Genomic DNA, 72,089 nt, shown 5'->3' with positions numbered 1-72,089 from the left:
GATTAGTAATATATGGTGCCAAGAAGGGTTATAGGAAGATTGGTATTCCATGAAAAAGGAGGAGGATCCCTCCTCAAGTTCAATATCATCCTATACCATATATGTAAGCATGTGGTTAGTATTGTCATAAGCCTATTGTAAAACACCTCCCCACCCTAGCCATGGTGGAAGATGTTCACTTGCTAATCCAATCTCCCTAGTAAGAGTTAAAGAGATGGGATGTTTTTTTTTTTTGGTCCTTAGAATTATAAGTATGCATCATTGTTGCATTTGTCTCTTCAAGATGAATCTGGTGATATAAAACTTTATCCCAATCTGACCTCTAGATTAGAAGTTATGGTCCTTTGACTTTATGACAATTAGAGGGTGCCACATCACTAGCCTTGCCACGTGGACACATGTGGCCATGCCATGTAGCCAACCTCCCAAAGCCACATTGAATTTTGTTAATGGATATTGACTTCTTCATTATACGCGGAATACCAGCTCCTTACCCCAGTTAGAACCTTCGGGAGTTACTCAACTATATCTTCTGGGCATTATTCATTGGTTTCTTCTGGGGTCAAAACCTCTTCTATTACCTCCACTACTCAAACTCCATTTCGCCAGTGATTGCTCCCTAGGCTACACCAACTATTTATTCTAGGAAACCTCTGCTATAACCTCCACTACTCCCGACTCCATTTCCTCGGTGATTATTCCTGAGCTCCCCCAACTATTTCTTCTGCTATAAATCTCGTAATTTCCTCTGGGTTGGACCTTTCGGGGTCAAACTTCCATGACACTTCCCTATACCAATTTAATTGGAAAATACTACTTGGCATACCTCAATTTTTTCTTCCAATGCACCACTACGGTTTTCTCTGGGTTGAGTTATACATCTATACCTTTGGGTCTGTCATCCTTCCACCCTTCCCTTTTACGATAAGGCACCATATGAACTTTCAACCTGCTACCTCCATGATAAGGCTTTTTTTCAAGTCGTGCAGATAAGGTTAAGAGGCAATACTATAAAGATAAGTCTAACCCTGAGGTTGCAACCATTCTTTTTACAACAAAATTTTTTCATGGCTCGAACTAAGAAGGCTTTTTCCAGATCTTGAGCAACATGCTTGATCTTTAATCCAATGGTTTTCCATAAGGGTTTCCTCCCTTTTAGCACTATGCACCATTCACCATGGAGAAGGGAAACTTTTGGGGGCTAATATTCAAAAGTGGGCTAATTTTCGATGCTCTTTCCAAAAAAAGATTTATTAGTTTCCATTTTTGCTAAAAATGTTTCGTCCAAATTTTATAGTATAAAATTATTTAACCTTAAAAATCACTAAAATTTTATATAAAGACTATATAAAATTATCATAAATTTGAATATTTTTATAGAAATACCACTAAATATTTTTATAGATGGCATATCATAGACTATTGAGATTCACCAAGGTTTCTAATCTTAAGATAAATTTCCATCCTTAATATTTTCCCTGCTAAGGAGTCCCATCTTGGGCTAGCAGTAATGGTTCTACCAACGTCTAGACTTTCACCAACATTCTTCCATGGCCATTAGAGCTTGCTAAGGCACCCACCAGTGCTAGCCTTCTCAAGCTTACCACACATTTCTTCTTTCAAGATACATAGTTTTCATTAGGTAGTAACAAGGCTACTAGGAGATTAGTTCTCCTCAAAGATACACACACTAAGGTGCACCCTAGGGCTTGCAGCAACCTGACCAACAATGCTACAGCGCTTGTCAAGAATCTACATGACATTTGGTTATTAATAGTGACCATCGACTTATTCCTCCACGTGAAGTAACATTCCCTAAAACACCATGGTTATGACAAACCACTCAAGAAAGAAGTTGTTACATTATCACATCATCAATATATGACACAAATTATGGTGTCCAACATGAGGAGATTCAACATTAAAGCTAATAGAATGAGGATTCATTATGTTGAGAATGCAAGGCTGGAAAAATCAAGTCAACATAGAGCCTTTAAACCATGTGTTGGTTCTGATGAATGTGTATACATATCACCAAGGCACACATTACAACAGGCTATAGATTCTCATCATGTAAACCACAGGTTAATATGAGTAATGGAGGTGGAAATCCTCAACATTATCACTTTGTAACATTAACCATGCCATTACATACTAGCATCAAGGTAACATCATATTGTAACAAGAAGTCCACTTATAAATATTTCTATAATCAAATCAAGCCTCTTATGGTTCATTCCAGTGACTTTGGATTTTCATTTTCCATTAGTTATTTTCTAACAACAACATTACAGTCATGTATTTTCCTTGTGCATAGAAATACCATTTCAATTAGAAATGAAATATACAATCATGTATTTTCCTTGTGCTTATCAACACCATTTCAAGCATAAATGAAACATACAATCATGTATTTTCCTTGTGCATAACAACACCATTTGAATCAGATATGTAACATATAACCATTATCATGTAAATGTAGAAAATCTTGTAGATTCACAAGCTAATGCAATTTTCTAAAGCAAGAGACAAGAATCTAGTTCTACTCTTTACAACAGAAGCCCATAAACATCGAGCAAACAATATTCAGTAGAGAAAAAGAATCAAAGGCACATAACACAATAAATATCTGGGGAAAGCCACAGCTCAAAACCCCACTATCTGTTTTGTATTAATCCGGAAAATAAAGATGAAATTACACTGCTTGTTCTCACTAGAACAATCCCATCACTCAGCAAATTCACTCTCCAACTCATAAGCAAGCTCAAGGCCAACGATTAGCCTCTTCACAAGCTCTCCAACTCTTTATTAGAATGTTTAATTACTATGAAGGATAGCTTGTATTTAAAGGGAAATAAAGCCTCTAAAAACTCTACAATCCCTTAAGGATAAGTTCCTGATTGCATGCACTATAAGTGCAACTGAGAAAAATATAAAACAAATAGTACACTATCCCTGCACTCTAGTCTCAACTGGGTCTTTCTCAGAATTGACATGCATGAGTTTTTGATGGGTAAATATTTAGTTAACTAGAGTAGCACTGGTGGAGTTCATTAGTGTCACCACTGATTGTTAACTCACTATTAGTTCTCTCAATCAGTTTGAGAACTAATTTAACTGAATTGACTCATGAAACTGAGTCTTCTATTTTACAAGTCACAATTAACTCACACTGGACTCCTACAAAGTAGGGAGAACATATGCATGACTTCTAAAAGACTTCCAACTTGAATTTCCTAACTTAAGTAAGTTTAATAAAATTAATTTAACTATTTTAAGTTGTTATGAGAATAGAATTCGAATTTAATTTCTTGTTTCCATTTCTCAACACTCCCTCTCAATAAGAAAGGGATTATCAACTACTTCGATCTTGTCTCTGTGAAACTCGAATTTACATCTTGATAATGCCTTTGTCAAGATTTCAGCATCGTGCTCCTCCATGGGAATGTAATCTAACAACATGATCTGCCTCAATACACAATATCTAAGATTATGATACTGGATATCAATATGATTGGACTGATCATGAAAGACTGGATTTTAGAGAGTTTGATACAACTCTGATTATCACAATAAATCATTGTCGGATCCATCTGCTAACCAAACAAGCCAACCATGATCTTCCTCATCTAGATAGCCTCACATACTGCCTGCCTTGCAGCCATGTACTCTGCCTCTATCGAATTGAGTGCAACCGATCTCTGTTTCCTAACCCAATACTAAAGATCCCTCGTGATGTGCTCTTCCTGTCAAATGGACTACCTACCCAATCTGCATCAGTGAAGCCTTGAAGCTTCACTACCTCTGTCTGTTTGTACCATAACCCAAACTGAGTAGTGCCTTTGTGGTATCTCAATACATGCTTTACCGCCTTCCAATACAACTTGGTAGGCCTAACCATCGCTTGACTAAGCTGGTTAACTAAGTACATGAGTGAACCCACAACTTTCCTGTAAACAATAGCTTCCACTACTTCCCCTGAAGCAACATCCTCCTTCCTTCAGTTACCAGCTAGAGGAGTCTCCATGGGTTTATTGCTCTCCATGCGGAATGTCCTGAGTATCTCATTGGCATACCTGCCCTGAGATACAAACAACTCCCCATCTCCCTCTCATACCTCCATGCCAAGAAAGTAATGCATGAGCCCCATGTCCTTCATCTCATGTGATGATATGCAAATGAATCCAACATATACAGAAAGAATCTACCTAATCCATTAAGCAAAATTTTCTATAACATAAATTTTTCTTCTACCATTCCTACACAACACAACATATTGTAACTCGCATGGATATTGAGAAGAAACAAAAGAAGCCAAGATATGCTAAAAAAAATTCATTTTTTGGAACAAGAATGGTGCAGAGTAGAGATTAGAAATGACTCAAGTTAGTAGGTTTCTTATTGGAAGATGAAATGGAAAAAAAAATCCCACCTATTGGCCAAAATAAAAAAAAACCTACAAAATTGTTCTAGGAATTACCCAAAGTATACAATTTAGAACACAAAACAAAATATAAAGAAGAGATGCTACAAATGCCATGAACTTTGATAATTAGTCAAAATACACTAAAATTATGACCATATTAATAAACCAAATAAATGAAAGAACCCTATCCAAGTTACCTATGCATTTAATTGGGTCATCACTTCATAAAGTACATGCATACACTCTTTAGAAAGTACATACCTATTGTTTGTGCCTAGCTCATTGATTCCCACTAGAGTTGAAGCCCTTCCATGGATGATCAACCATTGTAGAAGATGATGCTTCTCCACCTATTCCATAGTTACCTAACAAAGTGTCATGTGTTAGTACAATGAAACATGTTAAAGCATCAAGGTATATGTGCAAACATAATTATATTGAGTGGATGGGAGGGGACAAATACAAGGAAGCCCTAAATGTTGAGTGGATGGTCTTTCCATATTATATTTATCATTTTTGTCATTTGCATTACCACATATCACTTTTTTCTCCTTTATTTAGAATTTAGTTAGATGCATATTCATTCAAATGTACCTGGCATGGCAGGAAAGGTTGGATGCTCTTGCATCTCCCTTTGGTCTTGGTTTATCGCCATAGTTGTGGATTGTTGCATCACTGTAAAAATAAACATATCACATGTTAAATAATGGTGATGACTAAATACACAAATATAAAACCATCACTCTATTCAATACATGAAACAAACCTGGAACCATAGACAATGCATTATTTGATTGAGGACGTCCTCGCTTATTGAGGTATTGAAACTCAAATGGTTCATATTCTGATGGATGGTCATTTAAATCAATTCCCAAACCATTGTTTTTTTTGCTCCCTTGTTTCTTTGTAGGGATATGGAAACTCTTCTTCCTTTTCAAAGATGAATCAAGAGAACCCAACCCAGGTGTGAAGTCAAAATCCATAATGTGCAAAATTTTTGCTTCATCAAAGATTTTTTTAACTAGACTAAGCAATTGGTTTGTCTTTGTCAAAGTAGTAGGAGGGTTATCTAGAATCAAATGTACGTATCTAAGCAACTCCTCTCTTGCCAAATGAAGTGCTCCAACATCTGCATCAACAATATATGTGGCCATAGGAGGGGCATCAACATCTACATCATGGATCTGAGTCTCTATATTGATCTCAAGAGGGTCATTGAATATGTTATCCATTGCATGTTGATGAAGTAATGAATATGAATTATCTAAGTGGAAATACAACCAATTAACCTTTATGGCATGCTTGCAAATGTTTCCATGAGTAGACCATGGACATTCACACGTTATAAAATCCATGCGATACCAGGTGACAAGGTACTTCTTATCTCGATTTGTTTGACTTCTCACCCAGTAAGAATCAATTATTCTCTCATGAGGAGAACAATCACTATCCAAAATTTCTCTTGCTCTTTCCACTGATGATTCAAGTTGTTTCTCTTTCTTGTAGTTGTTTAGAAATCTTTCTTCTTTCAATATTTCCTTGAACTAATAACAAGGTTCAACGGTTGTTAGTAACATATACAACAACCAATCCATCCCACAGGCACATTTTTTTTCTATTAGATAGAAATTTTGTTCTCAAATAACAATGATATGACTCAACAACATTGTTGGTCCCCTGATTTTCATGAGGAAACTCTCGACAACCTTTCACCCACATCACTAAGTGCAAAGAGAATTAAGTTAGTCTAAATAGATCACTCTTATAGGAGACAAACATGGATATAATAAGAAGAGTTTGTTTACTTACGAATATTATTGCCAACAACCCAATTCTTGTGGAAATAGTCTAAGAACTTCTCTTCATTTGAAAATTTGATAAAAAATCGATTGATTGCATCATTTACTTCAATATTAAGAGTGTGTTTCATGATGAAACCTAACTCACTGAACATCTCATTGGCTTTTCTGGAATTATTCCCCAATCGGTGCACATTTTTTAACCGAGCCCTCCGTACATTTCTAACCTATGATCCTCCTACCATTTTTAATGCATTTTAGTGAAGAAAAATTAGAATAAATGAAATTTTAATTATATCATGACAATATTAAAGTAACCTCAAGGCAATGATTTCAGCCAATGCATCATCGACAATGAATGCATTGAATTTCAAATCAGGACAGATTTGGAAACACTTGTGCATGAGCTGCTTCAACCATAGTGCAATATTATCTGATTTGTTTCATGATGCCATGACCCATGGAATTGGTAACCCGCTTTTTTTTCATCAAATGCCAAAATAATATACAACTGATATATTCATATTCAACGTTACATAAAGTCAAATAAAAGTTATTAATCATATTTAATGTCTACAACTTAAATGAGTATATTCAATTAATCATTGCCATCCAACTTACCCCATATTATTTGTATTAAATTTTGAATCCATGGTTATTAAGCTATTGTGTGATAGCTTGACCATTGTCTCCAACATCCACTTTGATTGAATCCCTATTATAAAAGGAACTCCACACTATTGGGCTTTTGGTAAAAGAAAATAACTTCCCGGTACTTTTGATATCAAAGATTTACACTCATTTCATCCTTTTTTTGGAGTTGATAATTTCCCTTCGCCAACTTGCTATATATGCTTACAATATATTTCATGAATAAGAATAAATCCCTATCCCGAGTTGCCGCATCCATGTCAACATGTCTCTTAATGTGTGTTCTATACACCATATCAATGGGTACTCCCAAAAATAAACAACTCTCAACATAAGCAACAACTTCCCTTGAAATCCTTGGCCTATGCAAGGTCCTAGCCTCACCTAAATTGTCATGTCGTCCATGACAAGGCCAACCTTCTCCATCTTCATGTTCATACATATTGAAAGTCAATATTGTTATATCAGGATTTTCATTCATAACCTTCACAATAAAATGACATTGATAACCCCTCTTCTGCACAAATGAGGTCCTTCGTTTAGTTGAAGGCTCTCTTCTTTTTTCCTTTGGGGAAAATGAACAATAATATCTACACCAAAAAATTTGAAATGTTAGTACATACAAAGAATAATAAATGTGGTTTTAAAGGACCTATACAATGCATATTTGAGATACTTACACTTCATATCGTGATGCAACAACAGTTCTTTGTCTTCATTCTCTGTTATGTGTCTGTATGAAATTACATGGAAACCCTTTTTGAAGGGATTAAAGTAACCTGGTCAATATTATTGTTATTTCGATTTACATCAATCCAAACTAAGTCTTTACTAGAAAAGGTTGTCTTGTCTTTGAGGTCTTGCACCTCAAAATCCATGATATGCTCCCATTTTGCTCACTTTCCCATTTTGAATTCTTCTTGTTAGAAAATATGCAAACACATCAGAGAAATAACCTATACAAAAACATGTTAGCAACAAATCTATCCATTCTAGAGAAAACAACAAAATAAAATTGATGAAAGAAAACATGTGAATGGATAATGGCCATACAATAGTTAAAAACCAATCTCTATAGGTCAAGCATCCATGAAAAAAGACACCTCCTACCTTTTCTTGTACTAATTTTTTTTCCGGGGAAAATAGAGTTCGTAATTTTATTCATAAAATGAAGAAAATTACATGTTGTAGATGCTAGTAGCATATGCAAATAAGCCGTCCATGAGGAGGACAGAAACAAAAAAAAGAAAAATATTTTACAAATAGCCGCAATCCTAATCTTTGCGGCCCTTTTTCTTCTCCACTCTACGCCAACCTTGTGTGTCAGGGGAGGAAACAATGAGAGCCCGCGTGGGTTCCAGATTGTTCACTGGAGATTCCTTGTCGGATTCAGAGCCTTCCGAACCATGAGTTCTTTTGATGCCCCCTACATCCAGCTGGGGATTTTGCTGTGGTTGAAATTGGGGCGGTTCCGGATGAGGATTTGGGGAGATATCCTTATGTGTAGCCTGCTGTTCCATATTTGTGTCCAATTCCTCTTGGTTGACTGCCTGATCTGAAGATATGTCCTCTTCTTCCAGCGGTTCTGTGTGTTGCCAACCATTGGGCTTTTTTTTCCCCTTGTTCTTGTTTCCTTTGGGATTCTTTTTAACCAGGGGGCAGTCAAAATGGAGGTGTCCTGTTTGCCTGCAGCTGCGACATCTGAAAGCGGTATTTTCATAGTCAAGGGGCTGAACCCGCTGAGAGTTATTGAAGATCAGTGTGATATGTTCAGGCAGTCCCTGACTCATATCCACTTCAACGCAGATTCTGGCGAAAGAGAAGATACCTCTGCTTAATCTGTCCTCGTCCATTTTGATGAATTTCCCTAAGGTATTCCCAATGGCTGCTAGAGCTAAGTGATGCCAGAAATGTAGTGGGAGATTATGAAGCCGCACCCAAACCGGCATAGTTGTGATTTTCATAGTGTTTGCATCAAAATCAGCGAACCAAGGGGTAACAAAAAGACCAGCATTACCCCAAAACCAAGGCCCATCAGTAATGATACTATCCCTTTCTTCTTCTGTATGGAATCCAACAATGAAGAAGCCCTTTGAGCATAGATGAATATCGCATTCTGTAGTCCAATTGGAATAAATCCACTAATGTAATGCATCATATTTTGGCCAGAAGCCATTGAATCTACATATTATAGCAGTTTTAGTGAAAGCAGAGTGTAGAGCTGTTACCTCTGGCATTGAAACTTGGAGTCTTGGGGATTCCAGTTTTTGATCTACTATATATGGGCCTGGTAGCTCTGTTAGTGTCTCTGGTTTGTTCTGCATTTTTTCTTTGCCCTTGACTGCATCACGGAATGAAGCTGGCGCCTTTGAACCAGAGCCCTTGCTTCCACCACGCAACCTTAGGTTGAGAAGTATGGTTGTATCTTGACTGATCCCATATTCCTGAATAGTATGCTGGTCCTGTAGACATCGTCCAGCGCAGATCAGGTTCTGTTGATTTAATGGTATTCCAAGCTGTTGTTGTATTTCTTTCTTGAGCTCTTGTATGGTTGTGCCCATACGAAGTCGCATGCATCGATGGCCTTCCACAGTAGATTTTATAAATATTTGAATCCTGTTTTCATCCTGGTAGCATTCAGCCGCCTTGTGGGTGAGCTTCTGAGGGTTATATGTGTTCTGTGTCATTTCCTTCGCTCCCCTGTTTTTATGCATCTCATTTGTATTATTCCCCGTCTCTGCTCCCAACGCAGAAGTAGCCACTGTGGACCGTCCCCTTGCTACTTTGCTGGGATTTCGCTGTCCATATGGGATCTAGGTTGTCGATACAGAGCATAGCTCTAAATCGGTACCATTATCAGCCTGGGCACTGGTGTCTTCCTCACGCTTGTGTCCCCCAGAGCGCGCGACAAAGGAAAGGGCAAGAGCCGCCGAGGGCCGCACTGAACAGTTATTGTCAAACAAGAGATTTTGCAACCAAGCCTCCATTGCCAAGTTCAATGTGCAGGTCTGTTGCTTCATGATAATCCTATAATTAATCTGATTCAAAAAAATACGAAAAATCACCTCCTCTGTATAAGCGAGGTTCTCAGCAACCAACAGGTAGAGAGTATCAATGCCCATGACGGCAAGTGAAACGATTAGAAAGGGAGTCCGTCCAGCGACCACCCCCGGGCTCGAAAAACCTCCGGGAGTTCCCGGCACAACCCCCTGCTGTATACCTTGGGCGAACAAAAGTCCCCACTCAGGCCTTGAATCGCTATTGGGTATATATTCTCCTAGTCCCGATTCCTGTGCATGATTCAAACTATGGCGGGAAACCCACTGTATCCTTTGAGCCCCCAAACCCGTCTGTTTCAACAAGAAACAGGGCGTCCTTATCATTCCAATTTGCCTGTGAGGGCAAAACTCCGAGAGCCCATGTGCTCCAGGTAGATCACGCGTTAACGATGCATTCATGTGGTAAAGAGACCCCCATTGCCGCCAAGATTCATGGCCTCCATGGCAGCCCCACAGGTCGATAGCAGGCAGGGGCAAGGCGGCCGCACCCAGGAAATTGTTCTTGCACAAAGTAAACCCTAGCTCCATCATTTTTTTTGAAAAGTTCACTGTCATAACTTCAGCAAGAAGAGAAAAATCACCTTTTCTTGTACTAATATATATATATATATATATATATATATATATATATATATATATATATATATATATATATATATAATGGAATACAATGTATAACACATGCAATGCAACAATCTCCTTGACAATGCTTGCCTCTGGTGGTTCTATACCTTTTCCTATGTCTCAAGTGGTAGTGTCTCGGGGGTCATTGGTTGTTGCCCAGGATAGTCATGATGTTGACTCAAATGGCCGCACCCATTGGAATTGACTTTGGACACCATGCCCAGTCTAGGTTTCAAGGGCTTCAAAAAGAGGCTCAAAATTGAATTCTAGGCATCCCCATTAACTGAAGAGAAAGGTGGCTTGAGAAATTTGAGTTTCCTATACTTGGATGAAATTCTCAAGGCCACGCCCATGGAGGCTAGTGGCTATTTCCATGTTATGAAGTATTATGTAAACCATGAGATTAAAGGTTCAAATCCCAATTTTTATCATATCTTTGTGAATCTTAAGAATTATTGCAAGATCATATATTGGTGTTATTATGGTTTTGTGAATGATTGTTTTTAATTGTTCTCTATTTTCCACATTCTATATTTTGAATGCATAAGAAGAAAACAATAACTTAGTAAATCAAGAAATCTAAGGAAAAATTAACCCTCGTAGTACAAATTTTGGATTTTCAGTTAATCATATTCATATATGTTGTGATGAATTGTCTAGTGGAATATCAAATTCAATTTACAGATCAACCTTCACCATGGTGTCATGTCTTTTCACGACCACAATTTTAGGTGATGGATCAAATGTGGACAATAGAGCTTCCAAACATATGACTTATGACAAAAATATCTTTAGTAGGTTTCAAGAGTAGGAGAGAGGACAACTTATGGAGTTGGGTGATAATCCCACATATCTTGTGAAGGAATTGAGCTCCATATCTTTCCAAATGCCTACAGTTGATGTTCTTGAGCTAACTTTTGTCTTGTATGTTCCAAAGTTAACAAAGAGTCTTCTTTAAGTTTCTTGCATGACATATTTATAGTGTTTAACTGAGTTTGATGGTCAACAAGTCATCATTAGAGACAACATCCATGGATCTAAGTTTTGGTCAAATGAGCTGGAGAAGATAACTTTCAAAGACTACTCACAACTCCAATTGAGCAAGTATGGAAACAACCCATGATGAAATGTGCCTCTAGCCTGTTGAGAATCGTACTTCACATGGATGCTTTACATATCCCTTTGGAAAGATAGATAGTAGAATGTGAGTAGAAAGCATAATTGATCAAGTAGGAAAAACATAAATATGCATTGCTGAAAATGGTTAAAGGACAAACTCAAGCTACTCAAAACATGGAGCTTGTGGGGGAAATTAATGTAGATACAAGAGCTACAAAATGTTAGTAAGATGATCAAATTGAAGATAATTGAACGAGTAAATCACCTCTTAGACTTGGAAATGGAAAAAGCATGGGAAAGAGCAAAGCTGGACATAATGAAGCTATTAATACCTTGGTGGGCTATCAAAATATGATATACGGTAATTACCAAGAGCTTCTGAAAGAAAAGAAACTCTTCATCGGAGAAACTTCAGAATAAGGATGAGGCAAGTATCATCTAATCATTATTTGAAGCAAAGGAAGGAATATCTCCAATTTTAAGCAGTTTTCAATACCATCGTAGCAAGAAGGTATAAAGTATACTTCCATTGATAATTTTCCTTCACTTTCCTACTAAACATTCTCATGGTGGGAACCTTAAAGCAAGGCAGATGATGGGACCCAAAAAGGTCCATCATTGAATATCATTGCAATGTGGTTTTGCATCTTCATATAGTTTGTGGATCCCATTTTGATACAGAAAGAAGACTATTTCTATTTTGACATGCATTGGTCAACATGTAAATCAGTGAACACGGCTCAAGGATATTTTCATGATTTTGAAGGATGTTTGCCCCTTCACTTTTATGATTGTTAAAGTCGATCCTACTTTCAATTTATGTTTCTCCCCTTTCACCTTTTTCAAAAAGTGACGGTGGAGTGGAATAGTAATTATTATAAACTCGATGATTATATAATAATAGCAATTAAATATGTTAATAAGAGGATATCACAACAAGAGATATTTTGAATCATCAAACCTCAGTAGTAATTATTCTTATAAAAGCCTCTTCCCTTCCAAAGATGGAAAGATTTTGTGCACCTCATATTCTATGTTAATTGTTGTACAGGTGTGAAAATGCATCCGTTGTGATTGACAATTGGAAAGGGCTCTTATTCTGACACTGGACAAGGCACCAACTTTCCCTCATGTTGTTTTGGGTTTGTTTTATTTTTATTTCAACATTTCCTTTCCTTCCGTAGTTGCAACAATGTGAAATTTTGATTTCTTTAATACAACAAACAAATGCTAAATAAAGGGTAAAATGCTAGTTTAATTGCTACAATTTTCACTGTAGTGGATGGACAATTTTCATTTTTAACATACGTACAAGAAAATATAAAAAACATGACATTAACCATTCTTTTATAATGGGCACATTGGAATTGTACATCCTTACATTGGCCAAGTTACTGAAAGTGTTTAAGTATAGTGTTTTCAATCCCTTGGTTTTACCCAACATAAATGATTGGGCATGGAACTATACTTACCAAATTGAATAGTTTTTTTGGACTAAGTCACAAGCTCACTTGATTGAGACCACATTAGGGTTATATTAGTATTATTAACTAGTTCTTTTTTCTCCAGCTAGGTTGAGTCTAAAGTAAGGTCAGTCTCAATATTGGATAAAAGAACAATTTTCCCACTTACAAGATGCTTTCCAAAAACTTTCCAAATTTTTGACCTAGGGAATGGTCATCCTATACGCGACTCATTGTTAAAACAATTGATAAACCAAATGATAAAAACAAGAGAAATGCTTGTAACAGAAACCCTTGTTCTGTTTCAATTTTGGAGCGATAGGATGGAAAATTCTAATTTGAGCTAGGTCGTGCACGACGTAATTCATGAATAACGATTTAATTGTAATTTTTAACTTCTTCATAGAAACAACCTATAGTCTTTACACTAGATATTATCTTCATCATATATAGGTATATGGGTGTAGTATATTTTTTTCTCCTACCTGAAGTTGGTTTTGGAGCAGCTCTTAGACGTACAAAGTCTTGTTTAGAATTTGACCATGCAGTTCTCCAAACCCTACCTAAGCACAGGACTCGGTATAGTATATAGACTACTGAATTGAGAGTGGGTATAGTATATAAACTACTGACTTGAATAAATAAATTGGTGGATTCTTTCAGTTTTAACCCAATCTGCACTCTGTGCGTGTCAACGTTTCTCGTAGTTGAAAATCATTTAACGGGACAGATAGATTTTAGACATACAAGAACATGCTGAAATCTAATTTATATATTTGTTATGGTGGCTATATTTGCAGCAATTCTCTTAGCCAAAACTTGTGGATCCTTCGAATATATTTCTTATGACAGTGATGCAAACACAAGGTAAATATGATTTTTTCATATCCATTATCAAGGTGAATTTGAATCTTGTTTCAAAGATAAGTACAACGAAATCGAGCAAACAGAAAATAAAATGTTTAGAACTAGCATTGCTATACCTTCAAAAAACAGTCTTATCGCACTTGTTTCTCTATCTTTATTCCCTGTTTGCAGTTTTCAGATTCAGAATAAGAATATGATACATAGAACAAGATTATAGGATATAGAGCTGCTCTGCTTTTACTTTTTGCTTCTTGGCAATCTTGGCATAAGAATATCTGTTGTAGAGCTGCTCTGCCTCTACTCTCTGACTTCCTTGCGATTTTCACATTAGAAAAAAAGATGCAAAAAAAAGCAAGATATGTAGAGTTGCACTGTCTCTACTCTCTATTTCTTGACAGTTCTGGCATAACAACAATTGGTGTAGGGAGTAGTATACCGACGCCAAGTTGTTCTATTCTGCGTCAAGTTATATGGCCGCAAAATAGTCCTCTACAATACTCTGTTTTGTTCTGTGTCGAGCTGTGCAATGCCCACGGAATTGTCCTCTATGGTCCTTGTTCTGTTTCATTTTTGGAGCGATAGTCTGGAAAGGATTTGCGCAGGGGCGCGCATGACGTAACTATTTTGGAGTGACGAGGTGGTGAATGGTCATCCACCTACCTAATGCCCGAAGAATTAACTGGTCGCCGCCTTCCAGGTCTAACAACGTGGTCTTTCAAAGACGGGAAACATTGGTTTTATGACCGAGCACAATTTCTTGGCTAAATTCTGGCATCAGTAGACTTTTATTAGTTTAAAATATTATTTTCTTAGTTTTAATTTAATTATCAAAGTTATTAATTAGACCGTAGAGATTTATCTTCTACATAGTATTTTAGAATATCATTAATATTAATACAATCATATTTACAAATGTTGTTGATATATGTGGATAGGCGTATATGAAGCATATATACAACCACATTTTCCAATGTAATTTATGTATGCTATATCAACCACATTAATAACTATTTTGTGTATTTTTTTAAAGACCAACTATTTATGATTATTAATAACTATATAAATAATAAAAACCATATTCTTGTATATATATATATGAATATGATTATCATATTAATATTATATTATATATTAAAATAAGATTAACTTACTCTATAATATTTTATTTAATATAATTTAAATATTTAATAATAATATTAACTCATAATAATATGAGTAATATAATTAACAATAGTAATCTTAATAACAATCATTATTTAATAAAAACAATATTATTTTAGTAAATATGGTTGATATACCCATAAGGTTTCATTTCTATTTATGACACAAACCATTGATAAATATATAATAATAATAATAATAATTTCTACCGAAAAACTTTGCTTAATTCATTATGGATAAGAGAACCGTGAATATAGAAATTTAATATTCATTTTTTATAAAATGTAAATAAATAAATACTTATTTTATTAAAAAATAAATAAAATTTAATATTGTTTTTAGAAAAATATATAATTTATTTTATTTTATTGTATTTTATAAATAATAATAGTTAATTATGGTTAAACAATAATAATACTTTTTTAATTAAATATTATTAAATAATAATAATATGAATATTAATTAATTAAATAAAAATAATAGCAATTAATTCAATTTTACATAATAATAATTAATAATGATAATAATTAATAATATTTTTTTGTCACAATGTGACGTTGGACGACATTTGAGCATGGTTGACCATGGTTGACTATGATTCACTATGTTTGACCGAAAGGAATAACAAACCATTGGGATTAATACTAAAAAGCCAAGATTGACCATGGTTGACCATGTTTGATTCTATAAAACATGGTTGACCATGATCAACCATGGCTACCATGGTTGACCATGGTTGATATTATAAACCCAAGGGATTGATATTATGAACCCAAGGGATTAATACTAAAACTCCATGATTGACTATGATTGATAATGGTTGACCATGATTGATATTTTAAACCTAAGGGAATAATAAACGCAATGGATTTATATTATAAACCCAAGGGATTATGAACCCAAGGGAATAATATTAAACCCAAGGGACTAATATTATAAACCCAAGGTATAAAAGCCTTAAGATAAATATTAAAACTACGAAAATAAACATGGTTGAGCACGGTTGATTTTGGTATTGAGACAATCCTTGTCACAATGCTAGATTAGACCATGGTTGAGCATGGTTGAACATGGTTGATTATGGTTAACCATTTCTCAATAATATTAAACCCTAGGAATATGAACCCTTAGATCAATAAACCCAAGGGATTGATATTATAAACCCAAGGGAATAATAAACCTAAGAGATAACAATTATAAACCCAAGGAATAAAAACCCTAACATCTATATTATAAACCCTAAAATAAACATGGTTAACCATGGTTGATTTCCATATAGAGACAATCCTTGTCATAATGCAACGTTCGACTGACCATGGTTAACCATGGTTGAGCATGATTGATTGTCATATCGAGACAATCTTTGTTAGAACACAACGTTAGACCATGGTTGACCATGGTTGATTTCCATATCCAGCCTCGTTTGACCATGGTTGAACATGGTTGGTTATGATTGACCATGGTTGACAATGATTAATATTATAAACCCAATGGATTGATATTATAAACCTAAGGGAATAATAAACCCAAGGAATTAATACTAAAATCTAAAGGGATTATGAACCCAAGGGAATATGATTAAACCCAAGGGACAAATATTATAAACCCAACATATATAAACCCTACGATAAATATTATAAACACTAAAATAAATATGATTGACCATTCGTGATTTTCATATTGATACAATCCTTATCACAATTCCATGTTGGACCATGGTTGACCAGGGAATAATAAACCCAAGGGATTGATATTATAAACCCAAAGGAACAATAAAACCAAGGGATTAATACTAAAACCTAAAGGGATTATGAACCCAAGGGAATAATATTACATCCAAGGGACAAATATTATAAACCTAAGGTATAAAAATCCTAAGATAAATATTAAAAATACTTAAATAAGCATGGTTGAGCACGGTTGATTTTCATATTGAGACAATCCTTGTCATAATACAACATTGGACCATGGTTGACCATGGTTGAACATGACTGATTATGGTTGACCATTGTTGAATAATATTAAACCCTAGGAATATGAACCCTTACATAAATAAACCCAAGGGATTGATATTATAAACACAAGGGAATAATAAACCTAAGGGATAAAAATTATAAACCCGATGTATATAAACCCTAACAAGAATATTATAAAACCTAAAATAAACATGGTTGACCATGGTTCATTTCCATATAGAGACAATCCTTGTCACAATGAAACATTGGACCATGGTTAACCATGGTTGACCATGATTGATTTTCATATCGAGACAATATTTGTCACAACACAACATTGGACCATGGTTGACCATGGTTGATTTCCATATCCATATGGTTTGACCATGGTTGAACATGGTTGGCTATGATTGACCATGGTTTACCATGATTAATGTTATAAACCCAATGGATTGATATTATAAACCCAAGGGAATAACAAACCTAAGGGATTAATACTAAAACCCCAAGGGATTATGAACCCAAGGGAATAAGATTAAACCCAAGGGACTAATATTATAAACCTAATGTATATAAACCCTAAAATAAATATTATAAACACTAAAATAAACATGATTGACCATGGTTCATTTTCATATTGAGACAATCCTTATCACAATGCCATGTTGGACCATGGTTGACCATAGTTAATTTTCATATCAAGACAATCTTTGTCACAATGCGACATTGGATCATGGTTCATCATTGGGATTAATACTAAAAACCCAAGATTGACCATGGTTAACCATGTTTGATTGTATGGAACATGGCTGACCATGATCAACCATGGCTACCATTGTTGACCATGATTATCCATGATTTTCATATGGAGACAATTTTTGTCACAATGTGACATCCCACCATGGTTAACCATGGTTGACCATGGTTGATATTACAAGCCCAAGTTAATAATAAACCCAAGGGATTAATACTAAAACCCCATGATTGACCATGGTTGATAATGGTTGACCATGATTGATATTATAAACCTAAGGGAATAATAAACCCAAGGGATTTATATTATAAACCCAAAGGAATAATAAACCCAAGGGATTAATACTAAAACCCCAAGGGATTATGAACCCAAGGTAATAATATTAAACCCAAGGGACTAATATTATAAACTCAAGGTATAAAAGCCTTAAGATAAATATCAAAACTATGAAAATAAACATGGTTGAACACGATCGATTTTGGTATTGGGACAATCCTTGTCAAAATGCTAGATTAGACAATGGTTGAGCATGGTTGAACATGGTTGATTATGGTTAACCATTGCTCAATAATATTAAACCCTAGTAATATGAACCCTTAGATCAATAAACTTAAGGGATTGATATTATAAACCCAAGGGAATAATAAACCTAAGAGATAACAACTATAAACCTAAGGAATAAAAACCCTAACATCTATATTATAAACCCTAAAATAAACATGGTTGACCATGGTTGATTTCCATATAGAGACAATCCTTGTCACAATGCAACGTTGGACCATGGTTAACCATGGTTGAGCATGATTGATTGTCATATCAAGACAATCTTTGTCAGAACGCAATGTTAGACCATGGTTGACCATGCTTAATTTCCATACCCAACCTCGTTTGACCATGGTTGAAATGGTTGGTTATGATCGACCATGATTGACAATGATTAATATTATAAACCCAAAGGATTGATATTATAAACCCAAGGAATTAATACTAAAATCCCAAGGGATTATGAACCCAAGGGAATAATATTAAACTAAAGGGACTAATATTATAAACCCAACATATATAAACCCTACAATAAATATTATAAGCACTAAAATAAATATGATTGACCATTGTTGATTTTCATATTAAGACAATCCTTATCACAATTCCATGTTGGACCATGGTTGACCATGGTTGAACGGGGAATAATAAACCCAAGGGATTGATATTATAAACCCAAAGGAATAATAAAACCAAAGGATTAATACTAAAAACCCAGGGATTATGAACCCAAGGGAATAATATTACACCCAAGTGACTAATATTATAAATCCAAGGTATAAAAACCCTAAGATAAATATTAAAAATACTTAAATAAGCATGGCTGAGCACGATTGATTTTCATATTGAGACAATCCATGTCACAATGCGACATTGTACCATGGTTAACCATGGTTGATTATGGTTTACCATTTTTGAATAATATTAAACCCTAGGAATATGAACCCTTACATCAATAAACCCAAGGGATTGATATTATAAACCCAAGGGAATAATAAACGTAAGGGATAAAAATTATAAACCCAAGGTATATAAACCCTAACGTGAATATTATAAATCCTAAAATAAACATGGTTGACCATGGTTGATTTCCATATAGATACAATCCTTGTCACAATGAAACGTTTGACCATGGTTAACCATGGTTGACCATGATTGATTTTCATATCAAGACAATCTTTGTCACAACATAACGTTGGACCATGGTTGATTTCCATATCCATATGGTTTGACCATAGTTGAATATGGTTGGCTATGATTGACCATGGTTTACCATGATTAATGTTATAAACCCAATGGATTGATATTATAAACCCAAGGGAATTAAAAATCGAAGGGATTAATACTAAAACCCCAAGGGATTATGAACCCAAGGGAATAATATTAAACCTAAGGGACTAAAATTATAAACCCAAGGTATAAAAATCTTTAGATAAATATTAAAAATACTAAAATAAATGGCTGACAATGATTAATATTATAAACCCAATAGATTGATAATATAAACCCAAGGGATTAATACTAAAACCCCAAGGGATTATAATATTAAGCATAAGATATATTAATCATTAAAATTATCATTAACTAGCAAAACTCATATTAATTACTTATTAATATTAATTATAAAACCTTTTCATATTAATATTAATTATTAATAAATATTGATATTAATAAATCTAATCATTAATAAACATAATATTTCTTAATTATTAATATAAATAATAAAACTTTTAATCAGTTACGGGTACTAAATTAATAAACAAATTATTAATACAATCTAATACTCATTATTAAATAAATTATAATATCTATTAATATTAATATTAAGTATGGTATTAACAAACTAATTATTAAAAACTATCAAAGCTAATATTAATTAATTATCAATGAATATTAATATTAATAAATTTAATTATCAATAAACATAATATTGATTAATTATTAATATTGATAATAAAATTATTTAATCACTTAACCTTACTTTGCTAATAAACAAATTATTAATACTATCTAAAATTAATTAATTATTGATATGAATTATCACTTCTATGAATATTAATATTAAGCATAAGATCTATTAATCACTAAACTTATTATTAATCATAAAAAATAATATTAATTAATTATTCATATTTTTTTTTCTACATAAGACTATAACTATTATATTAACAGGGTAATGGTAAATTTACATCATGACCGAAGTCAAGAACTCTGCTCCTGTAGGAGGCAGAACTGTCCAAAACAAACATATTTGTAAACTGTCTAATTTTGTGTCCCTCGCAGGGGATCGATCTCTGATACATAAGACAGTGCAAAAACTCAAAAAAACTAAGGAATACCAAAGATCCCAGAACCTAGTCGCCTTACAGTCGTGCCCAGTGGTGAAGGGCATTCTGCCAAAAAAAGAAGCGTGGGTGGACTTGCTATTCATCAAGGGGCTCTTCTATGATGCGACACCAGCCCATGTCTGGTAATTCCTCTGTCTGAGTCGCGTTCTGAGCAACGGGATCCGGATCAACCATCATCACTTCCTGGGCTCTGCCCGCTTGTTCATTTGTTTCCTGCTGAGGGGCATTTTCCGCAGCCAACTGAAATGATGAAGAGGGAGCCGGGATTGCCCTTGAATTCCCTGACTGTATGCTTATATCTTCTGCTTGGCTTTCTTCCTGAAAAACCACTGTAAAGTAGGTAGTGATCCTGGGTCTATTCAGGGCACTGTCAAAGGTAAGGATGGTGGAGCCAGAGGTAGGGATAGGTCCGGGCCGAGAGCTGGTGGTGCAAGATCTGCCTCTTCTGCCCATCCTTGGTCTCAGATGAGGCATCTTGTTATTGACGACGGCCCAGGTCCACGATTGCAGCTCCAGAGTACTAACCAATTGTTGGCAGTAGCTTTGCCTTCTTGTCGAGCCTCCTTTGCTGAGCTTGGACCCTTCCTTCTGGTGTGCCGAATCTGGATCAGAAAAATCCCTGCTTGTATATGAAACCAATGACCAGACAAAGAGATGAGTTACCGAGATATGTAAATGTAAAAACCAGTTTGAAACACCTAAAAGATACCCGGGTAGGAGAAAAACTAGCTTCGCAGGGATGGCCAAGCCCATCAACACCAGAACCCATTTCCCCTCATGCTCCCTGGAATTCGTTGCGAGACCGGAGGTAAGCGGGAAGAGCAACAAAGCCAATGAAGTTTCCGTCTCCCCAGGCCCTCCTTTGGCTTTAACATTCCTTGTCATTTCTCGGGAGGCTCCTCCCATAACTGCTACATTGATGGCTCGTGCTTTCTGCTGCATGCTGGTGCGTGCGAAGCTGATCTCCTTCACTGCAAACCTGGTGTGCAAGCTGAACCGGTTGCCTTGCAATCCCAAATAACCTTTCAACCGCTTATGCCATGCGCCAAATGCCGTAACCTCTTCACGTTCCTTGTACTGGTCAGGCAAGTGGCATTCTGCCTTGCCCAGCCCCTGTCCCGTCATTTTAATTCTCACCGCAGGCACCCGCATCCGGGGAATTAATTATTCATATTAATTAGAAAACCTTTTAATATTAATATTAGTTATTAATAAATATTGATATTAGTAAATCTAATTATTAATAAACATAATATTAATTAATTATTAATATAAATAATATAACTTTTTAATTATCTAATGTACTATATTAATAAACAAATTATAAATAATAATATTAAGCCTAAAATCTATTAATTGTTTAGTGATTAACAAACTAATATTAATTAATTATAAAACCTTTTAATATTAATATTAATTATTAATAAATGTCAGAAAAGCCTAAGATCTAACAATAAATATTGATATTAATAAATCTAACTATTAATAAGCATAATATTCCTCCATTATTAATATAAATAATTAAACTTTTAATCACCTAAGGGTACTATATTAATAAACAAATTATTAATACAATCTAATATTCATCATTCATATAAATTATAATGTTTGCACCCAGTAACCACAACTTCCCAGGAGGTCACCCATCCCAGATCGCCTCTGGCTCAAGCGCGCTTAACTGTGGAGTTTTAGCCCACAATCAAGCCCACTTAGCTTGCTACCCCATTTGCAAAACCTTAGCAAGTATTGTGCCTCATGAACCATTCAGCTAGAGATCCCTTCACTCTTTTTTTGAATTTAAGTATTAGGGGGTTTGCGCAGTGCATTATATTAGATATCATTTTTGGGATTCAACTGCGTTAAGTAAGCCATTCATGTATGACCATTTCCATGAGAGGTAGTCGTAACTAGCAAATTTCTCATGATTTTGAATAGTTCACTTAGCACTCATTGCATCGGGTGATGCTTATAGGGGTGAAGAAGTGGGATTGAAACTAGTGAAATGAATCACATAGAGTCAATCATCACTCCCGAGGTTTGCACCCAGTAACCAAGACTTCCTGGGAGGTCACCCATCCCAGATCGCTTATGGCTCAAGCGCGCTTAACTGTGGAGTTTTTCCCCACAATCAAGCTTACTTAGCTTGCTACCCCATTTGCAAAACCTTAGCAAGTATTGTGCTTCATGAACCATTCAAGTAGAGATCCCTTCACTCTTTTTTTGAATTTAAGTATTAGGGGGTTTGCGCGGTGCATTATATTAGATATCATTTTTGGGATTCAACTACGTTAAGTAAGTCATTCACGTATGACCATTTCCATGAGAGATAGTCATAATTGACTAATTTTTTGTGAATGGTTCATGAGGCACAATACTTGCTAAGGTTTTGCAAATGGGGTAGCAAGCTAAGTGGGCTTGATTGTGGGGAAAAACTCCACAGTTAAGCGTTTTCCCCACAATCAAGCCCACTTGAGCCAGAGGCAATCTGGGATGGGTGACCTCTTGGTAAGTCATGGTTACCGGGTGCAACCCCTGGGAGCGATGATTGATTCTATGTGATTCATTTCACTAGTTTCAACCCCATTTCTTCACCCCTGTAAGCATCACCCGATGCAATGAGTGCTAAGTGAACTATTCAAAATCATGAGAAATTAGTCAGTTACGACTACCTCTCATGGAAATGGTCATACGTGAATGACTTACTTAACGCAGTTGAATGCCAAAAATGATATCTAATATATAATTTATTTTATTTTATTGTATTTTATAAATAATAATAATAATAATTAATAAATAATAGTTAAATAGTTAATTATTGTTAAACAATAATAATATTTTTTAATTAAATATTATTAAATAATAATAATATGAATATTAATTAATTAAATAAAATTAATAATAATTTTTTGTCACAATGTGACGTTGGACCATGGTTGACCGTGGTTGATTTTCATATTGACACAATCTTTGTCACAAAGCGACATTTGAGTATGGTTGACCATGGTTGACTATGATTCACCATGTTTGACTGAAAGGAATAACAAACCATTGGGATTAATACTAAAAAGCTAAGATTGACCATGGCCGACCATGTTTGATTCTATAAAACATGGTTGACCATGATCAACCATGGCTACCATGGTTGACCATGATTGTCCATGATTTTTATATGGAGACAATTTTTGTCACAATGCGACATCCCACCATGGTTAACCATGGTTGACCATAGTTGATATTATAAACCCAAGGGATTGATATTATGAACCTAAGGGATTAATACTAAAACTCCATGATTGACCATGGTTGATAATGGTTGACCATGATTGATATTTTAAACCTAAGGGAATAATAAACCCAATGGATTTATATTATAAACCCAAAGGAATAATAAGCCAAAGGGATTAATACTAAAACCCCAAGGGAATAATATTGAACCCAAGGGACTAATATTATAAACCCAAAGTATAAAAGCCTTAGGATAAATATTAAAACTACGAAAATAAACATGTTTGAGCATGGTTGATTTTTGTATTGAGACAATCCTTGTCACAATGCTAGATTAGACCATGGTTGAGCATGGTTAAACATGTTGATTATGGTTAACCACTTCTCAACAATATTAAACCATAGGAATATAAACCCTTAGATCAATAAACCCAAGGGATTGATATTATAAACCCAAGGGAATAATAAACCTAAGAGATAACAATTATAAACCCAAGGAATAAAAATCCTAACATCTATATTATAAACCCTAAAATAAACATAGTTGACCATGGTTGATTTCCATATAGAGATAATCCTTGTCACAATGCAACGTTCAATTGACCATGGTTAACCATGGTTGAGCATGATTGATTGTCATATTGAGACAATCTTTGTCAGAACACAACATTAGACCATGGTTGACCATGGTTGATTTCCATATCCAGCCTCGTTTGACCATGGTTGAAGATGGTTGGTTATGATTGACAATGGTTGACAATGATTAATATTATAAACCCAATGAATTGATATTATAAACCCAAGGGAATAATAAACCTAAGAAATTAATACTAAAATCCAAAGGGATTATGAACCCAAGGGACTAATATTATAAACCCAACGTATATAAACCCTACAATAAATATTATGAACACTAAAATAAATATGATTGACCATTGTTGATTTTCAGATTGAGACAATCCTTATCACAATTCCATGTTGGACCATGGTTGACCAGGGAATAATAAACCCAAGGGATTGATATTATAAACCCAAAGGAACAATAAAACCAAGGGATTAATACTAAAACCCAAAGGGATTATGAACCCAAGGGAATAATATTACACCCAAGGGACTAATATTATAAACCCAAGGTATAAAAACCCTAAGATAAATATTAAAAATACTTAAATAAGCATGGTTGAGCACGATCGATTTTCATATTGAGACAATCCTTGTCACAATGCGACATTGGACCATGGTTGAACATGGTTGATTATGGTTGACCATTGTTGAATAATATTAAACCCTAGGAATATGAACCCTTACATCATTAAACCGAAGGGATTGATATTATAAACACAAAGGAATAATAAACCTAAGGGTAAAAATTATAAACCCAAGGTATATAAACCCTAACAAGAATATTATAAAACCTATAATAAACATGGTTGACCATGGTTGATTTCCATATAGAGACAATCCTTGTCACAATGAAACATTGGACCATGGTTAACCATGGTTGACCATGATTGATTTTCATATCGAGACATTCTTTGTCACAACACAACATTGGCCCATGGTTGGCTATTACTGACCATGGTTTACCATAATTAATGTTATAAACCGAATGGATTGATATTATAAATCCAAGGGAATAACAAAACTAAGGGATTAATACTTAAACCCCAAGGGAATAAGATTAAACCCAAGGGACTAATATTATAAACCCACGGTATATAAACCCTAAAATAAATATTATAAAAACTAATAACATGATTGACCATGGTTCATTTTCATATTGAGACAATCCTTATCACAATGCCATGTTGGACCATGGTTGACCATGGTTAATTTTCATATCGAGACAATCTTTGTCACAATGCGACATTGGACCATGGTTCATCATTGGGATTAATACTAAAAACCCAAGATTGACCATGGTTAACCATGTTTGATTGTATGAAACATGGTTGATGATGATTGTCCATGATTTTTATATGGAGACAATTTTTTTCACAATGCGACATCCCACCATGGTTAACCATTGTTGACCATGGTTGATATTATAAACCCAAGTTAATATTAAACCCAAGGGATTGATATTATGAACCCAAGGGATTAATACTAAAACCCCATGATTGACCATGGTTGATAATGGTTGACCATGATTGATATTATAAACCCAAGGGATTTATATTATAAACCCAAAGGAATAATAAACTGAACGGATTAATACTAAAACCCCAAGGGATTATGAACCCAAGGTAATAACATTTAACCCAAGGGACTAATATTATAAACCCCAAGGTATAAAAGCCTTAAGATAAATATTAAAACTATGAAAATAAATATGGTTGAGCATGGTTGATTTTGGTATTGGGACAATCCTTGTCAAAATGTTAGATTAGACCATGGTTGAGCATGGTTGAACATGGTTGATTATGGTTAATCATTGCTCAATAATATTAAACCCTAGGAATATGAACCCTTAGATCAATAAAATTAAGGGATTGATATTATACACCCAAGGGAATAATAAACCTAAGAGATAACAATTATAAACCCAAGGAATAAAAACCCTAACATCTATATTATAAACCCTGAAATAAACATGGTTGACCATGGGTGATTTCCATATAGAGACAATCCTTGTCACAATACAAAGTTGGACCATGTTTAACCATGGTTGAGCATGATTGATTGTCATATCGAGACAATCTTTGTCAGAACGCAATGTTAGACCATGGTTGACCATGCTTATTTTCAATACCCAGCTTCGTTTGACCATGGTTGAAAATGGTTGGTTATGATTGACCATGATTGACAATGATTAATATTATAAACCCAAAGAATTGATATTATAAACCCAAGGGAATAATAAACCCAAGGAATTAATACTAAAATCTCAAGGGATTATGAACCCAAGGGAATAGTATTAAACCCAAGGGACTAATATTATAAACCCAACATACATAAACCCTATGATAAATATTATAAACACTAAAATAAATATGATTGACCATTGTTGATTTTTATATTAAGACAATCCTTATCACAATTCCATGTTGGACCATGGTTGACTGGGGAATAATAAACCCAAGGGATTGATATTATAAACCCAAAGGAACAATAAAACCAAGGGATTAATACTAAAACCCAAAGGGATTATGAACCCAAGGGAATAATATTACACCCAAGGGACTAATATTATAAACTCAAGGTATAAAAACCCTAAGATAAATATTAAAAATACTTAAATAAACATGGTTGAGCACGCATGATTTTCATATTGAGACAATCCATGTCACAATGCGACATTGGACCATGGTTGAACATGGTTGATTATGGTTGACCATTTTTGAATAATATTAAATCCTAGGAATATGAACCCTTACATCAATAAACCCAAGGGATTGATATTATAAACCCAAGGGATTAATAAACCTAAGGGATAAAAATTATAAACCCAAAGTATATAAACCCTAACGTGAATACTATAAAACATAAAATAAACATGGTTGACCATGGTTGATTTTTATATAGATACAATCCTTGTCACAATGAAACGTTCGACCATGGTTAACCATGGTTGACCATGATTGATTTTTATATCAAGATAATCTTTGTCACAACACAACGTTGGACCATGGTTGAACATGGTTGGCTATGATTGACCATGGTTTACCATGATTAATGTTATAAACCCAATGGATTTATATTATAAACCCAAGGGAATTAAAAACCGAAGGGATTAATACTAAAACCCCAAGGGAATAATATTAAACCCAAGGAACTAAAATTATAAACCCAAGGTATAAAAATCTTTATATAAATATTAAAAATACTAAAATAAATGGTTGGCAATTATTAATATTATAAACCCAATAGATTGATAATATAAACCCAAGGGAACAATAAACCCAAGGGATTAATACTAAAACCCCAAGCAATTATGAACCCAAGGGAATAATACTAAACCCAAGGGATTAATATTATAAACCCAATGTATATAAACCCTAAGATAAATACTATCAAAACTAAAATAAACATGATTGACCATCATTGATTTTCATATTGAGACAATCCTCATCACAATTCCATGTTTGACAATGGTTGGCCATGGTTGACATCATAATAAACCATGATTAACCGCAGAATAATAAACCCAAGGGATTGATATTATAAACCCAAAGAAATAATAAACCGAAGGGATTAATACTAAAACCACAAGGGATTATAATATTAAGCATAAAATCTATTCATCATTAATTAGCAAAACTAATATTAATTACTTATTAATATTAATTATAAAACCTTTTAATATTAATATTAATTATTAATAAATATAATTATTAATAAACATAATATTTTTTAATTATTAATATAAATAATAAAACTTTTAATTAGCTAAGGGTACTAAATTAATAAACAAATTATTAATACAATCTAATACTCATTATTATATAAATTATAATGTCTATTAATATTAATATTAAGTGTGGTATTAACCAACTAAATATTAAAAACTATCAAAACTAATATTAATTAATTATTAATAATTATTAGTATTAATAAATTTAATTATCAATAAACATAATATTGATTAATTATTAATATTGATAATAAAATTATTTAATTGCTTAACTTTATTTTATTAATACATCCTAAAATTAATTAATTATTGATATGAATTATAACTTCTATTAATATTAATATTAAGTATAAGATGTATTAATCACTAAACTTATTATTAATTATCAAAAGTAATATTAATTAATTATTAATATTAATTAGAAAACCTTTTAATATTAATATTAGTTATTAATAAATATTGATATTGATAAATCTAATTATTAATAAACATAATATTAATTAATTATTAATATAAATAATATAACTTTTTAATCACCTAATGGTACTCTATTAATAAACAAATTATTAATGGTTGTTAATATTGATCCCAAGAAGGAAAAGGAGCTCTGGCGATCACGGCTAGGGTTCGGCTGCGTGCTCAGACGGCACAGACTGCTCGGTGCAGATAACCAACAAGGACCTGACGACCTGAGCAGGCTTTTCAAAACAAAGGAGGAAAAAGGCGCAGGACACATGGGCGACCCCCAGGGGGGGGCTTCTGCAACCTCCCCCAGCGTACATGTAGTACAGCAACACAATGAAAGATCAATCCGATTTGGATCAATCCATGAGAACGTCATCAATCCAGAAATCTTGTGCCAGAATGAACGCAAAGGGAAAAGAGAATCTGAAAGATAAGGTAAATGGAGAGAATGTGAAGCCAACCCCAACAGAGGGTACTCAGAAGGTCTCTTCAACCACATGCAAACCAATAGCCACAGATCGACCCAGAATCGAACTGCCGGGGGAAATAATAGAAGCACGAATCCAATACATGACGGACCATGCACTCATTGGGAAGTTCATAGGGTTTTGGCCGACGGAGAAAGCCCTCTACAGTTGGATTGCAGCGAAGTGGAAACCTAAGGGAGATGTGACTCTGCAGTTAGGCCCAAAAGGATTCTTCACAGCAATCTTTTTCTGCCTAGAAGACAAATACAGAATCCTGGTTGAGGGTCCTTATTTATTCAACTCTGCGGGCCTATACCTGAGGGATTGGGGTCCCAGATTCAACCCAGATCAGGAGGATCTTACATGGGCACCAGTCTGGATAAGACTTTATGGATTACCAGATGAATATTGGGATGAGAACATTCTGAAAAACATAGGAAATGGCTTAGGGGAATATATAAGGACTGCTGAAGAAACGAAACTCCGAAGATTCACATCCTACGCCCGCTTATGCGTCTTCATGCGCCTGGACAAAGCCCTGCCGGAATCGGTAAGTCTCTCTCACCGTGATTATGAGTGGATCCAGCCTTTAGACTATGAACATGTTCCGTTTCGCTGCCGTAAATGCCATGCCATAGGGCATCTATTTAGAGATTGCCCCCTGAATGTTCAAGATAAAGCCCCTTCACCCTCTGATTCGCAGCCCAATGATGGCTTCACCAAAGCCCCAACTCGCAAGAGAGCGCATAAAAAACCACCCACAGGGAAGAAACCCAAATCGAATACCAGCCCTGACCATGCAGTCAGGAACAGCTTTGGTATCCTGGCTAATATCTCGGACGAGCACATTACCTCCCCTCCTCCAAGTTCTGACCACCCCTCTTCCTCTTCACAGCTACCTCCCGAGGCCCACCCATCCAAAACCCATCCCTCTAAAGATCCCCCAACCCTCATTGTGGAGAGCAAAGAGAAGCAACAGGACAAAGATAACGAAATGGAGGTTGACGGATCCTCAAGCCCCGCCCAGGATCCAGGTATTCCCACGGAAGAAGACAATCAGGTGCAACAAATGGAGGAAGAGTCGGAAAGTATAGATCTATATGGTTTAGACATACTTGAACTAGAAGCAGCATGTAAGAGAAAAGCATATGAAAGTGTCCCAGAACTACAGCTGGACAAACTGGAAATGGTCATTTCCAGGGCCTATTATCAAAATCAGCTTGGCATTCAGCCAGGCAGTCACTGGGATCTTAGCCAAACCCCAAAAGATTCCAAAAAAAGGGGAAGAAGAACAGACCTCCAAAGAACAATCGCGCTCGGAAAGATTCTGGTAGACTCCGGTAAGTATGCTAAGCTTACGAAGTACTACAAGCCCTCCCCCAATAGTGAATCATGAAGCTCATTTCATGGAACCTCAGGGGGCTCAACGGCCCAGGAAAACTCAGAATGCTTAAAAATATGATAAAAATGGAAAAGCCACAAATTTGTTTTTTCCAAGAAACAAAATGTAATAGCACAACTTTAGAAAGAATCTTCTCCAAAGCATGGCCAGGATGTCAATCAGTTGCTGTAGATGCATCGGGCGCTTCAGGGGGATTAGCCATTGCATGGAACTCTCAAGCACTCACTCTGTCGGACTTCCATGCTTCACACAATCTCATACAGGCTACCTTCCACATAGTCGGCACAAATATTCATGGGAATCTCTCGAATGTTTACTTCCCTCAGGAAGCAAAGGAAAAGATTGCTCTCCTCCACACCTTAGAAGTCCTCAACGCCAATCGCAGGCACCCTCTGTGGATTGCGGGAGGGGACTATAATATGATCACAAAATTAGAGGAGAAGATTGGTGGCAGAAACAAGCTGGAGCAGGAAAACACCTACTTCAAAAACTTTATTCAGAATGCATCCTTGATAGACTTACAGTTTTGCAATGGTACTTTTACGTGGAGTAATCGCAGAGCAGGCCCTCATCAAATAGCCTCCAAGCTGGATCGCTTTCTCATATCAGATAACTCGATCCACTTAGGGGGGGATTTCTCGGCGGCTATTCTACCTCACTCTGGCTCTGATCACTGGCCGATTGCCCTTCAATGGCAACGTCCAGGCAATAAAACGCGAAGACCCTTCCATTTTGAGGAGTTTTGGTTCACTCATCCCTCTCTCAGAGACTTCGTCAACTCCACATGGACCTCCTTCCGCCCTCTAGATGGCTCCAAAATGTTTCAGTTTCAACAGAAACTCAAACATCTAAAGCTCTGCCTCAAGAGATGGAACCGAGAGACCTTTGGAAACATATTCAAGGAGCAAAATGATCTTCAAAAAGCACTGGAGGAACTGCAAAGAGAAATAAGTACATGCGGGCATACCGAGAGAACCCTCGAACAGGAACAACGCATCCACAATCAGCTAGAAGAAAGAAGAAAGCAGGAGGAGATATACTGGAAACAGAAATCAAGAATCAGATGGCTCAAAGAGGGAGAAAGAAATACAAAATTTTTCCACAGAACAACAGTGCAACGCAGAATGGGCAACAATATCCCTTACATTCAAAAACCAGGAGGAGAAAAGCTGGAGCAACATGAGGAAATCGAGAAGACACTCCTCGAACACTTCAAGCAGGTCCACCAAGAACCTGACATCAACAGACATCCGGCAATTGAAAGAATTACCTGCAATATACCAAAATTAATCACAGAGGAGCATAATGAACTCCTCCTAAGCCCAATTCAAATGCAGGAAGTAGACAATGCAATGACTCAGCTTAAAGATGGAAAAGCTCCCGGCCCAGATGGTTTTACCACTACCTTCTTTCACAGGTTCTGGGACTTGATAAAGCTGGAAGTCTGGGAGGTGGTGGAGGAGTCGAGAGTTGCTCATTGGCTGCTTCCCTCGCTCAACACCACCTTCATTGCCCTGATTCCAAAAGAAGAGGATGCGCTCAAACCAGACAAATTCCGGCCCATAGCACTATGCAATGTTATATACAAGGTCATCTCTAAAGTCATCGCAAACAGGCTAAAGCCCCTCCTGCCAATGCTCATCTCGCCGGAACAATCAGGTTATGTGGAAGGAAGACAGATTTTAGACGGAATCATCCACACACATGAGATTGCACATACTCTCAAGCATTCAAAGCAGGCAGGTATGCTCCTTAAACTGGATCTTTCCAAGGCTTTTGACAAACTTAGTTGGAATTATATTCAGCAAATGTTATCTGCTTTTGGATTCAGCCCCACTTGGGTTCGCTGGGTTATGAGCCTTATCTCCTCTTCTAGCTTCTCCATCCTAGTAAATGGGATCCCCTCTCGCCCTTTCTACCCCTCCCGAGGTATCAGACAAGGTGACCCACTCTCCCCCTTCCTCTTTGTTTTGATGGCTGAGGGACTAGGACGTCACATTAAGAATGCCCTCCACATGCACCAGCTTAAGGGTATCTCCATTCACCACCTGCCAGCTACCTCCCATCAGCAATTTGTTGATGACACGATGCTGTTTGGGTACCCGTCTGTTCAAGAAGCCTCTATTTTCAAAGCAGTGCTCACTGATTTTTCAGAAGCCTCAGGGACCGGTATCAACTGCTCCAAATCGTAGATTTTCTTCTTCAACACTCCCCCAGTAGTCAAGTCGGCCATAGTCCGTATCCTGGGATTCCCCATGGCCACCCTCCCCTCTAAGTATCTTGGAGCTCCCCTCACTACCTCAGCCATCACTCACTCCTCTTGGCGCAATTTAATTGAAAAACTTGAATCTCGGCTCAATCAATGGACTCACAGAACCTTGAACCTTGTCAGCCGGGCGGTTCTTATTAAAGCCATCCTTCAAGCTATGCCGCTGTACCTTTTTTCCATCCTGGCAGCGCCAAAATGGGTCCTAAAAAGACTAAGGAAAATTCAGAGAAATTTCCTTTGGGGGACCAATGCAACCAATCGCAAGTGGGCTCTGGTAAAATGGAGCACAGTTTGCAAGCCAAAGGCAAAAGGAGGAATTGGACTAAGGGATCTGGAGCACAGCAATGCCATCATGGGAGCCAAGATCTGGTGGCAATGGCTCACCAATGCAGGCAAGCCGTGGGTCACTTTATGGACAGCAAAATATGCAAACCAGCGACCCCAGGAAGAGCTTATTAGATTGGAACCCAGTAACAAAGGTTCGTTAATATGGAATGCTGCCAAGGAACATTATAAGATGATCCAGCAGCACAGTTTCTGGGAGGTAAGAAATGGCAATAATGCTAGATTCTGGACGGATGCATGGAATCAAATGCCCACCCTCAGCAATGCTCTGAACCAGCCTCTACATCATATGGAGGAGGAAACACAGCAGGTCAAAATCAGGCACTTTTGGACCCAGGAAGCGGAGAAAGGATTCCGAACCTGGAAACCAGGCAACCAAATCCTCACAAATGATAACCGCCAGACATCCACAGCTTTGGAAACGAAGCTCAGCAAAAGAAAAATCAGATGTGACGAAAGGGAAGATATCCTAAGATGGGGATATCTACCAAAAGGAGCGTTCACCACGTCTGAAGCATATAAAATTATTTGCAATGACTCTGCACCTCAGGACCCGATCTGGAGCCAAATATGGAACTCAGGCTCGTGGCCCAAGATCTGTCATTTTCTCTGGTTGGTAGGGCATCAGAGAATCCTAACTTGGGACAAGCTCCGAAGAAGAAATTTCCACGGACCCTCCATCTGCTTTAACTGCTGTGCCCATGAGGAAACGCTCCAACACTTGTTGGACTCTTGTCCTCTTGCCAACCAACTATGGGAGAAAGCAAGCTTTCGATGCCAAAAGAGATGCAGACTTGAAATTGAAATTACGAATTCCATACGACAGTGGCAAAAGGACCCGTATAAGAGCAACATCCTCAATCATCTTTGGCGATTGATTCCTGGGCTAATCCTATGGAGTATATGGAAGGAGCAAAACAAACGCATTTTCAAAAATCAACGCTCTTCTATGGACACAATCTGGCATATGCTTTGCAAAAATATCCAAGAAACTCTGATGTTAAGACCCTGGAAGAAGGAGGATTGGCCTACTCTAGCCAATGAGAAAGCTATCATGGACAACTAGCAGATCAGATGCACCAACAGCACGCACCAGCAGAACCCCCCTGCAGACAACAAGGACAAACAAGTTGAATGGAAGCCTCCGCCAAAGCACACTTTCAAACTCAACTTTGATGGAGCCTCAAAGGGGAATCCTGGGTTAGCAGGCTTTGGGGGAATAATCAGGAATCATGAAGGGACTCCCATGACACTCTACTATGGAAGCATTGGTTGGGACACTAACAACTCAGCTGAATTGGAAGGGTTATGGCAGGGTCTCCAGCTTGCGGGGGAGCTCAACCTCTATCCTCTGGAGGTTGAAGGATACTCCCAAATCCTCATCAATATGGCAAAAAAAATCCTAAACGGATCACAAGCCAAAAAAGTAGCAACCAGCTGGAGGTTAGAGGCACGTTTGGAGGCAATAGAACAGAAGCTTCACAGCAACAGAGCTATCACCTTTACTCATACAAAGCGGGAGGGCAATAAGATAGCGGACTTCATGGCCAATGTTGGAGTGGGAGGTAATCACTCTTTAATTACAGGACAACTGAATGCTATATTACCGAATGAGGAAGCCCAAGAATGCTCTCGACTGGTCCAAAAGGAGGAAACTCCCCCGGATGCGGGTGTTTAAGGCGATGGGACGGGAGTTGGAGGCTGGCCACATGCCGTCCCTCAGGCATCACGTGGCACTCCATGCGCGCGGACGGATAGATCATACCAGGTTTAAGACGAAGGGACCTGGGACGGCAGCAGTTAATGCCCGGAGAGTGCACTCGATCCAGAGCAACGCTGCAGTAATGGCAGATGGGATCCCGAGCAGGGTAGGTGACGATGAAGAGCATAAATCTGGTCTGGAGCAGGGAATGTGGGTCGTGTTGCATTCGGCTGGCCTCTCTGTCGTCGAAGCGGTCCCTTCTCAGACGGTTGGGTCCATTACGAGGCTGGTTCTGGTAATTGACAGTCTGGTTCACTTGGCAGTTAGCAGGGAGTCTCATCCCACTATGGTGAGACCCAGACAGAGGATGCTGAGCCGTCGAGGTTCTTCAAGAGGAGGGGGTTCGCGCAGACCTGAGAGGGATGATGCGGGGCATTGCTGCCACTGTAATCTGGCAAGCTCCATTGGAGCCATTCCCCTGCACTCAGGCCATCATATGGATGTCGGGGCTTCTAGCTCGGCCACCTTGCCAGCTTTTGGCTCCACCATCTTCAATTTCACCAGCTCTACGGCAAACCCAAGAATCAGTGCGCATGTTTCCATTCTGTTCATTGAGAATCCTCCTGAGGCGGATGACCCCATAGAAGCTCGGGAGCAAGGGATGCAGGACTACCCTGGGGAAGCAGAGCAGGCTCCGACAGCTGAGTTGGAGCAGGAAGAAAAGGGCCGGGCCACCGTCGAGGAAAAATCCAAGCATTCCCAGAATGCTCCAAACGCGGCTATTGGGGAAGCGGAAGCGACCCCTCCTACTGAAGCTGAGCCGGATTACTACGGCTGGTGCCCAATTGTGGAAGAGCAACCGGATGAGCCGAATGAATAATCACGTCGGCGCTCATGCTCCACCAGGTCGCTCCAGGTCCAGTCACCGTTTCCTGGTTTGTTGTCGGTTCAGTCAATGCTTTTTTTTTGGGATGTCAAAGATGTTGAGTTTTTTTTTTTGTGTTAATGATGAGAGCACTTACTGTTTCCCCTGCGCGGGATGACTTGATCAGCTCCTTTTTGTCTTAGGCCCCTGCGAGGGCCACCGTCTTTGGGCAGTCTTGGATTTTCAGTTTACCACCCCTGTGAAGGCTTGCTATGGGGGACTATGTCTTGGTTTCTGTCAGTCTTAGTTTTTGTCTCTGTCTAGTGCCCTTTGAGGGCAAGAGCATACTGGTTTCACCTGTTGTAATTTTGCACTCTGTACATATTTAATAGATTAGCCTTTTTACCGAGAAAAAAAAATAAACAAATTATTAATATTAATATTAAGCATAAAATCTATTAATCGTTTAGTGATTAACAAAATTAATATTAATTAATTATAAGATGTTTTAATATTAATATTAAATATTAATAAATATTAGAAAAGCCTAAGATCTAACAATAAATATTGATATTAATAAATCTAATTATTAATAAGCATAATATTCCTCCATTATTAATATAAATAATTAAACTTTTAATCACCTAAAGGTACTATATTAATAAACAAACTATTAATACAATCTAATATTCATTATTGATATAAATTATAATGTTTATTAATATTAATATTAAGTATAAGATTTATTAATTACTAAATTTATTATTATCAATATTAAGTGTAATAAATAAAATAATTATTAAAATTTAATATCAATTAATTATTAATATGACCTATTAATAGCTTAATAAAAATTATTGGTCGCATTACTAATATTTAATTTGATACCTATTTTCACTCTACACTCAGATCCCTACCTATAATATTTGGTAAATGTTAGGTTGGTAAATGTTGTATCTTTAATATTATTTGTTGTTAACAAGAAGCTCTTGAATGACATGGAAAATGCCTCATTTATGTTGCTTGGTTGGTGATTTACTACAACAAAAACTCAAAAAGATAAGCAAAGCTATATCGGGCCACGTTTTAGAGCTTTCTGTTTTCTAAAGATGAAGTCATTACTTATTCTAGGTGTAAACTTTGTCCTTAACTAATTCATTGAAATACACATTCATCCTATCGAACCACAAGCTTTCGAGGTGTTGAATACAACTTTAACATTAAACTAATAATAATAATTGTGTGCTTTGAATCTTATGCTGGTCACTCTCATTGTTTCTAAAAAATGTTTAGGAGACAGAGGACTTGTTTACATTTGTTTAAAAATGTAAACATGTGAGATCATGCAACTATCCGGAAGCAAGGTAATTTTGAATGATGTCCCTTTATGGTGCATTTCAGGAAGCACTCTAATCCTTGCAATATAGATAAATCCACTCGCCATGAATCCCTTTATCCATTATAAATGTCTGGTATGTTTTCCTATTAACAATGCTAACAAATGCAGTTCATGCTAATATGACCAATGCAAATAAGAAATTGAAGAAAAATTCTTTGAATACAGGAAAATTGATCCTAGTAGTATTCCAAAATCCCCAATCTCCTCAACAAATGCAGTTCATGCTAATATGACCAACGCAGATAAGAAATTGAAGAAAAATGCTTTGAATACAGGGAAAATTGATCCCAACAGTGTTCCAAAATCCCCAATCTCCTCAAGAAGCTCATGTGCAAGAAAAAATAGTGTCCACGACCAGCCACCAAACATATCCTTGAAGTAGGAATGCAATTCCTAGAGCCAATATTCCATCTGTAAAATTATGCACTCCATCTGAAAAGAGATTCAAATAACCAGAGTATATACCATTGTGGAGCATGTAAAAGTTGGTCTGCTTCTCCCTACATACATTGACCCAATTGCCAATTAAATAAATCACACCAAAAAAAATGTAATAGCAATCCATAGAAAAAAACTCAAACTCGTTGCTAAATACCATGCCAGGGATGATAACTACGATTAGAAATTCAATCTAAAAAACCACATCAAATGTTTTTTTTTTTTTTTAATGTCAAAATATGTGGGCAATTTGATAAAAGATTTTTTGCATCTCTGGACAATGGTTAAACAACAAAGAAAATTAATATTAACAAATGTTTCTTTTCTACCACTCCAAAATAAAAGATATTAAAATATTTTTGTCTTGACTAAACCTACAGGTTAAGATACTTTGAACCTGAAAAGCTAATCCACATTTTTTCTATTTTTCTTCTAAATTTTACAAGATTTGAAATAGCTTTTCCAGGTTTGGAATTCAATGCCCGATTGCAACAAATTCCAATAATTTAACATTCCATTTAGTGGTGTTTATACAATTTTCCACTATATAAAACCTTGCATGTCGTTCCCGCTAGACCTCACAACTCTTGGTGGAAACATCCAAGGAACAAGACAGATGCAGGAACACAACTTGAAATTGTCATGCAATATGAGACTTCGCTTGAAACCCTAGGCCATTCTATGTTTTCAATCCACTCCCACATGCTCCAATCCATTTAGCACACATTTCAATTTTTGAATTCAGGGAGTGGATTTAACTTTGAAACCATATATGATTCTTTGTTTTCAATCTATTCCCAGTTGCTCCAGTCCATTTAGCACAGATTTGAATTTTTGAATTGACCGAGTCGATTTGGAGTATTTTGTTGCAAGAGTGTGTTAGTTTGACAACGAATTAGTAACTTTGGGTAAAATGTAACTAGACAGTTTTTACAGTTTTATACCGAAATATTAGTTATGTAATGACGGTCGATGATATAAAACTATCAAATGCCCATGAAATGTAGTGTGCGGAGATTCATTGTTGAATAACAAATTCCAATTCAGTTTCTTGTCTTGGTTATTCTGTTGAGTTTCTTGTTTTTCTTCATTATTTCACTTATTCGTACACAATTTTCCTAATTTCTTGCCCATGCCCATTCATCATCTTTTCTGCAAGCCAAGAGAAGCTAAACACCACCGCAGCTTCTCTATTGTAACTGCCTTTGTGAACATGTTTGCACAATTCTCTCACGTATGGACCTTTTGAAGAGCTACTTTTCCGCCATCGATCACATGTCTCAGAAAATGATACCTTACATCAATGTGCTTGGTTCTGCTGTGATAAGCAGGATTTGTAGCCAAGTGAATAGCGCTTTGACTGTCACAAAGTACATTCACTTTCTCTTGCATCCTTCCAATCTCATCGAGCAAACCCTTTAACCAGATTGCTTCTTTACTGGCATTTGAAGCAGTTATGTATTCAGCTTCGGTAGTGGACAACGCAACTGTTTCTTGAAGCTTTGACATCCAACTAATTGCTCCACCTGCAAGAGTAAAGACATAACCTGTAGTAGATCTTCTTTTGTCCAAATCACCTGCATAGTCAGCATCTACATATCCGCAAACTGATCCTTCACTACCATTAAAGACGATGCAATGGTCACTTGTGCCTTTTAGATATCGAAGCACCCATTTCACTCCTTGCCAATGTTCTTTACCTGGATTTGCCATGAATCTGCTGACAACTCCAACTGCATGTGAAATGTCAGGTCTTGTAGATACCATCGCATACATTAAGTTGCCTACAGCGTTTGCATATGGTACATGAGACATATACTGCTTTTCTTCATCAGCTCTAGGACTCAAAACTGAAGAAAGCTTAAAATGGGAAGCTAAAGGAACATTAACAGGTTTCACATTATTCATAGAGAACTTTTCAAGTACCTTCTCCACATGCTTCTGCTGTGACAACCAAAGCTTACCATTTTTCCTGTCTCTGTGTATCTCCATGCCCAAGATATGTTTTTCTGCTCCAAGATCCTTCATATCGAACGTCCTAGAGAGTTGAGCCTTTAACCTGTTGATCTCTTCCATGCTTTTGCTTGCAATAAGCATATCGTCAACATACAAAGCTAAGATAATGAATATGCCATTGAAACTTTTGAAGTACACACAATGATCGTACTCACTTCTTATAAAGTTCTGGCTCACCATGAAGGAATCAAACTTCTTGTACCATTGTCTGGGAGACTGCCTCAGACCATACAATGATTTCCTGAGCTTGCAAACTAATCTTCTGCTGCGACCTCATACAAAAGCTTCTGGTTGTTCCATATATATCTTTTCGTTCAAATCACCATGTAGAAAAGTTGTTTTAACATCTAACTGTTCTAACTCAAGATTAAGCAACGCAATTAGTGCCAACACAGTACGTATAGAAACAAGTTTTACAACTGGAGAAAAAATCTCATGAAAGTCTATACCTTCAACCTGAGAATACCCTTTTGCTACCAGTCGCACCTTATACCTTTCGATACTTCCATCAACTTTCCTTTTCAGCTTGAAGACCCATTTACATCCAACAACACTTCTCCCTTCAGGAAGCTCTACTAGATCCCAGGTATTGTTCTTGGCTAAGGAGTCCATTTCTTCTTCCATAGCCATTTTCCATTTCTCGCTATCTGTATCATCTACTGCTTCCTGATAACAAGAAGGTTCCCCATCTTCAGTAATCAAAGCAAAAGATGAAGCAGAATCTTCATACCTTTTGGGAGTTTTCCTTTCCCTTGTAGACCTTCTCAGAGCGACTGGTTGCTGAATTGGTTCAGAAACTTGCACTGATTCAGAAGCTTCAACGGCTTCCTTTGTGTCTTCAACACCTTTTTCTCCAGAAGTCTCTCCTTCCTTTTGACTGTCACCGAAAGGTCTAGCCTCCAACTGAACTCGTTGATTCAGCGATACCTGTTCATGTTCAATTCTTTCAACATTTGATTTTAACAGAGAGGATTCATCAAATGTTACATCTCTGCTAATGACTATCTTCCGCAATGTAGGATCCCACAACCTATATCCTTTCACTGCATAGTCATACCCAACAAAGACATAACATTTCGACTTTGGATCTAATTTTGAACGCTGATTTTTCGGAATGAGAGAATAAGCATCACAGCGAAATATCCTCAAATGTGAATAATCACAAGACTGACCTGTCCAAACTTCTTCAGGAATTTTACAATCAATTGCTACTGAAGGTGATCTGTTAACTAAATAACAAGCAGTAGATACTGCTTTTGCCCACAACTCCTTTTGCAAGTTAGCATTGCTGATCATGCTTCTGGCTCTTTCCATAAGAGTCTGATTCATACGCTCAGCAACACCATTTTGCTGAGCAGTATAAACAGTAGTTTTGTGTCTCACAATTCCCTCATCCTTACAGTATTGTTCAAATTCAACAGAAGTGAACTCACCACCATTGTCAGTTCTTAGACATTTAATAGATTTGCCTGTTCTTTTCTCTACCATTACTTTAAATTGTTTAAAGACATTTAATACATCAGCTTTCCTTTTTAGCATATAGACCCAAACTTTACGAGAGTAATCATCAATCAACGTTAAAAAATACAATGCACCTCCATATGACACAACAGGGGAAGGCCCCCACAGATCAGAATGAATGTAGTCTAAAACATCTTTACTATTATGATTTCCAACTTTAAATCTCTGTTTACACTGTTTTCCATACACACAATGTTTACAGAAATCTAAATTCAAGGATTTCAGACCGGGAAGAGATTTACGTTTCATCAGTATATGAAGACCTTTCTCGCTCATATGACCCAAACACTGATGCCACAGACGAGTACCTGCTTCTTCCTTTTCTGACGCAACCGCTGCTTCACTGACCTGAGTACTTCCTTTTAACCTGTAAATATTTCCGACCTTTTCTGCCTTCATAACCACAAGGGCTCCTTTAAAGACTTTCAAGACGCCATCCTGACCTGTAAACTTATAACCATCTGAATCCAACACAAACAAAGAGATTAAATTTTTCTTCAAATCAGGTACATGTCTAACACTAGTTAATGTCTTAACTATGTTATCATACATCTTAATCCTGATATCTCCCATCCCAACAGTCTGACATGACACATTGTTACCCATAAACACAGAACTACCGTTTACATTTTCATATGAGGTAAACCAATTTCTATGTGGGCACATGTGATGCGAAGCACCAGAGTCTAACAGCCAGCTATCAAAACCCTAAGAGACATTACATTCAGGTGAAGTTTCATCTATCATACATAATTCTTCAGCAGATAAAACTTCGTCTATCATACTTGAATCGACCTGATTCGCTTCGTTCTTTGGGTTTTCGGATTCCTTTCGTTTCCAACAGTCCTTCTTCAAGTGTCCAACTTTACCGCAGTTCCAACATTTTGCCTTACACTTCTTTCCCTTCGATTTCGATCTGGAAGACCCCCTTGGTTTTTCTCCTCTTTCCTTTAAGCGTCCTCTAGCGACCATGGCTTCTGATGCAGCTGTTTCAGTGCTGGATTTCCTTCGTACTTCTTCAGACAGGAGAGCTCCCACGACTGATTCAAACTTCAAAGAATCAGCAGAGCTGACGCTGATTGAAGTTACGAAGTGATCCCATGATTTAGGCAGAGAACACAACAAGGTTATGGCTTTATCTTCTTCCTGTATTTTGACTTCCATATCTGTTAATTGACATATTAGTGTATTAAAAACATTCAAATGTTCTGCAACGTTTGAACCTTCTTTCATTCGAAGACTGTATAACTGTCGTTTCAGATAAATTCTGTTGGTTAATGATTTTGTCATATAGAGATTTTCAAGTTTTTCCCACAATCCTGACGCCGTAGTCTCTTCAACAATATTGAAGAGAACTTCATCCGCTAGGCATAACCGGATGGTACTGAGAGCTCGGGCATCCAAGTCCTCCCAGTCTGAAGTAGTCATGGTTGCAGGTTTCTTAGTTGCCCCATCCAATGCCTTGTGCAACCCTTGTTGCACAAGCAGATCCCTAACCTTCAGTTTCCAAAGAGAAAAATTGCTCTTTCCGGTGAATTTCTCCACCTCGAATTTTGCATTCGACATCTTGGCCATTGTCTAAGACTCTCAATCTTCAGTCTAGGGTTTTTTAAAAAAAATTCCAATGCCACCAAAGGAGCCAACAAAGGATTTCCAAGTTTTAACTCTCCCTACTTCAATTCTTTAAAAAATTTGCTGAATATTTTTCAGGGAAAAACCTTTGTTTTTTTTTTCAATTCAAAGAAAACCCTTTTTAAAAAAAAACTTCTTTTCTCCTTTGTTTTTTTTTCAATTCAAAGAAAACCCTTTTAAAAAAAACTTCTTTTCTCCTTTCCTTAAAAAAAAACTGTCTTCTTTTCCTCACTATCTCACATTCACCACTGTATTCAAAAAAAAATTCTGAAACAATTTATTTTTTTTTTAAATACCCGGATCCAGCACGCAGATCCTGTTGGCAGCAACTGGCAGCGAACAGCGACTGCAGACCACCCTTCCTCCACACAGGCGTTCTGGACTTCACGCAGCACGCAGGCAGACACCCTTCCTCCACGCAGGCAGTTTGGCAACGGAGGTAGTTCGACTGTTCACGCAGCACGCAGGCAAACCACCCACGCTCAGGCAGATCCAGCACGCAGATCGATAATACACAGAACAGCGCTTGCCTTTACGCAGAACGTTGGACACCGCAGCTTCTTCACACACGCAGACGAGGTTCCCTCCTCACGTAGGCAGATTCTGGATTTTTCCTGCAATCTTTATGCAAGCCAACCACTCTTCACGCAGGCTGATTGCCTTTTTCTTCAACGCGGGTTCTGGACTCTTCTTCACCCAGGCATGGTCTTCACGCCTTCACGCCCATTCACGCAGACAACATCAAACCGCTCTCACGCAGGCTGATTGCCTTTTCTTCAACGCGGGTTCTGGACTCTTATTCACGCAGGCAGGGTCTTCACGCCTTCACGCCCAATCACTCGGCCCTGTTAGGCTCTGATACCACTTGTTGTACGAATAAGTGAAATAATGAAGAAAAACAAGAAACTCAACAGAATAACCAAGACAAGAAACTGAATAAGAAACTGAATTGGAATTTGTTATTCAACAATGAATCTCCGCACACTACATTTCATGGGCATTTTATATCATCAACCGTCGTTACATAACTAATATTTCGGTATAAAACTATAAAAACTGTCTAGTTACATTTTACCCAAAGTTACTAATTCGTTGTCAAACTAACAGAGTGGAAGATAATGCCAACAGTAACACATTTCATCATTGAAAACCACCATAAGTGCATGGATTCCAAGTGTTTGTCCTTTCGTTATTGAATGAGGCCACTTTTCAAACTGGTTGCGAAATACCATGCCAAGGATGATAACTACGATTAGAAATTCAATCTAAAAAACCACATCAAATGATTTTGTTTATGTCGGAATATGTGGGCAATTTGATAAAATATTTTCTGCATCTCTAGACAAGGTTTAAACAACAAAGAAAATTAATATTAACAAATGTTTCTTTTGCACCACTCCAAAATAAAAGATATTAAAATATTTTTGTCTTGACTAAACCTACAGGTTAAGATACTTTGAACGTGAAAAGCTAATCCACATATTTTTTTTATTTTTCTTCTAAAATTTACAAGATTTGAAATAGCTTTTCCAGGTTTAGAATTCCATGCTCGATTGCAACAAATTCCAATAATTTGACATTCCATTTAGTGGTGTTTATATAATTTTCCTTAAAATATATATATATATATATATAACCACGCATGTCGTTCTCGCTGGACCTCGCAGCTCTTGTTGGAAACCTCCAAGGAACAAGACAGACGCATGAAGGCAGTTCGAAGTTGTCATGCAATATGAGATTTCGCTTGAAACCCTAGGCCATTCTATGTTGTCAATCAACTCCCACAAGCTCCCATCGATTTAGCACACATTTCAATTTTTGAATTCAGGAGTAGATTTAACTTTGAAACCATATATGATTCTCTGTTTTCAATCTATTCCCACCGGCTCTAGTCCATTTAGCACAGATTTGAATTTTTAAATTGAGCGAGTCGATTTGTAGTATTTTGTTTCAAGAGCGGAGGATAATGCCAATAGTAACGCATTTCATCATTGAATACCACAATAAGTGCATGGATTCCAAGTGTTTGTCCTTTCGTTATTGAATAAGGCCACCTTTCAAAAGCCATAGAAAGCGTTATATTGGAAAATTTTACATTATAAACTTCTTACGATAATGCAATGGACATGCGCCTATATTTCATAATTCAATGTGGTTTTTAACAAAGATCTAACAAAGATCGTTTTTAACAAACATGACACATTTCAAAATAAGTTCTGAAGGAATCTAATTTTTATTAATCATTATATGTGGCCAATAATTATATGTGGCCAAAAATTAATTTAAATATGGTTTAAACCGCTGATTTAAATATGCAAGGAAGTTATCAATTTCAATTTCATTCATTGATGGAGTGGCGACAACGAGAATATACTATCATCTTTCAATTTAGACCATCGAATCGAAAAAATTAATTAGGAAAATGATTAAAGTGCCCAATTCCAATAAAAAGCGGAAGTCCATAAACTCCCACAAATAAATCTATACCCTTCGTATGCATGAGCAAGAGTTAATACAAACTCCTCATAGCGAGCTCGCTGCACATGTCTATCTGCATAAATAAAATTATATATAATAAAATAAATATTTTTATATATAATATGAATTAATATTTATTGTCCATTTAATTTATATAAATACATCTATATAATTATTTGAAAAGTCCCCCAAAAAAATAAAAAAATAAATAAATATTACGACCCAGAAGTCACTTGCTCGCGAACACAACGCCCGGTTCCATCAGGAAGTCATTTCTTTCCAGAAACTCTGAAAACATTGTTGGGTTAGAATTGTCCTCTGTCACTCTTCATTCTCGATAAATGCAAACCCTTTTGTACCTGATATGAAGTCCAGTTTACAAATACTTTTAAATTCATGATATGAGGTCGACTTTACAAATGCGTAGATATTTATACAAGGTATTGAGTATTCCACTCATACTATTATTTTATTTTATATCGTATGTACAGTATTCCACTTATATAAACGACGATGAATCACTTGACAAATAAAACTATGCCCTGACCTTTTATGCGCAAGCACATTCTCTGCTGTGTTGAATTTTAATATTTTTTTATGGACTGACTACAAACTTTTGATAAATTTGGAAACAACAAATTTTATGTGATGATGTAATACGTCCTCTTAGTTATGCACATCAGTGGGCAGATTAAAAGCTAAAGCTAAGCGTGCATAAGAGCTGCGGCATCATTTCTCAGATACGCAGCGGCATTGAACTTGATCTCAGTTTCACAGCGATCCTCCTCTCCATGCCCCAGTGCTCGTCCCTCGCTCATATTCCGTACAAACCACACGAATCGATGCCAGTTGTCGCTCTGAAACATTTGCTGGTTCATCCTTAGATAAGTGAAAGCGCACATCTTGGACTTGCTATCATTACTATCACGCGGCTTGAGATTTGAATTGCGCATGATTTGGGCGTATGCACTTCCATCGAACCTCTGCAACGCATTCTCCCCAGCAAGGCCCACACCTGTTTTCCTCGTAGCCTCTGTAACCTGCCTCAGAAGCCCCTCAGGACTGCACCGCGCATGCTGTGGCTGCTCTCCATCTTTCATCTCAAAGCAGGTGAAGTTCAGAACAGTTCGGTGTTTCTTAAACAGACGTGCAATGGGGAGATACCCATCGTTTTCTCTTGTGTTATAGTACCCTGTAGTCAGCTCTGCAGCGTGAGATTTTGAGCCGTAGTGCCAGTGGATCCCTGAAACTTTTCCAGATAATTTGGTACCGCTGCCCCTGAAAACGCCCTTTGCAGCACTCAGAATTCGGTTGCCATGAGCGAGAAGCATCTCCGAATCCCAACTGAGGAAGAATCTGCCATAATCGGTGTCCCATGTTCCTTCTCTCCGAAAGAAGCCAGCGTCTTCCGAAAACTGGTTATAATTCCCTGAATCGCGAGGGCAGTCTCGCCCCCAATCGCCATGCTCAGCGGCCTCTGCACGGGCTCTTAAGGACGCCTTCATGTACTGTGCAAATATTGGATTCCAAATATTTAGGTGGTTACAGGAATTTTAATGCGGTCATACAAAGAAATATATTGGATTCTCGTATTTGTATCACAGATTTGAATTTATCATTGTCAAGCTGATTTACCTTGTCATAGCACTGAAATTCGCCAATCCCAGGGAAGCGCCACGTGCCGTTGCTCTCAGGATACGAGGGATACCTCAGCTCTCCACAAGGCCCCATTCCAACTTGAATTTCCTGCACATTTGTCAAACTCGCATTCTCAGGAAGGAAATAAAACAAAACCTATTCGGATCAACCGCAAACTTGAAATGGAAATTAAATCTACGTTTCAATTAATTGGAGAGAGAATTAGTGTTGAAATCTAATTTCAACGCAGCTGCCAGAAACCGGTCAATAAGCCTCGCCGGAAAGCTCTCGGGTTGATTTCAGGCAGAAGGGATTTTCCGATGATCGAACCCGAGAAATTTTGGAGCCGACACGTGGTTCAGCCCTGACGTAACGCAACATAAGAGTCTCGGGAGTTAATGTTCAGCGCTTGTTGGCCTTCCGATATCATTATCCGCCGTTCGATCTGCTCCACTCCTTTTAGCCGTTGATTGATTAAACCTGCACACGGGCCTGCATCAAATTAAATGTTTTGCGTGGAGTGAAAGATTTATGGTTGACCGCGGTAGATGAATGAGTTAATGATTGGTACAAGTTTTTGGTGGCCCTTTTTAATGTGAATATGGGCACGTTACAATATATGTTTTTTATATAGCATGTAAGTTTCTTTTTATGAATAGGTATGGTGCATTTAAAACATAGGTATGGGCACGTTTTAATAGAAGTCTATGTCTTTTACGGCATGTATTAAAAATACAAAAAAAATCGTATGTAAAATGTTTTTACTGTTGACCTTTTTGTATGGCACACGGGAGGAAAAGAACTTGTGTTCACAGCAGCGTAAAAATATGATGGCGCAGTAAAAAGAAAAACACACAGCAGTGTGTAAAACAGATAAGAACCAGGTGATGTAATTTTTGGAGTAGCGAAAAACCATGTGTGGTTTTGCACAGCAGTGCATAAAGAAAATGGTGATCCTGGAGTAAAGGTAGAAACAGAGCATTGCCTCTGTGTGTTTGAATGTTTGGTTTTTGGTATTTTCCCCATCAAAAATACCCAAAAGTGGTATCAGAGCAGGTTTAGGCTCTTTAAAGAAGTTAAAGAAGTTGAAGGGAGAAGGTTGTTGCTGCAGAAAAACTTCTCAGGCAGACAGAAGACAGTCAACAAAAGATTCAGGTATTCCAAAAAGTTTTTTTTGTGTTGCTGAAGAAGCAGTGATTTGTTTTAAACACACAGTCAAGGATTTAGAGGCATAGATCAGAATACAAGGAATGGCCAGCACAAGCACTGGTATGGGTTTGTTTAACACCCAACTCCCACAGTTTAATGGGAAAAACTATGACTACTGGGCAATAACCATGACAGCCCTGTTTGCCTCTCAAGACTTATGGGAAATAGTTGAGGAAGGTTTTGAAGAACCAGCAGATGAAACTGAGTTCAATGCACTAACTCAGGGAGAGAGAGATCAGCTGAAGAGCAATAGGAAGAAGGATTCGAAAGCCCGTATGTTGTTGTATCTAGCAGTAGACCAGAGTGTGTTTCCAAGGTTAGCAGCAGCTAAGACAGCAAATGAAGCATGGCAAACCCTCAAGACAGCCTATCAAGGCATGGAGAGAGTGAAGACAGCAAAGCTACAATTGCTGAGAAAGGATTTTGAGAACTTGAACATGAAGGAGTCAAATAACATTGACTCATTCTTCACTCATGTGATTGGTGTAATCACACAAATGAGAACTCATGGAGAAACCATTGAAGACAGAAGGATTGTGGAGAAAATATTGAGGGTCTTACCCTCAAAGTTTGATGCAATAGTCACCACCATTGAAGAGACAAAGGATCTCTCAAACTATTCAGTTGATGAGCTACATGCATCACTGATAACACATGAGCAGAGGTTGAGTAGGAATGAAAACTCATCTCTTGAGCAAGCCTTCAAGACCCAGATGTCCTTTGGAAGAGGAAGAGGTCAAGGAAGAGGAAACCGAAGAGGAAGAGGCAGAAGCCAGAACAGAGGTGGAAGAAACAGCCCATCAAATGCACAAGGAAGAGGCAGCAATCCAAATCAGAACCAAGGCCAAGGCAGCAGCCAACAAAGAGAACAGTTTCATGCTCAAGGACAAAGGTATGATAAATCTAATGTTCAATGCTATTATTGCAAAAAGTATGGACATTATGCAAGTGATTGTAGAAAGAAACAAAATGATATGAACAATAGACAAAATGCAAATGTTACAAGAGAAAACAACAGTCAAAATAATGTCCTGTTAGCTTGTAACATGGCTGAAACACATAGTGAGGACATATGGTTTTTAGACTCAGGTTGCAGCAACCATATGACAGGGAATATAGCCCTCTTTTCAGCCTTAAATCAGAATTTGAAATCAGAGGTCACACTAGGAACTGATAGTAAAGTCTCTGTTATGGGAAAAGGGGAGATAAAAATATTTACAAAACAAGGAGAAAGGAAAACCATAGCAGATGTCTACTATGTCCCCGGAATGAGATGTAACCTATTGAGTGTTGGACAGCTTATCCAAAAGGGTTACAATGTTTACTTTGTAAATGATGTGTGCACCATCATGGACATACCACCCAGCAAAAGATGCATTGCTGAAGTGAAGATGACAAGGAACAGGATGTTCCCTCTCCGGATCAGGGCAGACATGAAAAATAAAGGTGAAATTGCAGCAGTCACCCAAGAGGCCTTCCAAAGCGTGCCAAAGGATGAGAACTGGTTATGGCACTTGAGATTCGGGCATCTAAATTTTGGAGGTCTAAACTTATTGAGCAGAAAAGGAATGGTAAAGGGATTACCATTGATAGAGAAACCGGACAGCCTATGTGAAGGCTGCATTTTGGGAAAACAACACAGAGAAAGTTTTCCATCAGGGAAAAGCATAAGGGCAAAGACACCCTTAGAGATTATCCACTCAGATTTGTGTGGACCAATGCAAGCTCCATCATTAGCTGGCAGCCTATATTTCTTGACATTCATTGATGATTTTACAAGAAAGACTTGGATATATTTCCTCAAGAACAAAAGTGAAGTCTTTGAGAAATTCCAAAATTTCAAAGCACTTGTGGAGAACCAAAGCGGGCTGCACATAAAAGTATTGAGAACTGATAGAGGAGGTGAGTATATCTCAAATGAATTCCTAAAGTTTTGTAGAGAAAATGGAATTCATAAACAGTTTACAACTCGGTACACCCCACAGCAAAATGGAGTTGCTGAAAGGAAGAACAGGACCATCATGGATATGGCGAGGAGCATGCTGAAGGCAAAGCATTTGCCAAATGAGTATTGGGCTGAAGCTGTACATTGTGCAGTTTATATATTGAACAGGTGTCCTACAAAAGCAGTCTTGAACAAAGTGCCAGAAGAGGCATGGAGTGGGAGAAAGCAAGGAGTCACCCACATGAGAGTTTTTGGGTGTGTGGCCTATGCACACATACCAGATCAGCTAAGGAGGAAGTTGGACAGCAAAGGGGAGAAATGCATCTTCATTGGATACAGTGAGGAATCCAAAGCCTACAGGTTGTATATCCCATCCACCAAGAAGTTTTTTGTAAGCAGGGATGTTCAATTCATTGAGGAAGAAGCTTGGGATGGAAGCATAGAGAAAATAGTGAATGTCAAGAACTGTTTGTCTCATGATGAAGATGAAGAGGAGGTGGCTGAAATGCATCCCCAAACAGCAGCGCCAACACAAGGACAGCAAGGGACACCATTGAGGATAAATGAGAGTGCTTCTCCAAGCATGCCACAAGGAGGAAATTCAAGTGCATCTTCAAGCACTTGCACACCAAGTGAAAGAGGTAAGAAGTTTAGAAATCTAAGTGACATTTATGATGAAGGAATGAATTCCTTATTTGCCTTGTATTGTCATGTTGATGACCCTATTCATTTCGAGGATGCAATTAAAGATAGGAAATGGATAGAAGCTATGGATGAAGAGATGAATGCCATAGAGAGAAACAAAACATGGGATTTGGTTGATCTACCAAAAGGTAAAGAAGTCATTGGTGTGAAATGGGTCTACAAGACCAAGAGCAATGCTCAAGGAAAGATTGAAAGACATAAAGCAAGGCTGGTTGTCAAAGGCTACAAGCAGCAGTATGGGAGAGATTATGAGGAGACTTTCGCCCCGGTTGCAAGAATGGAAACCGTGAGAGCAGTGCTGTCCATAGCAGCACAAAACAAATGGAAAGTCTACCAAATGGATGTGAAATCAGCATTCCTAAATGGAGTGTTAATGGAAGAGGTCTATGTGGAACAGCCTCTCGGATATGAGAAGAAAGGTGAAGAGCACAAAGTGTGCAAATTGAAGAAAGCTCTTTATAGGCTGAAGCAAGCGCCAAGAGCATGGTACAGCAGGATAGATTCATATCTATTGGATAATGAATTTGACAAATGTGAAGGAGAACCCACAGTCTACATCAAGGAAAAGGATGGTAAGATTTTAATTGTTGTCTTGTATGTTGATGATGTGATTTTCACAGGTAATGATGATCAGCTCATTAAGAATTTTAAATCAGTCATGAAGGATGAATTTGAAATGACTGACATGGGTTTGTTGAGATACTTCTTAGGAATAGAAGTAGATCAAAATGAAAAAGGAATTTTTATATCTCAAGCAAGATATGTAAATCAAGTTTTGGGCAGATTTAACATGCAAGAATGCAAGGCAGCCATCACTCCCACGGTAATGGGATTAAAACTCAGCAGAGAGGACAGCAGCAAGGATTTTGATCCTAGCCTGTACAAAAGCATTGTGGGCAGCCTTATGTATTTAACAGCAACTAGGCCTGATTTAATGTATGCTATTAGTTTAATTTCCAGGTTCATGGAGAGGCCGAAGGAGGCACATTGGCAGGCAGCAAAGAGAATTTTGAGGTATGTGAAAGGCACCAAAATGTTTGGAATCTTATATCATGCCTCAGAACATTCAGATTTGGTTGGATACACTGATAGCGATTGGGCTGGAAGTGTAGATGATCGGAAGAGCACTTCCGGTTATGTATTTCATATGGGTTCAGGAGCCATTTCATGGGCTTCTAAGAAGCAGTCCATTGTAGCATTGTCTACAGCAGAGGCTGAATATGTGGCAGCTACAGCAGCAGCATGTCAACCAGTGTGGATGAGAAGAATGTTGAGAAGCTTAGGCCAAGAGCAGGCAAAAGCGACAGTGATCTTTTGTGACAATAGCTCAGCTATTGCATTGTCAAAGAATTCAGTGTTTCATAAGAGAACGAAACACATTGATACCAGGTTTCACTACATCAGAGAATTGGTGAACAATGGAGAAATTGTCCTAGAACATTGCAGGACTCAAGAACAGGTAGCAGACATCTTGACAAAACCACTGGATCAGAAGAGCTTTGAATTTTTTAGAAAGTGTCTGGGTATGACCGAATGCCCAGCTGTTGAAATTAAAGGGGAGTGTTGAAATCTAATTTCAACGCAGCTGCCAGAAACCGGTCAATAAACCTCGCCGGAAAGCTCTCGGGTTGATTTCAGGCAGAAGGGATTTTCCGATGATCGAACCCGAGAAATTTTGGAGCCGACACGTGGTTCAGCCCTGACGTAACGCAACGTAAGAATCTCGGGAGTTAATGTTCAGCACTTGTTGGCCTTCCGATATCATTATCCGCCGTTCGATCTGCTCCACTCCTTTTAGCCGTTGATTGATTAAACCTGCACACGGGCCTGCATCAAATTAAATGTTTTGCGTGGAGTGAAAGATTTATGGTTGACCGCGGTAGATGAATGAGTTAATGATTGGTACAAGTTTTTGGTGGCCCTTTTTAATGTGAATATGGGCACGTTACAATATATGTTTTTTATATAGCACGTAAGTTTCTTTTTATGAATAGGTATGGTGCATTTAAAACATAGGTATGGGCACGTTTTAATAGAAGTCTATGTCTTTTACGGCATGTATTAAAAATACAAAAAAAATCGTATGTAATATGTTTTTTTACTGTTGACCTTTTTTGTATGGCACACGGGAGGAAAAGAACTTGTGTTCACAGCAGCGTAAAAATATGATGGCGCAGTAAAAAGAAAAACACACAGCAGTGTGTAAAACAGATAAGAACCAGGTGATGTAATTTTTGGAGTAGCGAAAAACCATGTGTGGTTTTGCACAGCAGTGCATAAAGAAAATGGTGATCCTGGAGTAAAGGTAGAAACAGAGCATTGCCTCTGTGTGTTTGAATGTTTGGTTTTTGGTATTTTCCCCATCAAAAATACCCAACAATTAGATGGGCATACCACTATGACTTTTCCGAGCATATCTCTGAACGTATCTCTGAAACTTCTCATATAATCTGCGTATACCTGAATCGGCGTTCTTCCCTTAAGCACACGCAGGGTGTCGCATCCTAATTTGATATACTCTTTGTTTCTCCTTCCAGCCTTATCGGTGTATACCAAATCTGGATTACTCTCTACTTCTTCCAAAGCCCAGCGAGGTAAGGGAATACTACATCCACAATAGAACAAACAATCATTCAATCTCTCATCGCACACCTATATATAGAAACATACTTAATTCACTGTACATTAAGCATGTTAACAAAAGATTAAGATGATATGCTTACTTGCAAGTGTCGCCAACGTTTCCTCCACATTGGTGGAATGACATTACTGCCTGAAGCTTCAACCCATGCTTGCTAACCATTTCAACGAGCTCCTTATATCTGGACCAATTGTAGTTACCAGGGCCATCTTTCTCTACCAGACCCCACCACACGTCCACCATTACGCCTTCCACTCCTCCACTTTTCAGCGCCATGAGGCTAGCATTCAGGGCGCGCTTTCGATTAAGGGTGCCATTGGCTTTCACCGTATCCAGAGGCAGCATCACAAAAACCGGCACTCCTTGAATAGCTACTTCACTAATTGCAGGGCTTTGGTGCATCGACTCTTTCTCAATAACAGTCTGGGTTTGCACACTGTAGGCCTTAGACAACCCGGTCCTCTGCTGCTGTGAAATTCTCAAAGGCAGTTTCATGTCATTCATTTTAAGAACTTCCTTCATGGGATTTTTGAGGCATATCTTCGGACCGTCTACTTGCTCCGCAAAACATTCAGAACGACAGAGGATGGTATTGCTAGAATTGGAAGAACACGTAAAAGTGAGACTAGACATTTTCGACAGATCTATGGGCAGCTTAACAGAGGAAATTCTTAAAGACCGAGAACTGCTATTACTAAGGTAGGTGAACTGATAACTTCAGACCCTGCTGGAGGTTTATTCTTATAGGAGGTGGGCACTCGGCATGGCTACTGAACTTTCGGAGCAGCACACCAGCGACAAAAGGCCAATTGTGGGCTCGCCAACTGACATCAAGTCAGTGGTGAAATTGATGCCGAAACTACACACAAAAGCTTTAACGTGTTGATGGTTGGATTGATCACAAAGTTCTAACCACTGATCACGGAGGAGAGATGGAGAGACAAACGATGGAAGTGCCACGTGGATACAAGCAGCAAGGAATTCAAGCTATTTTTCAGAATCTTAATTCGACGAGGGTAGTATCAATCTGATTTCATCCACGTAATCTCTTGATCTATCGTGGTTTGACTTAATTGGATAAATGCAAGATTTAAGTACAAGTTATCAATAATAATATTAAAGAAAAAGGTGTCGACTTTATTAGGATATTTTCGGCACAAATATCTGAACCGTAAAGTCCATGAATATGTTATATTTTTACCATGTGCGCAGAAACTTGAGCGTGGAGCCATTGTAGCTGAATACATGACAGGTAAGGTCGTCGTGCTGGCCTGCTGGGGTCTTCGTTGGTCGGCCATTAAACGAACGACATCCGTTCTTATTCCTCAATGCCAAATTGCTCTTGTGATTTGCCGACTCTACTTGTTGAGTCATACATTTTTTTTCGAACAGAAGAAATGCTTGCCGACTCGACTTGTTGAGTCATACATTTTTTTTCGAACAGAAGAAATGGTTGCCGACTCTACTTGTTAAGTCATACATTTTTTCTCGAACAGAAGAAATGGTTGCCGACTCTACTTGTTGAGTCATACATTTTTTTTCGAACAGAAGAAATGGTGTATGGAACAGTTCTCAAACATATATAAGTCTTGTTTAGGGTTGGATTATAGGATCCGAAGTCTTGTTTAAGATTAGATTACAAAGATCCATAAAAATCAAACCTCTTCATCAAATTATTAAACCAAATCTTTAAAATAAATTCATATATTATATATTACCACCGTCATATTTATGAAGGTAAATATGGTTGATATAGGCCATAACCATATATATCAACCACATTTTCCAATATGATTGATATACTGCATAGGCCAACTAATTATTAATAACTATATAAATATTAACAACCATATTATTTATATATATTATTATATTAATATTATGATGATGATGATATTAGTATAAATAATAATATTATTAATATTAGTTAATTAGATTATCAGTGTATTATTCAAGAAATAAAATAATATAATTATTATTATATTATTATAATAATAATATAAAATTACAAAAATAATGATAACAATTATATTGTATAATAATAATAATAATATTATGTTATTATAATAATATACAAATATAATTATTAATAAAATAATAATATAATTAATATTATAATAATAATAATAATAATTACTATTATATTATTTTATTATTATAATAATAATGTATTATGATTATAATAATAATAATAATAATAATAACAATTATATTGAATTATTATTATTATTATTATTATAGTTCATAATAATAATCATCATCCAATAATAATTAGAATTGTGATAAGTGAATTATTATGTGTAATTTTTTAAAGAGATAATTAATAAATATATAAATAATAACAATGATATTCTTATATATTTATATATTTATGATTATTATATTCTGGATTTAAGACCTCTATGGTTTATATCTTTTAATTTAGAAACCAGAGAACCCACAGTATTAACCATTTCTTTTATCAACGTTTCAAATCCCAACCAGGATCCATCATCAGGACAAACTTGAATGATGATAGTCGAAGAGCTTTAATGAGGATTTAAATAGTTTATAATAGTATGAGCTGGGAAGATCATCAGGACAAACTTGAATGATGATAGTAGAAGAGCTTTAATGAGGATTTAAATAGTTTATAATAGTATGAGCTGGGAAGATATGTCTGCTAGAATATGTCAGCTGTTTGTTTTAATCATTATTTTTTATTTTTTATTCATTTTTTTTATTTTTTTAATAATAAATAATAATAATTAATTATTCAAAATTATAATAACAAATTTATTATTTGAGTTAATATTCAAAATATATATATATATATATATATGAGAGTATTTTTAATTTATTGTTATTATAATTAATATTAAAAAATAATATTTAGTGTATTAATATATTACATATTTAAATATTAAATATTAAATATTAATATTAATAATAATATTAACCTTAAATAATACTTACAGCCAAAATAACTTAATATTTGATAGAAATAAAAATGATCTCTTTCTAAATGAATTAAAAATTAATTTGCTTCCTTTATCTAGTATAGACAACATAGAAGACCTCTTATCATAATTTTACCACAACCCTCTCATATTCTATTAACAAGTTCTCAATTGAAGTTTCAAATAATAAAAGAAATAGCAAAACCAATCCATGGTATGACAAAGATTGTAAAAGTGCGAGGAGAGCAATTAAGGAAGCTGTTGATGAATCTCTTAAAATGGACAAGATAAAAATATATAAAGCCCTAACTAAAAGGAAAAAGAGGCAGTACATTCGTCAAAGACAGGAGAATCTCTTACACCTCTCTAAGGTAGCTCCTAAGAAATTTTGAAGGCAAATTCTGACTAGGAAGACTAAAGGTAATAATAAAATTGCTCTTCACGATTGGAATTCCTATCTTAAAAAGCTTTATGAATCTCCAAATGTCATGGATAATTTGAAAACCCTGCTCACAACGAAAGAATTTTTCTCTTTAGAAGACATTAAGTTTGGGGTTAATCACCTCGTTATGGGAAAGCTAAGGACATTGAAGGTTACTAGGTGGAAATCTTAAAAATTGGAGGTCTTGTTTTCATCCCCCACATCCACAAGCTTTTCAATCAAGCAATCAAGCAAGGGTTCCCTAAAATTTGGACTAAGAGCCTCATTATCCCTATTTTTAAAAGTGGGGATACAAATAACCCGTCTAATTATCGAACAATTATGATCAGCCCTCTCTTAGCCAAGTTATATGGTAGTATTTTGGAAAAGAAATTAAGCATATGGCTTGAAAGTGAAGGTAAGCGGGTTAAAGGCCAAGCAAGTTTCAGAAGGCATCACTCAATAATAGACCACCTCGCTACACTTAGGATCATTGCGGAGGAATGTCGTAATGATAAATCCAATTTATTTTGTTGCTTTGTGGACTTTAGAAAGGCTTTCGATACGGTTCCTAGATACAACCTTTGGAATAGATTAGAAGAGCTAAAGGTTCCTCTCGAGTTGAGAGTTGCCGCTATAAGGTTATACGAGAATGTAATTGCCAAGCTAAAGAGCAATGAAGGGCAGTCGAAAGATATTAAGTGTAACATCGGAGTTAAATAAGGTTGCCCCCTCTCCCCTACCCTATTTGGCATTTACATCGATAAGCTTGAAGGCTATTTAGAGGAAGCAGGATGTGATGGCACGATCTTAGCTGGGATAGTCGTCATCCTTCTTCTCTATGTTGATGTTATTGTTCTTTTGGCAAGGTGCCCATCTGATCTTGATAAGAAACTCAAGCTTCTTAAGGATTTTTGCTCTACCATGGGTATGACTATTAACACTGACAAAACAAAAGTTATGATTATCAAATCCAAGGAGGACGCTTACGCTAATTTTATGTATGACAATAATAACTTGGAGGAAGTGTATTCTTACAAGTACCTAGGAATTGATATTCATCACAAGCTCAACTGGAACCATAGCATTGAGAAAAGGATTAATGGGGGGTGAAAAGCTTATTTTGGTCTTGAAAATAATTGTAAAACAGCAAACCTTGTAATGTGGGATAAAAAGAATTTCCTCTTTGAAACTTTAGTCACCCCTGTTATCTTATATGGCTGTGAGGTTTGGGGTTGCAGCATCTCCAGAGAATCATGGAGAAAGATTGAGCAAATCCAGAAGCGTTTTATAACTTATAACCTGAAAATTAAAAGTAATACATCCTATCCTATTCTCATTATAGAAGCAGGTATTTCCCCTATTGAGAGCTTAGCTATGATTAGGTTTCTATTGTACAAGAACAAACTCAATAACATAGATGATCATAGACTTTCTAAGCTAGCTTTAAATTCTAGCCAAAACCACCTAAGGCTCAATCGGGGGTGGCATAAAGACACAAGGGCTTGGTTAAACTATTGGGAGATCAATGAGAATGATGCATTGCAAAACATAAATAACATTAAAGATATTGTTACTTCTAAGTTCAAAGAAAAAATGTGGTGTGAGAAAGATTTAGCGGCTAAAAGAAAATTAAGTTATTATAAGAAGGTCATCAACCCCACCTTAGAAGATCAAAATTATCTCTCTATTTTAACTATCTCAAAGAAGAAAATTAATATAGCAAAGATTAGAACAAATTCTCATGAGTTCCATAGTGAAACAGGTCGTTGGGCAGTTCCTAAACTACCATGGATGGAAAGGATCTGCCCCTCCTCTATGGGATGATCACTCCACATCGCCCCACCTCCTACCTGGAGGTATGGCTGCATGTGATCCCTCTGCCAACCTGGCTCGAAGTTTCCCCTTATTGGAGGTCTCTGCATGAGTAGATGTCTCTACTTGAGTTGCTCTCAGCTTCCCCTGTTGTGGCTACTCCACAACCTCCTAAAGTTGTTGCACCAATCGTGGCTCCTCCACAATTGTCTGAGACTTCTTCTGGCGCTGCATGTTGAGAGGTAATATACTCTCCCTCTCGACCACCAAGTCTCTAACCTTTGCCTTTCTCCTCAAGGCTTTGCATGCATCTTGTACCTCAAGTGCATACAGGTTCTTGGCTAGCACACCAATTTATTTCCACTTTCCCGCAGTCATGAAATTTTCTAGAAAAGAGCTGATTTTAAATCAGTGATATCTCCCTCATCCAAACTCCGATTCAACCGATTTTTTTTTTTATTTTGGGTATTTTTCCGCAAGGAATCCAGATCTAATATTTATTTTTTAAGATTTTGTACAAAAATTTTCAGATCTGCTCTACAAACTCTCGGCCCAAAACTCAAAACTTTGAAATCTCTTCTCAATATATTGTTCTCTCTTTGATCACCTGTGCTCTGATACCATGTAGAATTTTGTAGAATTTTTCATACAAATCAACTAACTTTGATACCATGTAGAACTTTTTCTACAAATCAGCTAGCTCTAATACCATGTAGAAATTTCCCACCTGTGGATTACCTGGGAATGCAATGTACTAAAGCAAAGCACTTGATCTACTTCTACAAACAATTTAGCGGAAGCTTAATCAACCATGAGCAACATCAATAAGAACACATATAACTGATAAGAAGGAATCAATCACACATAACACAGAAGAATTTACCTGGGAAAGCACCTGCCTAAACCCACATCTCTGTATTATCATACAAGTGGAAATATAGTCCGAATTACACAAAGCCTTAGCTCAGAAGCTATCCAGCTCTCAGCACAATCCCTCTGCTGCTCATAGACAGTCAAAGGCTTCTCAGAAACTTTTTCCTCTGCCCTCAAAGCCTCCTATTTCCTTGTGCAGTTTCTTTGGGGTCCAATGTTGCCACTTGTATGAATTGGCCTCTTCACACACTCACTAACGTTTGATCTAACTGCACAAACTTGAAGGAGATAAATCCTTCTCATAGATGAGCTTCCTTTATAGGGAAAAAAAATTCATCCAACTGATAGTACACTATCCCTTCTTTGATCTCAACTGGGCCTCTGTCTGAACTGACATGCATCAGTTACCCATGAATGAATACTCAGTTATCTGAAAATAACAGTTGTCACATGCATGCAAGCATCAACAAACTGTATCTCATTAATTTAACAACTTGTTCAATAATCTAACTGAACTTGACTAAGTTAAAATAAGGCAACTGATCCTCTCAATATAGAACTCATCCTTAATTCCTCAATCAATGGAGCAAATCAAGGACAGATTCCCAAATCAGTGGAGAAATTATTGCATGTTCTCACAAAGACTTCAAGTTTGATTTTCCTTAACTAATTAACTCATGGAGAATTAATTAATCAATATTCAAACTATTGGTAAGACCAAATTCGAATTTTACTTCCTATTTTAGACCAAGGACTGTCTAAAAATAGGAATCCAACTTGAACTGCTAAAAATAGAACTTCTATTTTTAGCACTTCCATTTTTCATTCCCTATTGCCCAATCCAGCACTGATGCCCAAACTGCTATTTTTAGCACATCTATTTTTAGCAATTTCTTGTTGCAAATTTTCAACACTCCCTCTCAACAAGAAAGGCTTCCTCTCGAACCTGATCTTGTACCTCTGGAATGTTCTGCATGCAACACATCTATCAAGTGTGGTTGCTCCAGCAACTCTTGCACCAAAAAAAACTCCCAACTGACCACTATGTTGGGCTAGAAACATACTTTGATGTTGAAGCTCTACCTGCTACTGACAAGTGCTCCCTGTCTGACCTCTGCGCTATTGCAACATCTCCATGCACCTCGCACCATTGCACCCTTATCTGTGCTACCCTGCACAGTGCAACACACATGTGCCTCTCGCATTGTTGCAGCCTGCATGCTCTGCACTGTCTTGGGATTCCCTGCATTGTAGCTCTCTTTGTCACTCCATCTGCATCTGTCTCTACCCAATCAGTGAGTTCCTGCTACTCCACATCGAGGCTCCCTTAGCAAGGTCTCATCCAAGAGGTTGGGTACCTTAAGGATCCTGCCCCTCCTCTATGGGACGATCACTCCACATCGCCCCACCTCCTACTTGGAGGTATGGCTGCATGTGATCCCTCTGCCCACCTGGCTCGAAGTTTCCCCCTACTGGAGGTCTCTGCATGAGTAGATGTCTCTACTTGAGTTGCTCTCAGTTTCCCCTGTTGTGGCTGCTCCACAACCTCCTGAAGCTGCTGCACCAATCGTGGCTCCTCCACAATTGTCTGAGACTTCTTCTAGTGCTACATGTTGAGAGGTAATATACTCTCCCTCTCAATCACCAAGTCTCTAACCTTTGCCTTGATCCTCAAAGCTTTGCATGCATCTTGTACCTCAAGTGCATACAGGTTCTTGGCTAGCACACGAATTTATTTCCACTTTCCTGCCGTCATGAAATTTTCTAGAAAAAGCGTAGATTTTAAATCAGCGATATCTCCCTCATCCGAACTCCGATTCAGCGAATTTTTCTTTTGATTTTGGGTATTTTTTCTGCAAGCAATTCAGATCTACTATTTATTTCTGAAAATTTTGTACAAAAATTTTCAGATCTGCTCTACAAACTCTTGGCCCAAAACTCAAAACTTTGAAATCTCTTCTCAGTATACTATTCTCTCCTTGATCACCTGTGTTCTGATACCATGTAGAATTTTGTAGAATTTTTCATACAAATCAGCTAGCTTTGATACCATGTAGAACTTTTTCTACAAATCAGCTAGCTCTGATACCATGTAGAAATTTCCCACCTGTGGATTACCTGGTAATGCAATGTACTAAAGAAAAACACTTGATCTACTTCTACAAACAATTTAGTGGAAGCTTAATCAACCATGAGCAACATCAATAAGAACACATATAACTGATAAGAAGGAATCAATCACACATAACACAGAAGAATTTACCCGGGAAAGCACTTGCCTAAACCCCCATCTCTGTATTATCATAGAAGTGGAAATATAGTCCGGATTACACAAAGCCTTAGCTCGGAAGCTATCCATCTCTCAGTACAATCCCTCTGCTGCTCATAGACAGTCAAAGGCTTCTCACAAACCTTCTCCTCTGCCCTCCAAGCCTCCTATTTCCTTGTGCAGTTTCCTTGGGGTCCAGTGCTGCCACTTGTATGAATTTGCCTCTTCACACAATCACTAATCTCTGATCTAACTGCACAAACTTGAAGGAGATAAATCCTTCTCATGGATGAGCTTTCTTTATAGGAAAAAAATTCATCCAACTGATAGTACATTGTCCCTTCTTTGACCTCAACTGGGTCTCTATCTGAACTGACATGCATCAGTTACCCATGAATGAATACTCAGTTATCTGAAAATAACAGTTGTCACATGCATGCAAGCATCAACAAACTGTATCTTATTAATTTAACAACTTGTTCAATTAATCTAACTGAACTTGACTAAGTTAAAATAAGTCAACTAATCCTCTCAATATAGAACTCATCCTTAATTCCTCAATCAGTGGAGCAAATCAAGGACACATTTCCCAATCAGTTGAGAAATTATTGCATGTTCTCACAAAGACTTCAAGTTTGATTTTCCTTAACTAATTAGCTCATGGAGAATTAATTAATTAATATTCAAACTGCTGGTAAGACCAAATTCGAATTTTACTTCCTATTTTAGACCAGGGATTTTCTAAAAATAGGAATCCATCGTGAACTGTTAAAAATAGAACTTCTATTTTTAGCACTTCCATTTTTCATTCCCTGTTGCCCAATCCAGCATTGATGCCCAAACTGCTATTTTTAGCAGTGCTATTTTTAGCACTTCTATTTTTAACAATTTCTTGTTGCCAATTTTCAACAATAGATACACAAGATCTTTAATTAATTTTATATTCTATGGTCTGATATGATAATTTTATTATAAAGATACATTATCAACATTTATAATTTCATATATATGGGAATAAACAATTTTGTATTTATATATTAATATTCTCTTTTTTCCCTATTAAATTTGTATATGTGTGTGTGTGTGTGTGTGTTTAATAAATATGTTTTTTTTAAATTACATTTCAAGGTTTATTGGACATCTATAATTGAATGCATAATTTATTCTTCTAATTATATTCATCATCTATTTCAATTTATTTTTTTAATCTATTTCATATTTTGAAATTTTTTTTTTTAATTGCATTTCAAATATTATTATTTAACAAATATATTTCAAAGTTCGATGGTTCACTAGTATTGATGTCTATAATTTTTCAAATTAAATTTAATCTACTTTACATTTTAAGAATTTAATGTTCAACAAAGATAAATTTTAGAATTATATTTCAATCTTTATTATTTTTCAAAAATAAATACTTATCATTTATTAATTGATGCCTTCTTGTTATTTTCCACTTGACATTTTAAAATGTCTATATTTAATGAAAATAAACTTTACAATTACATTTCAAAATTTGTTACCTCACAATGAATATGGATAATTTGATGCACATCCATTTTTTTTTATAATTAATTTTAAGATGCACTTCATATTTTAAAACTAAATTGATGTTTTATTTTTATTTTCCACTTGACATTTTAAAATTTCTATGTTTAATAAAAATAAGTTTTACAATTACATTTCAAAATTTGTTGTTTCACAATGAACATGGATAATTAAAGATTAATTTTAAAATAGTTAGAAAGGATCAACCTTTCTATATTTATTTTTTAGATTTTTTTAATAAATTAAAAATGGTGATAAAAATATATTTTAGAAGGTTACCTGAAATTAAAATAATTTTTAAAATAACAAAAAAAACATAGTTATAAGATAAAATTGAAAATAAATTAATATTTTTTTATTTAAAAATGTATAGATGTTATTTTATTTTTATTAAATTATTATCTAAATAAGATTGCTTATTCTTTTATTTACCATAAATTAAATTACACTTGTGTTTTTACTAGAGTGTATTTTGAAGTTGATAAAATTATAGTAATATTTTAATTTTTATTGTAATGTTATTTTACATAAAATGACTTGTACCATTCCAATTAAAATAACTTATTATTTTGTTTATATATATATTCCATTCTAGAGGGTTTTGGATACATAGTTATCTCAGGGGTGGGTGTTTTGTTGATGTGAAGTCAATTTCATGTGATATATTAGACATATTGAAAATGTAATCCGCAAAACTTACACTCTCTCTCTCTCTATATATATATATATGTGTGTGTGTGTGTGTGTGTGTGACTCCAATCTAATATATTTTAAATAAAATAATTTACATTATTTTGATTCAAAAAACATATATATATCTTCCTAATTTTTATTTTCTTATGTATGTTGTTAATATTTATATTACTATGTTTATGTAATAATGTCTTTGTATTTATTTTTAAAACATTTTTAATATTATTTTACATAAATTATATTTTAAAATTGATCTAATTTTGTATAAAGTTTCAGTTTGATAGAAATTATCTATATTATTATTTTGATCTTTAAACATTAATTTACATAAAAAGGATATGGAACAGAGCAAGAGCATGGTGCTCCAATAACCCCGATGTGATAGTACGTAGACTATCGGCAATCGCTATCGGTGATTCCAAAACTCCAATGCTAGGCTCCTTCCGTTCCGATCTGGCGATGCGATAATAATCGCGAACCCGATAACCTTTCCACTCTTCTCTATAACGGTTCGGGTCTGGGTTGTTGGAGTTCAGACTTCGGTGGTTCCAAAGGTCCCTTCCACTCCACTTGTGGTTCTTGTGATGCGATAATGGTTCGGACCCGATACGTGTATGAACCAGATTCAATAATATTTCAAGTCCAGAACTACGTCCATATGAAATCACCCGTTTAATTTCCCATTCTAATATTAAATTATATTTTTTTGGTGTTGTAAAATTGACAATATACTTTTTAATTTTAAATATGTATTTTCTAGATGGTCATCAATCCAAAGAATGTAGTTGCAAGTCAATGTAATTCATACGTCATATACAAAACAATGTGCAACATTTACATTCAATGGACGTTTAAAAGATGCACGTGATTAGTTTTTCATGGATGTTTAACAGAAATCTGCATATTAAGTTTATTTTAAATTTTTACATATGTGATCAGGGAATCTAGGAAGTGTTTATATGGCGATATCACATCTGATCTTGTGTTTTTCTTCAATAGTAATTCAACATTTACAACTCGTAATTTATTTTTATTATTGAAATTAAGATTAATTTCCATTTATGATGATTAAATATTTTAATTATATATTGCTTGCATTGGGTATTGTTTTCATTCAATGTTACAATTTTATAAAAATAAACGAAACAAAAAGATGTTAGCAATTTTGTGTTTTTTTAATTCATTTATAGCAAACGAAAATTTTATAAAAATAAAACAAATTTTGTTTTTCATAAATATATTTTGAATATTCTGAAAATATTAATTATATTTTATTATAAATTTAATAAATTTATAACCATTTTGTTATAAATTTAATAAATTTATAACCATTGTAATGGAATCTTTTTGGAAGGCTTTTATCGCATCATTATCGCATCGCAAGAACCACAAGTGGAGTGGAAGGGACCTTTGGAACCGCCGAAGTCCGAACTCCGACAGCTCGGACCCGAACCATTATAGAGAAGAGTGGAAAGGTTATCAGGTCCACGATTGTTATCGTATTGCCAGATCGGAATGGAAGGAGCCTAGCATTGGAGTGTTGGAATCGCCGATGGAGATTTCCGATAGTCCACGTACTATCGCATCGGGGTTATTGGAGCACTATGTTATTGCTCCATTCCATGTGAAATTGCCGACAACGATTGCCGATAATTAAATTGGAATAATTAAATGGTAGGGATTATTCTGGCAGTGAGTGTGCTTCAGTTGTTCTGATTATTCTAATGCTTTTGATTTTGATAAAAAATAAACAAGTTGAACCTGCACTGAAAACAATAGCATGAACTGTCCTCAAGTTATTGAATTAGCATGCGTAGGCAACTCTATTACGAGTTATAATAGATTATTAGAACTCTATAATGTTGTTATAAATAAAATCTGCGTGCCATTACAATTTGTGGCATTACAAATTAATGATAATAAAATAAAAGGAAACAATTTGTGGCATTACACTTTAATGATAATAAAATAAAAAGAAACAATTTGTGGCATTACAATTTAATGATAATAAAATAAAAGGAAACAAATGTTATATGCCATTCAACACCAGCGCCATCGGTGGAAATGGATTCATATCATAGTGTACAAATTAATTTTTTTTTAGAGAACGCTAAGCCTGCTTATAAATATAAATATGAATATGGGTGGGAAATCCAAAGGATAACATTAACTAAGAATTATTATTATTATAAATCAAATAAAAAATCCGTATCATTATGTAAATCAAATAAAATCCGTGGAATACAATCAGCTAAAGGGTTGAGCATTTGTATCAGTATGTAAATCAAATAAAATTGGTGGAATACAATGAGCTAAAGGGTTGAGCATTTGATTCCATGCAACATCTAATTAATAGCTTTTATTTGCCTTGCTTTGGTGAATAAACAAAGGTATGAGTAAATCATGGCATTTGCTCGAATCCATGCAAGAAACATCCAGTAGTATCTTGTTGCCATCCTTTCCATATTAGCCCTGCGCCAAACCAAATCACATTTTATTAAAAGGAATAAAAACCACAAATTCCCAATCAGGTGCTTTACCTTTGTGCTTTCAAGATTGGGAAGACTAGGAAAGATGATGGTGATGGTCATGCTCACAGTCCAAACCTTGGCATTGTGGAGGTGAAATCACCCAAATGCTTGCGACAGTACGCCCAGATGCTTGTCCAAGGGAAATCCATCTGTGTCAAGGAACTCAATCTTTATATTCGCACCTTCAAAGTCATGGGTCTCCTAGAAAGCAATGGGAACCACAGCGGCCCACCACTGGAAGGCGAGAGCATGAGAGGCAAGCCGTCTCGAACGTCTTCCCTCCCACGTCTAGGGACCCGCGCGCAGAACGTCCAAGGTCATGTCTCTATCTAAAACTCCCCTCCCCTCACACAAATACTGCTACAAACACCCAACAAATCTCTTTGGCTGTTAGTTAATAATTGCCTTGAAATAGAGGGACCTTCAAACAAACAGTTAATAATTGCCTTGAAACAAGGGACCTTCAAACAAACAATTAATGATTGAAACAGAGGGGCCTTCAAACAAACAATTAATAATTGCCTTGAAATAGAGGGACCTTCAAAGTTCAAACAACAGAGCAGAGCCAAGTGGAACATGCCTACCATCATCAAATTGGTTCAAGTTTTCGTGTTTTTGGTCTAACTAATTTACCTCTAGTTTTTTCTGGGATATAATTATATAACAACAACAACATGTAACGCACAATAACCTAGATTAAGAAACAACAAACTACTAATATTTGGGATAAGATTGATGAATCCTTGTGCTTATAGAGATTTATAGCCACAGGATGCCTGCTGTATTCAGTTAGAACTTTAACCTTGTAAGCTTTATGAATGGGCAATAGTTTCTCTTGAGAATGTGAATGGGCAACAGTTTAAATTTTATTTGGACGCGAGTTGGAAACGTTACAAAGGATGTGAACTGGAAATAGATTAAGGTTTACGTGGACGCGAGTTGGAAACGTTACAAAGCTTTATGTGCAGGAGTTGGAAACGTTACAATATAATTGATTAATTATAAACTACAATTAACATGTGGTCGAAATATACGTTTCAGAATATGAAGAGGCATAAGTGTTGTTCCTCTTTGATCCACATCTTTTAGGTTAATATTTTATAATTTTTTTAAATACATTTCTCACTAATGAACATATGTGGTTATCAACAAGAGGCACAGTAAATTTTTAATCATGCTTTGTAAAAAATTAATTTAAGTATGGTCTAAATATGTGTTCTAGACATGCAAGAAAGTTATTGTAGCGAATTTCATTCATTGATTTAGTGACGACTACAAGAATATACTGGCATCTTTCAATTCAGGCCATCCGATCAAAAAGATTAATTAAGAAAATGATTAACTTGCCGATTCTAATAGGGGGGACACCTATCGGCGTAATTATATTAAAATAAGATTAAGTTATTCTATAATACTTTATTTAATATTATTTAATTTTAAATTATTTAATATAATTTACATATTTAATAATAATACGAGTAATATTAATTAACAATAGTAATCTTAATAACAATAATTATTTAATAAAAAAAAATAATTTTTTTAGTAAATGTGGCTGATATACCCATAAGGTTTCATTTCTATTTATGACACAAACCGTTGATAAATATATAATAAAAATAATAAGAATAATTTCTACCAAAAAACTTTGCTTAATTCATTATGGATAAGAGGAGCCTGAATATAGAAAATTATTATTCATTTTTTATAAAATGTAAATAAATAAATACTTATTTTATTAAAAAATAAATAAAATTTAATATTGTTTTTAGAAAATATATAATTTAATTTAAGTATTAGGGGGTTTACACAGTGCATTATATTAGATATCATTTTTGGGATTCAACTGCGTTAAGTAATTCATTCACGTATGACCATTTCCATGAGAGGTAGTCGTAACTGACTAATTTCTCATGATTTTGAATAGTTCACTTAGCACTCATTGCATCGGGTGATGCTTACAGGGATGAAGAAGTGGGATTGAAACTAGTGAAATGAATCACATAGAGTCAATCATCACTCCCAGGGTTCGCACCTGGTAACCAGGACTTCCCGGGAGGTCACCCATTCCAGATCGCCTCTGGCTCAAGCGCACTTAACTGTGGAGTTTTTCCCCACAATCAAGCCCACTTAGCTTGCTACCCCATTTGCAAAACCTTAGCAATTATTGTGCCTCATGAACCATTCAAGTAGAGATCCCTTCACTCTTTTTTTGAATTTAAGTATTAGGGGGTTTACACAGTGCATTATATTAGATATCATTTTTGGGATTCAACTGCGTTAAGTAAGTCATTCACGTATGACCATTTCCATGAGAGGTAGTCGTACCTGACTAATTTCTCATGATTTTGAATATTTTACTTAACACTCATTGCATCAGGTGATGCTTACAGCGGTGAAGAAGTGGGATTGAAACTAGTGAAATGAATCACATAGAGTCAATCATCACTCCCGGGGTTTGCACCCAATAACCAGGACTTCTCGGGACGTCACCCATCCCAGATCGCCTCTGGCTCAAGCGCGCTTAATTGTGGAGTTTTTCCCCACAATCAAACCCACTTAGCTTGCTACCCCATTTGCAAAACCTTAGCAAATATTGTGCCTCATGAACCATTCAAGTAGAGATCCCTTCACTATTTTTTTGAATTTATGTATTAGGGGGTTTGCGCAATGCATTATATTAGATATCATTTTTAGGATTCAACTGCATTAAGTAAGTCATTAATGTATTACCATTTCCATGAGAGGTAGTTGTAACTGACTAATTTCTCATGAATGATTCATGAGGCACAATACTTGCTAAGGTTTTGCAAATTGGGTAGCAAGTTAAGTGGGCTTGATTGTGGGGAAAAACTCCACAATTAAGCGCACTTGAGCTAGAGGTGATCTGGGATGGGTGACCTCCCGAGAAGTCCTAGCTATCAGGTGCAAACCCCGGGAGTGATGATTGACTCTATGTGATTCATTTCACTAGTTTCAACCCCACTTCTTCACCCTTGTAAGCATCACCCGATGCAATGAGTGCTAAGTGAACTATTCAAAATCATGAGAAATTAGTCAGTTACGACTACCTCTCATGGAAATGGTCATACGTGAATGACTTAATTAACGCAGTTGAATCCCAAAAATGATATCTAATATATAATTTATTTTATTTTATTGTATTTTATAAATAATAATAATAATTAATAAATAATAGTTAAGTAGTTAATTATTGTTAAACAATAATAATATTTTTTAATTAAATATTATTAAATAATAATAATATGAATATTAATCAATTAAATAAAAATAATAATAATTAATAATAATTTTTTGTCACAATGTAACGTTGGACCATGGTTGACCGTGGTTGATTTTCATATTGACACAATCTTTGTCACAAAGTGACATTTGAGCATGGTTGAGCATGGTTGACTATGATTCACCATTTTTGACCGAAAGGAATAACAAACCATTGGGATTATTACCAAAAAGCCAAGATTGACTATGGTCGACCATGTTTGACTCTATAAAATGGTTGACCATGATCAACCATGGCTACCATGGTTGGCCATGATTGTTCATGGTTTTTATATGGAGACAATTTTCGTCACAATGTGACATCCCAACATGGTTAACCATGGTTGACCATAGTTGATATTATAAACCCAAGGGATTGATATTATGAACCCAAGGGATTAATACTAAAACCCCGAGGGATTATGAACCCAAAGGAATAATATTAAACCCAAGGGACTAATAGTATAAACCCAAGGTGTAAAAGCTTTAGGATAAATATTAAAACTACGAAAATAAACATGGTTGAGCATGGTTGATTTTTGTATTGAGACAATCCTTGTCACAATGCTAGATTAGACCATGGTTGAACATGGTTAAACATGGTTGATTATGGTTAACCACTTCTCAATAATATTAAACCCTAGGAATATAAACCCTTATATCAATAAACCTAAGGGATTGATATTATAAACCCAAGGGAATAATAAACCTAAGAGATAACAATTATAAACCCAAGAAATAAAAATTCTAACATCTATATTATCAACCGTAAAATAAACATAGTTGACCATGGTTGATTTCCATATAGAGACAATCCTTGTCACAATGCAACGTTCGACTGACCATGGTTAACCATGGTTGAGCATGATTGATTATCATATCGAGACAATCTTTGTCAGAACACAACGTTAGACCATGGTTGACCATGGTTGATTTCCATATCCAGCCTCATTTGACCATCGTTGAACATGGTTGGTTATGATTGACAATGATTAATATTATAAACCCAATGGATTGATATTATAAACCCAAGGGAATAATAAACCTAAGAAATTAATACTAAAATCCAAAAGGATTATGAACCCAAGGGAATAATATTAAACCCAAGGGACTAATATTATAAACCCAACGTATATAAACCCTACAATAAATATTATAAACACTAAAATAAATATGATTGACCATTGTTGATTTTCATATTGAGACAATCCTTATCACAATTCCATGTCGGACCATGGTTGACCAGGGAATAATAAACCCAAGGGATTGATATTATAAACCCAAAGGAACAATAAAACCAAGGGATTAATACTAAAACCCAAAGGGATTATGAACCTAAGGGAATAATATTACACCCAAGGGACTAATATTGTAAACCCAAGGTATAAAAACCCTAAGATAAATCAAATAAAAAATCCGTATCATTATGTAAATCAAATAAAATCCGTGGAATACAATCAGCTAAAGGGTTGAGCATTTGTATCAGTATGTAAATCAAATAAAATTGGTGGAATACAATGAGCTAAAGGGTTGAGCATTTGATTCCAAGCAACATCTAATTAATAGCTTTTATTTGCCTTGCTTTGGTGAATAAACAAAGGTATGAGTAAATCATGGCATTTGCTCGAATCCATGCAAGAAACATCCAGTAGTATCTTGTTGCCATCCTTTCCATATTAGCCCTGTGCCAAACCAAATCACATTTTATTAAAAGGAATAAAAACCACAAATTCCCAATCAGGTGCTTTACCTTTGTGCTTTCAAGATTGGGAAGACTAGGAAAGATGATGGTGATGGTCATGCTCACAGTCCAAACCTTGGCATTGTGGAGGTGAAATCACCCAAATGCTTGCGACAGTACGCCCAGATGCTTGTCCAAGGGAAATCCATCTGTGTCAAGGAACTCAATCTTTATATTCGCACCTTCAAAGTCATGGGTCTCCTGGAAAGCAATGGGAACCACAGCGGCCCACCACTGGAAGGCGAGAGCATGAGAGGCAAGCCGTCTCGAACGTCTTCCCTCCCACGTCTAGGGACCCGCGCGCAGAACGTCCAAGGTCATGTCTCTATCTAAAACTCCCCTCCCCTCACACAAATACTGCTACAAACACCCAACAAATCTCTTTGGCTGTTAGTTAATAATTGCCTTGAAATAGAGGGACCTTCAAACAAACAGTTAATAATTGCCTTGAAACAAGGGACCTTCAAACAAACAATTAATGATTGAAACAGA

The 72,089-nt window shown here is 36.3% G+C and overlaps 1 protein-coding gene across 1 annotated transcript; it reads right to left on the bottom strand.

The window, feature by feature from the left end:
- Positions 1–45,783: 45,783 nt before the first annotated feature.
- Positions 45,784–54,316, bottom strand: LOC149219778 (beta-amylase 3, chloroplastic-like). The gene is made up of 4 exons (XM_089382678.1): positions 53,568–54,316; positions 53,239–53,449; positions 46,983–47,093; positions 45,784–46,855 (listed from the first exon to the last, which is right to left on the bottom strand). The coding sequence occupies exons 1-4, from the start codon at positions 54,116–54,118 to the stop codon at positions 46,052–46,054; spliced, it is 1,677 nt and encodes a 558-aa protein (XP_089238804.1). The 5' UTR covers positions 54,119–54,316; the 3' UTR covers positions 45,784–46,051.
- Between the last annotated feature and the right edge of the window lie 17,773 nt (positions 54,317–72,089).

The sequence above is a fragment of the Pinus tabuliformis genome, chromosome Q, assembly GCF_031772625.1.
Source record: "Pinus tabuliformis cultivar Carrire ecotype Pingquan chromosome Q, CPIR1, whole genome shotgun sequence".
Lineage (NCBI taxonomy): Eukaryota > Viridiplantae > Streptophyta > Pinopsida > Pinales > Pinaceae > Pinus > Pinus tabuliformis.
Note: the sequence above shows the minus strand (reverse complement) of the source record. Positions and strands in the feature narration are given on the sequence as shown.

Coding starts and splice junctions, on each gene's coding strand:
- LOC149219778 (XM_089382678.1), bottom strand. CDS start 54,118: ATGTCTAGTCTCACTTTTACGTGTTCTTCCAATTCTAGCAATACCATC. Junction 53,450..53,567: donor AACGTTGGCGACACTTGCAA/GTAAGCATATCA, acceptor TTGTGGATGTAG/TATTCCCTTACCTCGCTGGG. Junction 46,856..46,982: donor AATTTCAGTGCTATGACAAG/GTAAATCAGCTT, acceptor ATATTTGCACAG/TACATGAAGGCGTCCTTAAG.